At 34.9% G+C, this 72,089-nt stretch overlaps 1 protein-coding gene across 3 annotated transcripts; it reads right to left on the reverse strand.

Annotated features, from left to right (window-relative positions):
• Positions 1-847: 847 nt before the first annotated feature.
• LOC105750875 (hepatitis A virus cellular receptor 2 homolog) lies at positions 848-34,979 on the reverse strand. Of its 3 annotated transcripts, XM_031953594.1 has the most exons (7): positions 34,816-34,977; positions 33,708-34,043; positions 23,422-23,486; positions 16,116-16,166; positions 14,622-14,748; positions 8,470-8,506; positions 848-1,118 (listed from the first exon to the last, which is right to left on the reverse strand). In XM_031953594.1, exons 1-7 carry the CDS (start codon positions 34,859-34,861, stop codon positions 1,022-1,024), a joined length of 759 nt encoding a protein of 252 aa, XP_031809454.1. In that variant the 5' UTR covers positions 34,862-34,977; the 3' UTR covers positions 848-1,021. The 3 variants fall into 3 exon arrangements, with proteins under 3 accessions (XP_031809454.1, XP_031809455.1, XP_012407571.3); XM_031953595.1 differs by lacking the exon at positions 16,116-16,166 and having other exon boundaries at positions 34,816-34,978; XM_012552117.3 differs by lacking the exon at positions 8,470-8,506 and having other exon boundaries at positions 1,038-1,118; positions 34,816-34,979.
• Between the last annotated feature and the right edge of the window lie 37,110 nt (positions 34,980-72,089).

Raw genomic sequence — 72,089 nt, forward strand, 5'->3', positions numbered from 1 at the left:
CGAGCTACACTTGTATCACCCACAATCTCTACTAAAGACTATCTAGAGAATTAATGGCATATATTTGTAATTCACTTGACTGATTTGAAGGCTATGTAACCATGAAAACTGAGTTTCCCATTCTTTAAAACTAACAGGATTAAAGGAAACCTGTGACTAATAGCAATAATAATAATTGTAATAATAGCTAGCATTTATAAGACATATATATGTGCCGAGTACTGTGCTAAGAATTTTACAATTGTTATCTCATTTTATTCTCTTCAAAAGCATGGAAATTGATGCTATTATTACCTCATTTTACAGATGAGGAAACTGAGGCTAAGGTTAAGTAATTTGCTTAGGCTTACACAGCTAATAAATATCTGAGGTTCTATTTGAACTCAGTCCTTCTTGACTCCAGGTTAAGCATTCTGTCCCCTGCCTTACGTAGTTGACCCTCTAAGCCAGTACTATGCTTCATGAATCCCATGCTGTATTCCACCTTTTTACCCAGTCCAACATAGGGCAATGACCTAGGATTTGATTTTCTGTAAAGTCATTGTAATTCGATAAACTGTGATGCCATGAATGTGTCATTATAATGAATTATAGGGACTGACTTTCATCTATAAGCCAAGAGCTATTGTCTTGGTGGAAAATGTGTTGCAGAAGAGAGGTAAATGCAAATATCTTAAGTTTTTAAATTTAGTAAGAAAATTTTTGTTGTCCCATTGCATTAAGTTTTGTTATTAACTCATTTTTCAATTATCTGGGTTTTCTTGACAGAGATACTAGAGTGGTTTCCTTTTTTTTTCCCCAGTTTATTTTACACTTCAGGAAACTGAGATAAACAAGAATAAGCAACTTCTCCAGAGAAATTGTATTTTAGCCTGTGTGAAATAGGAACTAATTAAAGATATTTGAGGGATGGGACAGCATGGTCACCTAAAACCATGTGGACTTAAATAAGACAAGCAAGGATGTGATTAGAGTTATTTCTGGTTTCTAACGTCATTGTGCTCTTCTTGAATATACACATTCATATTTCATAAATATCCTCTTCTATGGTATAGATATTTTCTTCAGCTCTCATCCTTTCTTCTGTTTTGGGGAATGGATTTGACATGGAGATTACACTATAGAAAAAGAAAGTTAAACAAATGTCAGTGATGAAGCCCAAGAAGATTGACCTATATATCTAATATAGAATTAAGGAAACACATTGAAAGAATGAGATACATAAGCTATCAACCTTGGCCTGTCAATTAAAAGACAAAAAGGCTAAATAGTTCAATATTCAGTATTGTGAGTTTGGGTCTGACCTCCTTGAGTATTAATTCAAATTTTGCCATTATAATTGCCATTATCATGACTTCTCAAAGTCTAAAATCATAGCCTTTTAGGGCTGGGCTGGAAGTGATAATAGAGATAATGTGATCCACTCATTTTACAGATAAAGAAAGAGAGACCATGGAAGTTCTTTTCTTTTTCTTTCTTTTTTTTTTTCTGAGGCAATTGGGGTTAAGTGCCCAGGATCATACAGATAGGAACTCAGGTCTTCCTGATTTAAGGGCTAGAACTATATACACTATAGCAATTAGCTGCCCTAACCATGGAAATTCTTAATGCAAAAGATGAATATGAATCAAGATAATATGGACTATTGCAACCTTAGATTTTTCAGTTGTTTTTTAGTCATATTCAATCCTTTATGGCCCCATTTGGAGTTTTCTTGGCCTAGATACTGGAGTGGTTTTCCATTTTCTTCTCCAGCTCATTTTACAGATGAGGAAACTGAGGAAAACAGGGTTAAATAATTTACCCAAAATCATACAATTAGGAGATGTATGAGTTTGGATTTGAACTGAGGAAAATGAATCTTCCTGACTCTAGACCCAGCATTCTATCCACTGTGTCCCCTGCCTATAAACATAGGCTAGAATTCAAATGATCCCTTGTCATATCATCAATTCATTCATTCTTTTAGCCAAATCCAAACAAGGGTTACCATCATCATTCACCTTCTCTGTTCTTACATTCATGTGCTGCTGAATGCTTCTGGAAAAAGTCATATAATTATATATTAATATATATGTTATCTAATTTCAATTATCCCCTCATTGCTTTTTGTTGTTTTGTTTGTTTTACACAACCCTTTCCTACAATTTTCTTTCCAGAATTGCATTGTGCTTATTTTGTAACTTTAAAAAAATTCATGTTGTCTTCATTTTAAGTTCCTTAAAGACATTCCATCTCTTTTCCTACTGTCTTGACATTGGCTCTCTCTTATGCCTCCCATGCATCTCTGTAACTCCAATATTTTAGAATCCTTAACTTCCTGCATGATTCAATTCAGATGCCACTGTTATGGAAAGACTTTCCTGATCTTCCTGGGAAGCTTCCTGGGAAGGATGCAGTGTGAAGAAGATAGGATTGGGAGTCTTTGGACCGAGCTTGGATATCTGGTTCTGTATTTTACTGTCTGTAAGATTCTGGTCAAGTAACTTCCTTTCTCTGAGACTTGATTCCCTCACCTGTAAAAATTAATGAGATGGAACAGATAACTCCTAACATACATTCAACTATAAATTGATTCAAAATGCTTTGTAAATTATAAAGAAAAAAAGTGGGGCATCATGGGCCCAAGGATGAACTTGGGAGTCAGAAAGTTCCAAATTCAATGGGTCCACTTCTTTGAACTAGGTATTGTTTCCCTGCACAAATTCCTTCACCTTATTGGCACTCCATTTTGTCATCTATAAAACAAATAGTTGGACTAGATGAATTCCAATTCCCTTTAAACTCTAAATCCACAATCTAATGATTTTAGTCATGAGAGAGCTCTTCCTCCTAAAATTTCATTCTATAAACTTAGCTGTATGAATGTCAATATTATATCATCCATTCTCAGAAAAATGTAGGCTGCTGGAAGAAAACGATTTTTGTTTTTCATTTTGTCTTTGTATTCCTAGCAGGTTAAGAGATTTTTATTGAATTGAACTAAGGTCATTTATGGTTCTAAATATAGTAATGCAGTAATGTTCTGCCCTGGTCTCACATCTGAAGTATGGAATTTAGTTCTGGGAGGATATAGACAAGGAGCATATCTTGAGGTGGTGACCAGGTGTGGGAACTCAAGACCAAGGCTCTTGCATAATCCCCAGGGAATTGTGCTGACTTTGTGACTGTCAGAGCCAACCTTTGGCTAACAAATTAGCCTTTACTTATTAATGGACTTAGAAAGCAGAAACTATGCAAGAGAAGAGCAGATACCACAAGAAGAAGAGGGGTAGCAATAACTAACAGGAAAAGCAGGGCTGGAGAAGACAAAAGGAAAAGGCTGCTTCCATGAGGAACAGAGGCCAAGATTTTATAATGAAGGGTATATGATTGAACAACATATAGAGTAGGCACTGCATTGAAACTCATTGTTCCTGTCTTTGACTTCCCATCCTTCTCTCTTTAGAGGTTATGTGCCTTTCTCAAAATTCAGTACTGCTTTTTAAAAGCTGCTTGGCCTTTCTGTTTGTCTTTTCATTTAACTATTATAACAAACATGATTAACCACTGCATTGCTAGCCCATGGATGTGACTACACAGAGGTAGCAAAGAGAAACAAGAAGGGAGCATCTATATCTAGAAGGAGAAGTAGTTCCTACAACTGAAATATATTTTACTACAGTGTGATTTTCTGGCTAGGAGTTTAGAGTAATAAAAACAACAATAGCATTATTCATTCATTTTTGCTGTTGTTCAGTCATTTCAATTGTGTCTGACCTTTCATGACCTCATTTGGAGTTTTCTTGGTAAAGATGCTGCAATAAATTGCCATTTCCTTCTCCAGCTCATTTTATAGACAAGGAAATTGAGACAGTTAAAAGACTTACCCACTCACACAATTAGTGAGTGTCTGAGGCCAGATTTGAACTCAGAAAAATGACCTTTCTAGAATCCAAACCTGCTTTTCAATCCACTGTATCATCTAGCTGTCCTAATTTGTTTTTATGCCATCTCAAAGTAGGAAGCAAGAGGACCATATATCTGGCATCCTTGAAGACAGGGGTTCCCAAAGTGTGATCCAATTACTCCTGAGAGTCCCTGAGATTCTTTCAGGAGATTCACAAGGTCAAAACTATTTTCATAATAATACTAAGACATTTTGATTTTTAATAAGGACCTAGAGATCTAAAGTAAATAAGCAAAAGCTCTTGGGGTGAGGTAGGATGGTCCTTGATATTTTGTTTTCCTCGATAATTTTTAAGCATGTAAAGAAGTTCTAAGATCAAAAAATTTGAGAACCACTACTCTAGACAATGAATGAATCAACAAGTTGGGTGAAAGAATCTGTAATTAGCTGTCTACCATTAAAAGGAAATGCCAACACTTGTTTTCTTTCCTATTGTTTTCCTCTGATGAGTTTGATAGGAATATCCCCTCCCAGAGAGGAGGAACTAGATTTAGGAGGAGTAACTTTCTTCCAATAGAAGAAAAGGGGCAAGTGAGAGGGTGGGGCAACTTTGCTCACCCCAGCACAGTCACTAATCATACCACTGTCAGACTTGGATCAATGATCCACAGAAAGGACACGATAGTTATCTTTAAATATTTAAAAGGATATAATGCACAAGATAGATTTGGCTTGTTTTGTTTGACTTTGGAGAGCAAATCAAGGAACCATGCAGAGGTGCAGAGAGTTTTTCTTCTATTTAAAAAAAATCCTTCTTTAACATATAAGCTTCCCCCAAAGTAAAATATACTTCCTGGAGTGATGGGATTCCCCCATCACTAAAGTTCTTCAAGTGAAGTCTAGAACATTGTAGACAGAATTTCTGCTCAGATGAAAATTGTATTAGATAGTTTTTGAGGTGACTTTTAGCTCTGAGAGTCTGTGACTTGCCCAAAGGAAGAAGCAAATGCAAAAATAAAAGCTAACTTCATAGATTAACTAATGCTCCAGGAAAAAAAAACTGTTAAATTAATGCTTCTAGTATGTCCCCATTTTTAGGCCTCTATCCACATTTCTACCCCATGGCAACTTCCCTTCCCTTGTAATATATGTCCCACCAAGCTTTAAAACTTCTTAGATTCTAAGGTATAAATGAATAATAAGAGCTCAAAAATATTCTAGCTAGGGCTTTTAAATCTCAGTTTCTGACTCCCCATATTTCATCTGCCTTATTCCCTACCCCAAAATCCAACCTACTTCCATCCCATCTTTCTTATTCTTCATGCCGTTTCTCCCATTGGTGAGTTCCCCTTAGACTCTCCGTTTTGAGGAGGGGGTCTAGGTCAACCTATTCCTCACCAATCTCCACTTCTTGATGCTCTGGATTTTGCCATGCCTTACTGCAAGGGACCTCTCCACCCTACTTCCCTTTCTTTTTTTCATCTCCTTTTTATGTGTTGCCTTTCTCCAGTAGAATGTAAGTTCTTTGAGGGTAGGAACAATCTTTTTCCTCATATTTGTTTCCTTAGAGCTTAACTTAGTGCCTGGTACATAGTTATCACCTTATAAATGCTTGTTGAATTGAATTTAACCAGAAAGGAAGTGTTAAGCTAAAGGAATGAAGCTTCAATCACATGAGTGGAGAATTTTTGTAGGGGTATAGGCTCTTGTGAAATCTCATCATATAGATAATCTCATTGAAATAGAAATAACTTTCCCTTTGCTGCCTCCCTTCAGCCTGTTTATTCTAAAAGATTTGAATTTACTTGTAAGAAGGAGGAAAAAATTCAATATTCTGTTCCTGTGTGAGGTATCATTCATTCACTCACTCATTCATTCATTCATGATTTATTCATTCAACAGTCATTTGTAGTGACTCCTATGCTACCTTCCTTGGCTATAGTGCCTACTGGTCATGAGGAAATCAATTAGATCAGCAGAAATTAAATCAAGCATCTCAAAAGCCTTTGTTACCTTTATATGTTATGGTGATGTGAAACTCAAAAAAGATATAGGGGCCACTGCAACTCTAAATCATGCCTTCTTTCCAGCTGCCTGGGAATCACCATTTTCTCAATCTCCCAAGCAGAAAATTTTGTAGTCATTTAAAATTCTTTCATATTTTAATTCTTCATCCTTTATATAAATACTAACAAATCATAAATTTGTTTTCCCCTTTAAAATGTTTCAAATGTATTTTCTCGAATTCTATTTTTACCACTCTAAGTTCTCACTCATATCTCATATCTGCATTATTAAACTTTAACGACATATGAATATTAAATCCATAATACTGACTTAGTTTTAAAGGATTATATTATCTATGTTTCATTGTAGTTTTACTTATTTGGTTAATATTTTCCAATTTACATTGTAATCAGATTAGGCAAAATTGGGGTATTATAGGTTGCATATGTGCAGTTGGAGTAGATTGTTTGACATTTTTGGTGTCAATAAGGGGGATAGTAGGTTGTGAATAGTGGTCTCTTCAAAAGGAAATCAAACTCTCAAGGACAGACAGTTCTGGCTGGAAACTGAAGAGCCAGAGTGAATAATTCTGAAGGAACATTAGAGAATTGCCAAAGGGAAGAGTAGAGCATCACAAAGATAGAGCTCAAAGAAACCTTAGAAACCATCGTAGTCAACTGCCTCATTTTACAAATAAGGACACAAGTCCAGAAAGTTTAAGTGATTCGATCATAGTCACACATTTATGATGTATCTGAGGCAGGACCCAACTCTGTCTGATTCCAGAGTTAATAGTCCATCTACAATTCACATTGCTTCTAGATATGCTGAAGCATAATTAAAAAGTACAATCGTAGGTTGGGTTTTCCTTTATGGCCATTAAAGATTGAATAGAATCTGAATAGGGGAGGCAAGGGGAGCAGTGTAAGCAAAAGAAGAGAGACAAGCACAAATGTTACTTGTATTAGGAACATTAAGGCAGATAAGACAAGAGCAAAGATTTCGTGTTTGGGCAAGTAATTGGGGAAACAATTGGGAACAACTGGGAAAAGTAGATTACAGAGAGATTTGGAAACCAAGCAATGGAATTTACACTTGATGCATGGAACAGGCAATAGAGAAAGAATTTAGGTGATTGAGCAAGGGAATGACAAAAATATAGTTTTAAAATTCATCTGTCATTGAAGTTTAATAATGTAGATGTGGTATGAGATATGAGTGAGAGCTTAGAGTGGTAAAAATGGAATTAGAGAAAATACAATTGAGACATTTTAAAGGGGAAAACAAATCTATGATTTCTTGGTATTGCTATGAGATGAAGAATTAAAATATGAAAGAATAAAATGACTACAAAATGCTTGGGAGATTGGGGAAATGATGATTCCCAGGCAGCTGGAAAGAAGGCATGATTTAGAATTGGAGAGCATGGAATGAAAGAGGATAAGATCTATTTTGGACATACAGAATTTAAGATAAAGGCACAAACTAAGATTTTTCTGATGCAATTAACCAGTTAGTATAGTGCATAGTTTAGAGTGAGAAAGATTGAATCAGACTTCAGATAGTTAATAGCTGTGTGATCCTGATCAAGTCATTTAACCTCTTTCTGCCTCAGTTTCCTCAATTATAAAATTGGGGTTAATAATAATACCTACTTCCTAGGGTTATAATGAGAATCAAATAAGATAATATTTTTAAAGTGCTTGATGTTGAAATCTTTACAAAGTGTTAAGCCATTGGAGTTGATTTAATCTTAGAAAGAGTTATTTTGGGCCAGAACTTGAACTAGGTACTAAGTACAACTGGCTGCGATTTTGGAATAATTATTTATTTCAACTGAGACTAAGGCTGCTTCCAGGAAAACCACCACATTTAGCATAGTCCCCATCCCAGAACAGGAAAAAAAGTATTAGGTAGGTGCTTAATAAGTGCTTGTTCCTCAATATTCTCTGCCATCACCATTAACCTTTCTTCCATATCCTCTTCCCCTGCCCCAACCTGTCACTGGTACACAGCTAGAAATACAGAACTGGAATAAAGTTGAGAGAGTTCATGGATAAATATGTAAACTTAGGGAAAAAATGCTATGTAAGGTCACTATGTGATTTTAAAGTTCACAAGATTGGACTGATATTCACTCAACATTTATTTGTATTCATTTATTAACAACCATTTATTGAGCAACTATTATATCAAAGCATCATAGTTGGTGATAGAGGAAACACAAAAGTAATAAAAACATGAAACTTGTCTTTTAGGAATCTAAGATCTGACAAAAAGACTATGTCATTTACACAAATCTGCATAATTATCCTTTGGATGGAATGTATGAGACCAGGTAATGCATGTAAAGAAAGAATGGAATGAGAGTAGAGAATGGGAATGGGGGTAGAAAAAAGATCATAAAATACTTCCTATAGAAAATAGTACTTGAGCCTCAGGAAAGGTAAAATTTCAAAAGATAGAATTGGGGGTAGATAGGAGGCTAGGAAGTACATTCCAATCAAAGGCATGAAAACAAGAGAGCATTAGAAATGTACAGAGGGCAAGGAGTCCAATAAAATTATATTTACCTGGATTCCTGCAACTTCTTTTTGGTATAGGAATGTCCTAAAAAAATTTTTTTTGGAAAAAAAAAAGTCAAGTGAACATATCTGTAAAAACAAATATAGAATGAGATATAAAGCTTTAAACTTTCTGTCTCTGAACCGGATCTGCCTTCAAATTGAAATTATTCATATTTACTTTTTGTTGTTTTGTCAATTAGTTGTGTCTAATTCTTTGTGACCCCATTTGGGGTTTTCTTGCAAAATATTAAGATATGTTTGTCATTTCCTTCTCCCATTCATTTTATAGATGAAGTGTTGGGAGCCGGCACTAATCTACAGCCACATAAGGCCAACCTTGAATAGGTTGGAATCTCCTAATCGCATCATACCAAAGAATTCCTGAATAGGAATCTCCTAATCACATTCTAACTTTGAATAGGCAGGTATCTAGGCATCCCCTAATCACATCATAAAGCTTACTGCCACCAGAAACATCTGAGCAGCTCATCCTTGGGCGGGATACCAACCCTTTGTCATGGACCCCCACCCTGTACTGTGTTTGAACAACCCTGCCTTCTTTTCTACTGTACTATTGCACCCATTAAAATGAGGCTTTGACTTGCCTCCATTTTGCCTGTCCCCTCTCTCTTGCCCTTATCTCTTTTCTTCCAGGGTCCACACACTCTGCCTCGCGGGCCCAGGCAATGAAGAAACTGAGGCAAACAAAATTAACTGACTTTCCCTGGCTCACACAACTAGTGTCTGAGGCTAGATTTGAATCAGGTCCTCCTCACTCCAGGTCAGCACTCTATCCACTATGCCATCTAGCATTCTATCATTGTTTTCTAACTAATATATCATCATCATCATCATTGTCATCATAATCATCATTACTATCATCTTTAAGAATTCCAATAAAGAAACTGAATTGGACTGGAATATCATTATAGCAAAAATTATTACAACCTTTCAGACATAACAGTTTTGAAATAATATTCTTAATAGGTAAAGCCATTTCAGGATGGACAGCTAGGTGGCTCAGTTCATTGATCTCTGGTTCTGGAATCAGAAGAAACTTGAGTTCAAATCTAGTCTCAGATACCTAGAAGGTGCTGAGTAAGGCACTTAACCCTGTTTGCCTCAGTTTCCTCATCTGTGAAATGAACTAGAGAAAGAAATGGCAAACCACTTCAGTGTCTTTTCCAAGAAAACCCCAGATGGGGTCACAAAGAGTTGGACATAACTGAAATGATTAAACAAAAACAATGCTCAATATTCATAATTTCTGAAACACATGGAAATGAAACTATTCAAAATATTAAAAATTGACAGAAGAAATTGAAAATAATTGGAACCAAGATAAAAAACATGTTATCTCTGTTGTCCTATCTACTAATAGAATTGTTTGTGAAATACCTTCAGTGAATCTACAAAACATGAACTTAGATTCCAACTCTTTCTTCAATGACAAAATGTAATTGTTTTATGCTCTTCTGTAATTGTGCACAGAATATTAATGTGAAAGAACAATAATAGAGTATCAATTTATCCTCAAAATACTTTTATTGGAACAGTATCAAAAAAGATCAGAATGGGATAAAAATGATGATTATGATAAGAATGGTAATAACAATAATAATAATTTATTATGCACCAAGATTTTCTCTTTGTCCCTAGAGCAATTCATTCTGTAATAAGGGCAATTAAATCAATGTCAACCAGATATATAGCCAATATGAGAGACAAGGAAGCTACCTCCAATATCACTTTTCTTGTATATACAAGATATCCTGAATAAATGAGGATTGAACTTAAGTGATTCTGAAAGAGAAGCAGAAATGGTATTTTTTCCCATCTAAGGAGATAAAGAGCGTTTGAGATTCTATCTTCCTTCTCACACCTTTGCATGTGCTATACCAGAATTCTAAGAATGCTCGACTTTTTCATCTCTTAGCCTCAGAAGTGGTTCAGGGCCACCTTTTGCAAAAAGACTTCCCAGAGTTAGGCAATTGTTAGTACTTTTTGATGTCCAAGAATGACTATTTTGTTCTTACTAATCTGCATATAACTTGTTCTTCCCACTTCCTTGAACTGAGTACTTTGGAATGATTTTTTTTCTTTATATACCCAAAAGATAGGAAAGAAGGAAAGGAGGAAGGAAGGAAGGAAGGAAGGAAGGGATCCTGGGGGCTATTTACATACTATAAATATACATAGATTTTGTGGAAGAGAAATTAATTTCTCTGAAAAACATTGAGCTAAATTACCTGACATTAAAAAAGAAAAAAAATTTAGTGGGCCATTTAGTACAGTATTCCCTTCCAAGATTGTAAGAATGAATGTCTTTCTTAAGAACACTTATCAATACATAGACCAATTATAATTCTAAAGGATAAATAAACATGTTGAGATGTGATGAATTGAAGATATAGAATGAGACAGATATTTTCAAATATAGCCAACATGGGAGGTTTTTGTTTCATTGTTGTTATTGTTGTTGTTTAACTATATATATATATTGTTATGACTTTTTTTATTTACCAATTTAGTGATGCAGGGAGAAGGAATAGGATAGCGAAGAAATAAAATTAAAGAAGGAAGGAAGAAGAAAAGTATCATTGGAATATTTTAATGAATAAAAAAGGAAAAAGAATCATAGAAAAAGGCTGCTATAAATAATAGGGATCCCCATTTTCTTGTAAAATCCTTTTTTTCTGTTCTAATATATATATATTGCTGAAGCAATTAGGGTTAAGTGACTTGCCCAGGATCACACAGCTAAGAAGTGTTAAGTGTCTGAGGTCAAATTTGAACTCAGATCCTCCTGACTTCAGGAAGGGTGCTCTATCCACTACACCATCTAACTGCCCCTCTACTACATATATTAAAAGCAATCATTTTATTTAGTGTTTGTTAAACTCAAAATGATTGTCAAAGAATGCCTTATATACAGTCTTGGACATGGAACACAGTTTTTAAGGTCTTAAATTAAACAGAACAAAAAAAATGCTAATTTTCTGTGCTGGTTTTTAATAAACTATAAAGTGAAACAAAGTTTTGCTCAAAAGGTGAAAAATGTCACCCAAGATACAGAGTCCTAAGGTCTATTGAGTGAATCAGTTCAAACCCAAATCAAGTAAATAAACTCAACTTAAATATGAACCAAACTGAGGGCACACAGAAGGTGAAGAACTTTTGAGATCATGCAATATAATGATTGGTCAGAGAAAATGGGGCCATTTAGTCTGGAGAAGAGAAATCTTAGATCAGGTTTGATAGACTGTCTTGTGAGGAATGATTTATAATATTTTTATTCCAAAGAGTATTATTCAGTTTAGTGTTATTTCATGGGGGTAATTATTTCCGTTATACTTACCAATTAATATCCATTCAGTCAGTATAATCAATTAATATCAATATTAGTATACAAAATTTTCCATATTAGATAAGATTAGATAAATTCTTTCTTATAATAGGTCCCCAAACTACAAGCTATAAGTTACTGACTTGTTCTGAAGTTTACTTGTTTAATCATAGGAAGCTAACTAGAGGATCACGACCCTTTTTTCCTGCTAAATAGGGGACCAAGCTTTCCACAACAAAGATGACTTAGGATGAAAAATCCTCCTATTTTTGTTGACTCTTCGTCCTTCATCACTTCTCTATTGCCCAACGTAAGAAGATGGCTATGAGAATTTGGTCAACAAGCTAGCCTGTGGCCTATCTAGAGGTCCTTTGGCCCATATGGTTGTTTTGACATCATGACTGTGAGCCCAACCCATGTTGGTTCAGTAGGTCCTCCTGGCAAGTCAAGACAGGTTTTTCAGCCAATGGGGCTCTATTATTATGTAGATCCTCCTAAAGGGTCACAGTCAAAATCTATAAACCAATGAGACTCTATATCTTACTTTGCTTTCTCTGTATTGTCCAGATAGCAAGTACTATAAATCTAAGGTCCTGGAGGAAGGTGGGTAAGGAAAATCTGAGATTCCATTCATTAAAGTGGCCATGTCACTTTAATAAATGGGTTTTGGCTCAGAGCTCAGTATCTTTTATTGCAGATTCAACAATTTGGGACTCCATGATCTTCAAGCATTGGAAGGCTGTCATATGAAATAGACATCTGATTGGGGTGGGGGGGGGGGGGGGGGGGGGGGAAGGAAGGGGGTAAAAATAGAAGCAATAAGAAGTAGAGTTTGGAAACATAAATTTATTCTGAGGATCATAAATTCAGAGCTGAAAGGGAACTTAGAAATCACCTAGCCTAATCCTCTAATTTTACAAATAAGGAAACTAAATGATTGGACTATGGTCACACACCTAGAATATACCAGAGATAGAATTTGAACTCAAGGCTTTCTGATTCCAAAATCAACCCTCTCTCCATAAGACACACTGCTTCTAGAAATGATGCAGCACCGTTTTTAAAAAGTACATACACTCAGCCCTTTCCTTCACAACCATTGAAATTTGAGTAGGATTTAGAGGTTGGAAAGCAGGGGGAGCAGTCTGAGCAAAATTAGAGAGGCAAGTAGAGTGGCACAAAGCTTGTGTTAGATACATTAAGAAGATCAGTATGAATATAGAAAAGAATCACACACACAAACATAAATGAGTGCACACACATACACACACACATGCCCTCCACACATATACACGCACATTTGGGCAAGTAACGGGAAACAAATTAGGAGAGATTTAGAAACCAAGCACAGGAGTTTATACCTGACACATGAAGAAAAAAAATTAGATTATTGAGCAAGGGAGTGACATAAAATTAATATTAATAATAATTTTAGGAAGATAAGTTTGGCATTATTTTTTAAGAATAAGAGCCATTTTTCAATTGAAAAATGATCAAAGGATATAAACAGACAGCTTTCAAGAAAAATCCAAATTATAAATAGATATCTGAAAAAGTTCTAAATAATTAATAGTTAAGGAAATGCAAATTAAAACAACTCTTAAAGTACCACCTCATACTCATTAGACTGGCAAAGATGACAAAAAGGGAAAATCACAAATATGGGAGACGCTATAGGAAAACAAGTATATATAAGTACTTTTGGTAGAATTGTGAACTAATCTAGCTGTTCTGGAAAGAGATTTGGAACTATACCCAAAAGACTACTAAACTATGTGTAGCTTTTGGTCCAACTATATTCCTACTGATACCCAAAAGAAATTTTTTAAAAAGAGGAAATAGAACTATACATACCAAAAAAATTATAGTAGCTCTTTTTGTAGTAGCAAAGAATTGGAAATGAAGGGATATCTATTAATTAGGAAAAGACTGAACATATGAAATATGGATGGAATGCAACAGCATTATTCTTTTTTTTAAAAAGGGTGAAGGGCATGAAACCATCCCAGAGAAATCTGGGAAGACTTGTATGAACTGAAGCAAAGTAAAATAAGCAGAACTAGGGGGACAATATATGCAACAGTAATAATATTGTAACAAGATTTCAAAAGACTTAGGAACTCCAATCAACATAATGACCAAACATAATTCCAGAGGATTTACAATGTAATCTCCAAATGGAGAGATGATGAACTCAGAATACAAGATTAGGGCATATATGCATGTGGGTATATGTGCACACATATAAATACACATACACATACATGCATATATACACACATATATAAATATGTATAATTATTGTTGAAGCATTTATCTGAGAAAAGCATCTGAGAAAAAAGAGTCCTCCTGATTTCAGGCTCAGTACTCTATCCACTATGCTAGCTGTTCATATGTGTGTGTGTGTGTACACATATATGCATGTGTATATGTATATAGATATGCACATATATATTTATACACACATATAAAAGCTTCAACAATAATTATATATACATATATATATACTCAAGTTATATGCCCAGATATTTGTGTGTGTGTGTATGTATGTTTGTATGTGTATATATATAAAGCATATAATATCTAGTTGATGTGGCTGGTGAGTTAATTTGTTTGACTTAAATATACATAGTTCAAAAGTTTTTGTTATTTTTCCCCTTGCTTCCTCAATAGGGAGAGGGGAAGGTAGGATGAAAAAAAATAAGAATCTGCAAATAAATAAAATTCACTTTTAAAAGAAAATTAATAAAATTGAATTTTAAAATTTTATAAGAACCTTGTAAAAAAATGAGAATTTCTTGAAATGACTTACTTTTGAAAATTAAGGTTGCAAGGACAAGAGTTAAGACTAGTACCATAAAGATGCAAACCCCAAGGTATATTCCAATATGTATAGTGTCTTCAAACTTTTGTAACTCATTAGCTGGTGAAGTTATTTCCTATGAAAACAGAAACAGAAATTTTAAGTTAGGAGAAGCAATAATAATAATAATGAGGTATTTGTGTACTTATCTCAGATTATGACAATTCAATAACTCATAGCTTGTAGTAGAATCTGGGGGGAGACCCAAGAAGGTTATGACTCACTAATCTGGATTCTTGAGATTAGGGTCAGATGATAGTTGTAAGAAGTCAAGTAGGAATGAAACAAGTAACTGTTTATTCTGACTGGCTGGGATAGATACCATCTGACTCAAACCTGACATATTTCCTTATATACAAATTTTTAGAGCAGCATTCATAAGCTAAATATTATTCAAAGTAGCATTGTGTGACACAAATAAAAGATGGCTATTCATAAAATATTGGGAATTATATTTAAAAAATAGTATACTTGTGAAAAATATATTTCTTAGTTATAGGAGATAGATAAGGGATTTCAGTGAAGGGATATGGAGACCTTGTTATCCACAAGGATTTGATATTAGAAAAGACCTTTCCTTCCTTAAGAGAGGAAGAGTTAAAACTGGAAACAATTGGTGCCTGAAGGAATAGAAGGGCATAGATGCAAATATTTATATACATACATACATACACACATATATGTGTGTGTGTGTGTGTGTAAGTTTGTATATGTATATATACAGCATTAGAGACAAATGGAAAAAATATAACCCTAACTCATAACTTGGAATATGAATGAATTATTTTTTAAAGGCACATTTAAAAATCAAATATACTCAAAATAAACCTGTGTGGGGGCAAAAATTATTCATCTAAGTGAATAAAAAAAAGCAGGACATACAATCATTCTATCTGACAAAGCAAAAATAAACATTCAAAAAATACAAAAGCATTAAACTAAAAATTACATTATACTGAAAGGAACCATGAACAACAAATATCAGTAATAAATTTCTATGCTTCAAATTCCACAGGACCAAAATGCATAAAGGAAATACTAACTAAGCTACAAGAATACATAGTAACATGAGAGTGACATGAGACTTCAATATCATTCTTTCAGTTTTGAATAAATCTAATAGATAAACAAAAGAGAAAATATGAAACTGAACACATTGCTAATGAAACTAGAGCTAAAAGACTTAAGGTATCTTTGAAATATAATTATAAAAGAATAAATGTATTTCTTAGCACTTTATGGAACTTTTAAAAAATTGGTCATATGTTAGAACACAAAGATACTTCAAAAAAATGTAAAAAGACAGAAATAGAAAATACATCCTTTATTCACTGGTTCAGATATCACAAACTATGAAAATTTAAATAATGAATGGATCAAAGAACAAATCAAGTAATAATCGATAATTATGTGAAAGAAAATTATAATAATGAAACAACATACTGGAATTTCTGTGATGTAGGTAAAGCCATCCTCAAGGATACTATCACATCCCTAAAAATAAAACAGACAAAATAAAAGTAACAAAATAGTAAAAAAAAAAAAAAAAAAAAAAAAAAAAAAAAAAAGAGGGGGCAGATTAATTGGCTGAATATGCATTTTAAATGAGAAAATCAACAAATAAAACTAAAAATTAGAGGAAATAGATAAGTTGGAAAGAAAAGACACATAAAATGATAAATAAAACTAAAGGCTGGTTCTTTGGGGGAAAAAAACTAATAAAATTGATAAACCTTTGGTTAATCTGATAAAAAAGAAGTGGCCAGAAAAACAAATAAATAGTAAGTTAAGCAAAATCACAACAAAAACACAAGAAATAAAAATAATTAGAATATATTATGCTAACAAAACTGAAAACACAAAAGAAATATAGAAATATTTTTAAAACTATTAAAAAACCAAACCTATGGAAGATCAGATAAAAATTGTATAAAACAATCTCATTCACCAAAAAGGAAATTGAAATCACTATAAAGGAGCTATCAAAGAAAAAACTTCTTCTTCTGAGGGATTCACAGTAGAATTCTGTCAAACTTTTAAAGAACAATTAGTACTTGACAGTACTGCACAAATTATTTTCAAAAATACGAGAAGAACCCTTTTAAGAGACAAATATAATTAAAATCTAAAACAGAGAATGATAAAACACCAAAGGAAATCTATAAGCCAATATTATTAAGAATATTGACTCAAAAATTAAAAAAAAAATCATGTGAAACAAACTACTACAATTTATACAAAAAAGCATTCATTATGATCACATAATATTTATAAAAAGGAAGAATGTTTAGAAAAACAATCAACATAATTTATTATATTAAACACAAAAACATCCAAATCCATGTGATTATCTCAATAGGTACAAAGGGAAAAACGATGAACAACCTTTGACATAGTACAATGCTCATTTATTCTAAAAACAAAACTCTCCCCCCCCCCCCCCCAATTACAAATAGAGGGGCCTTTTTTTTTTAATTTAATAGCCTTTTATTTACAGGTTATATGCATGGGTAACTTTACAGCATTAACAATTGCCAAACCTCTTGTTCCAAGTTTTCATCTCTTGCTCCCCACCCCCTCCCCTAGATGGCAGGATGACCAGTAGATGTTAAATATATTAAAATATAAATTAGATACACAATAAGTATACATGACCAAAACGTTATTTTGCTGTATAAAAAGAATCAGACTCTGAAATATTGTACAATTAGCTTGTGAAGGAAATCAAAAATGCAGGTGGGCAAAAATATAGGGATTGGGAATTCAATGTAATGGTTTTTAGTCATCTCCCAGAGTTCTTTCTCTGGGCGTAGCTGGTTCAGTTCATTACTGCTCCATTGGAAATGATTTGGTTGATCTCGTTGCTGAGGATGGCAGGTACATCAGAACTGGTCATCATATAGTATTGTTGTTGAAGTATATAATGATCTCCTGGTCCTACTCATTTCACTCAGCATCAGTTCGTGCAAGTCTCTCCAGGCCTTTCTGAAATCATCCTGTTGGTCATTTCTTGAGGGGCCTTTTTAATATCATAAAATACATCTAATCTAAAACTTACTGTGTGATGTTGAGCAAGTCACATAATCTTTGTCTCCATTTCTTCGATTATAAAAGGAAAATAATTTTTAAAATGTTAGTTTTATTTATAAGAACTAAAAAGAGCTGAAAACCTTTTTATAGATAAAAAAAAAATTAGTTCTCATACCTCCAAATCAAGTCTAGGGCATTAATCAAGTGATTATATATTAGGGTTCCTTTTTTTCTTTAATATTTTATCTAGCTCTCAAGATTATTGCAAGGATTAAATGAAATAATATATGTTAAAATATTATGTGTCAGTAACTGGAACATAGTGGGTACTATGCAAATGCCTATTCCCTCTCCTGTTCATCTTTTCTTATTCTCCATTTTTCTTAAAGGATGCCATGTCCTTCTTCTTTATTGGATTTAAATTATTTATCTATGCCTGTATCATAATTCCATTCCATCTCTTGGAGAATTTTACTCCAATCATCATCCCTCTCTTTTTTAAAAAAAAAAATTGTTTATTTTTAATATACATTGCTTTATGAATCATGTTGGAAAAGAAAAATCAGAACAAAAGAAAAAAATCATGGGAGAGGGAAAAAAAAACAGAAAAAAGAAGTGAACATAGCATATGTTGATTTCTTCATCTGAAAATCCATATCTTTTATTGATCTATAATTTTCTTTCTCCATTTTGACTCTTCCTGGGTTAGATATCAGTACCATATTTGTGTCATAGAAGGAATTTGACAGGATTCCTTCTTTACTTATTTTTCCAAATAGTTTACATAATATTGGAATTAATTGTTCTTTAAATGTTTGGTAGAATTCACTTGCAAATCTGTCTGTCCCTGGAGATTTTTTTCTTAGGGAATTCGTTAATGGCTTATTCAATTTCTCTTTCTTTTCTTTTTTTTTTTTTAAATTAAAGCTTTTTTTATTTCCAAAACATATGCATGGATAATTATTCTATATTGATCCTTGCAAAACTTTATGTTCCAAATTTCCCCCCCACCCCCATCCCCACACTCCTTCTCCTAGATAGCAAGTAATCTGTGTTAAACATGTTTAAAAAATATGTTAAATCCAATATATGTATAGATATTTATAAAATTATTGGGCTGAACAAGAAATTATGAAATTATGGATTGTTTCTGTGATTTGTTGTTTGACCCACTCATTCTTTAGAATTAGATTATTTAGTTTCCTATTGGTTTTTAGTCTGTTTTTCTCTGGCACTTTATTGAATATAATTTTTTTTATCATAGTTTGAAAAGGAAGCATTTACTATTTCTGCCTATTTTGTGAGATTTTCATGCCCTAATACATGGTCAATTTTTGTGAGGTGGCATGTACTACTGAGAAAAAGGTATATTCCTTTCTGTCTCTATTCAGTTTTCTCCAGAGGTCTATCTTATCTAAGTTTTCTAGGACCTATTAACTTCCATAGTTTCTTTTTTGGTTATTTTTTTGGTTAGATTTATCTGATTCTCATAGGAGAATGTTGAGGTCTCTCACTAATTGCTGTCTATTTTTTCTTTTAACTAGCTTAATATCTTCTCTAGGAATATGTATGCTCTACCACTTGGTGTATATACATTTAATATGTTTACTATATCCTTTATCAAGATGTACTTTCCTTCCTTATCTCTTTTAATTAGATATATTTTTACTTTTGTTTTATCTGAGATCAGGATTGCTACTCCTGCTTTTTTTGCTTCAAATAAAGCATAATAAATTTGACTCCAGCTTTCGTCTTTATTCTTTATGTATCTCACTGTGTCAAATGTGTTTCTTGTAAATAAAATGTTGTGGGATTGTGTTTTTTAATCCACTTTGCTATTTGCTTCCATTTTATAGAAAAGTTCATTTCATTCACATTTATAGTTATGATTACTAACTCTGTATTTCCCTCCATCCTATGATCTCCCCTGATTATACTTTTGTTCTCTTCTTCCATCCTGTCCTTAATAGTGTTTTGTGGCATTTTTTTGATCCACCCCACTCATTACCTTATCTTCTATCACCCCTCCTCCCTTCTCTTATCTTATTTTTTAGTGTTTCAGCCCTCCTTTCTATCCAGCCTCTCCCTTTTCCTTCCTCTTTCTTGTCCTACTTCTTTATAGAGTTCTATAAATTTCTGTATCTAACTGAATGATTAAATTATTCCCTCTTTGAGCCAAACTGATGAGATTAAGCTTCAGACAAAGCTCATCCTCTCTTCTTTCTCTCCATTGTAATAAGTCTTCTAGGCTTCTTCATGTGATCTAATTTGTCCCATTATACCTCTCCTTTCCTCTTCTCCTAATACAATCCTTTTTTTTAACTCTTAATGTCTTTTTCTTTGGTATCATCACATTAGAGTCCATTTACATGGACATATGATGTCCCCCTCTGTCTGCTTCAGTAATAGATCCAGTTCTCAAGAATTACAAATATACAGTTCCCATCTAGGGATGTAAACAATTTAAACTTTAATAAAAATTTATGTTTTTGCCCTATTTGTCTTTCTATATTGCTCTTGAGTTCTGTGTTTGAAGATTAAATTTTCTGTTTAGTTCTGGTTTTTTCAAGAGAAATAATTAAAAATCTCTTACTTCACTGAAGAGTCATAGTCTCCCCTGAAAGATGATGCTCAGTCTCACTGCTTAGTTAATTCTTGGTTGTAACCCCAAACCCTTTGTCTTCCAGAATATAGTATTTCAGGCCTTCCTATCCTTCATTGTAGAAGCTGCCAAATCCTGAGTAATCCTGACTATTGCTCTTTGATATTTAAATTGTTTGTGTCTAGCAGCTTGCGGTATTTTTTCTTTGAGATCGTAATTCTGGAGTTTTGCAACAATATTTCTTGAGGTTTTCCTTGTGGAATCTCTTTCCAAAGGTGATCAATGGATTCTTTTGATGACTATTTTCCCCTCTGTTCCATTTAATTCTACTTTTGAAGGTGTTGTTTTCTTCAATGATTTTTTTTTTTTTTTTTTTGCATTTGGCCAATTGTATTTTTTAAGGAATTGTCTTCCTTTTCCAAGCTGTTAACTCTTTCTTGCATACCTCTGATTTATTTTCTCATTTTTTGTTCTACTACTCTTATTTGCCTTTTAAAGTCTTTTATGAACACTTCCAAGAAGCCTCTTTGGATTGAGACCAATTCATAGCACACTTTGAGCTTTCCTCTGGAGATTTTGTCCTCCTCTGAGTTGGTGTTTTGGTATTCCCTGTTACCATAGTATCTTTCTATGGTCAAGATTTTTTTCTGTTTCTTCCTCATTTTCTTTCCTTTTCTTTTGGTATTTCCTCTTTTCCTTACTTTTATGGTTGAACTCTGCTCCTGGGGTAAAGGAGACACACTGTTCCAAGCTTCCTATGTAGCTCTGAGTCTTGCCTTTGAGCAGAAGCACCCCTTGTGTTTGCAAGGGATTGCTTTATCTGCTCTTTCCAGGAAACAACCTGGTTTTCCAGAATTTGCCTTGGGACTGAGACAGGTCTGAGGGTCTCAGTTGTTGATCTGCTGTGATTAAGACCTTCTCACTGCCTTTCATAGATTCTGTCAGAGATGGGCTGAACATCCTTTTCCAATGAGACTGACCTTTCTTGAAGTTTTTCCAATATATCTTGAGCTGGAGAGTGGTTTCATTCTGTCAGATTCTATTCAGAGGCTTAGTTTCATGTAGTTTTTAAGGGAAAGTGGAAGAGCTTGAGCAGCTTCCTGGTTTCACTCTGCCATCTTGGCTCCAACCCATGGAAGTCCATCCCTATCTTTCTAGCTTTATTTCTCTTTCCCCTCTACTTACAAATAAATTCATTTTTTCTATCTTTATATATATATGTATATGTAATTATTTCTTCTTTTTCTTCTTCCTACTAAGCTACACTGATTCTTAGCCCTTGACCTTTTTCCTTTGTGATTCTATACTATCTTACTTGGTATTTTTATCTGCTCCTGTGGCTTCCATGATCACCTCTATGCAACTGCATCTACAATCTGGATTGCTTCAACTTCTCCCATAAGCTCTAGTGTGTGTTTCAAATTGCCTGCAAAACAAGTCTACTTAATGTCTCATTTACATCAAGTTTTATGTTCATAGCTGAATTCATCATCTTTCCTCCAAAACTTGTCCTTCCCTCTAAAGAATATCGATGGAACCAACATTGCCCCAGTTACCTAGGAGTATACAAAGTCCTTTACAAATATTATCTCATTTGAGCCTCACAACAACCTTATAACCTAAGAGTCTTCTATCTTCTTTTTAAAGTCCCACTATGTATACCTCCAAAATCTCTTTCACATTGCTCCCTCCCTTCCATTACCATTACCCTAGTTTAAGTTCTCAATTTCTTCTCCTTGTATAATATGATAGCATCTTAAATCTAGTCTTTATTCTCTGCAATCTATCCTTTGCATTTCCTAATAACCAGGGTGACCTAATGACCATTTCCTAATGACTTACTCAAAAATATTCAATGGTTTCTCATTGCCTGGATAAAATACAAACTAATCAGCCTCGAAGCTACTTTTCCTGCTTCATTTTTGGTATTACTTGGGTATGGCTGTACTCCATTTAAAAATAACCATTTGCTGTTTCATGAGCTCTTCCTGAATTTTCTTGCCTCCAGGAATTTGTATAGACATCCCTTTATAATTATAATTATAATGACATTCTCATCCCTGTTGCCCCCTTTTTCTATCTATTTCTTCTTGAAGGCCTTGCTAAATAAAATACCCCCTTCTTCTATTATGAATCCCCCAATTACTAGTGCTAGAAGTTATTTTCTGCATACTTGCCCCTCACTTGTGCAAATCACTTCCCCTATCTAGTTTTCAACCTGTTTCCTCATCTGGAAAATAAAGAAGGAAAGAGGGGAAGAGAACCAGTATTTATTAAATGCTTACACCAGGGCAGACACTGTGTTACTCACTTTACAGATATTCCATTTGATCCCCACAACAATACAGTGAAGTGAGTGTAATTATTATCTCCTTTTTATAGTTGAGAAAATTAAGCAAGACAGAGGTTAAATGCCTTTTCTGGAGTCATGTAGTTAGTAGGAATGCAAGGCCCTATTTGTATTCAGCTCTTCCTGACTCCAGGCCTAATGTTCTATCCACTATATTATCTAGCTTCCCTCTCCCCTAAAAATGAAATACAATTGGGAAAAAATGGTTAACAGATTTTTCAAATATTAACATTTAGAGAATAGCAATATCACCTATTCCTTTGTTTCTTATTTGAATAAACAATTTATTTAAAATGCCTCTAATTGGTATGCTACCAAAATGCCATCTTACTCCATAATTATTCAGATGAGTTTTCAGAAGGGAAAGGTGAAGGAGCAAACCAGAGGCTATTACCAGTCCTTAGTCCTACCAAAGAAGACTGGGATTAGGAAATTCATGTACCACTTCACTCTGGAGTGGGAAAAGGTAGCCTGAGAGGGTTCACACTTCACTTCACTGAGTCACAGACACTCAGGGTTAGAAGGAACCTCAGAGGCCATCCTCCCAATCTGAACAGGAACCTCCTTAGACAACATACTCAATAAGGAGCCATTCAGCCTTTGCTTAAAGAGTTCTAGAAAAGGGGAACTCATTGCCACCCAAGGCCACTCATTTCACTTTTTTTTACTAGACTTTTCCTAGATTTAATAGATTTTATTAGATGAATTCACCCAGTCAATAAGTATTTATTAATCAATATTATCTCATAATAAGAGTAAGCTCTTACTGTTATGTTTGGCTGGGTATTTCTTGAAGTCTCATGTAATTGAGGTTTGTAGGTGGTTGTCTTAGCTGAAAAGAAAGAAGAGAAAAATAAGTTAAAATAGTTAAAAATAAAATAATCTGTGACCTTATCAAACAACATAGGTCTATCTATTTCTCTATGACTTAGGACACAAAAACCTAAAAATTAAAGTTTGCTTGAGCCAAGCCTTCTGACTTCTCTAACTACTGGGCCATGCTGGATCTTTCACCCATCCTATTCTCACTTTAGAAAAGAGACTGAGACCCAAACAGTAAAGGGTCTTGATCAAGGTCATCTTTAGTGACATTTGAACTCAGAACCTCTGGTCTCAAAACCAAAATTCTTTTGCCAAGCTTTTTCTATTGTTGTTCTATATCATGTTCAATGCATTGTGATCCTATTGTGGCAATAGCATGTCAATACAATCCATGGGGTTTTCTTGGCAAAGATACTGGAGTAATTTGCCATTTCCTTCTCCAGTGGATTAAGGCTCACCCACATTAAGTGACTTGCCCATGATCACATAGCTAGTAAGTGTCTGAAGACAGACTTGAACTCGGGGCACCCTGACTCCAGATTTAGCGCTCTATCCACTGAGTCACCTAGCTACACCATTCTTCTATTAGCTAAGAATCTTTGCTTTTATGCCATTATGCATTTAGTACATGCAAAAGAAGGATAGTGTCCAATGCTAATTACAATATGATATGCTGCGGTATCTTCCTTGACTTTTCACTTTCACCTCCAATATTCAATATGTTACCAAGGTCCATCAGTTTTATTTTTATATATCACTCAAATACCACCAACACCCCCACCTTGTCTGCTCTGATATTGCTACCTAGTGCAGGTTCTCATCTCATGCCTAGATTATTGCAGTAGCCAGCTGGTGGGTCTGCCTGATTCATTTTTCTGTAACTCCAATGCATTTTCCATTCAGTCCTAAAGAGATCTTCCTAAAGGTAAATCTGACCATGTCATTGCTCAACACCAATCAATCAATCCACATTTATTAAGTGTCTACTATGTGTTGGACACTGTGCTAAGCCCTGGGAATACTTTAAAAAAAAAAAAAAGCCAAAGGGCAGTTCTTACCGTCAAATAGCTTATGGTCAACTGGGGCAGAAAACATACAAAGAAGTCTGTATGAAACCATACACAGAATATAGCTATATACAGAATAAATAATTAACAAAGAAAGCACTAAAATTAAGAGGAATTGGGGAAGGCTTCTCAGAAGGTAGGATTTTAGTTGGACCTCCATAAACTCCAGTGGTTCTCTAACACCTCTAGGATCAAATATAAAATCCTCAGCCTGTTGTTCAAAGCCCTTCACATCCTGCCTCTCCCATCTCCACCTTTCTAATCTTACATCTTACAACCACAATGAATTCTTGCATCAAGGGACACTGGCCTCCTTGGTGCTCTTCAGACAAAACATTCCATTTTTCTTGACTCCAAGAATTTTCACTGACTGTTTGTTCCGCATAGAATGTTTTCCTCCCTATCTTCATCTCCTGGATTCCCTGGATTCCCTGGATTCCTTCAAGTCCCAGCTAAAAGTCTACATTCCATAGGAAGCCTATTTTCATTCTCCTTAATTCTAGTGCTTTACATCTGAAATTCTATGCAATTTATCCTGTATCTATTCTGTTGTTACATAATCTTCCCATTAGATTGTAAGCTTCTTGAGAATAGGGACTGTCTTTTGCCTTTCTTTGTATCCCAAGAACTTTGCTCACAATACCTGATATATAGTAGGTGCTTAATAAATGTTTATTGTCTAAACTGACATGAACTCAAAACAAATTAAACCAAAGCAGACAAAAATATTCTATTTGATCTTGTCTATTAAGTCTGACCTCCTGAAGACAAATGCAATTTGTTTCATTCTTTCAAATTTTACCTTTTATATAACTACTGCTTTTCACTTGAAAGAAATCTACCATGAAATATATAAGAAATGCATACATTTTCTCAAAAGATATTTCAAATATAAAGCAGCTAGGTAGCACAATGAATAGAGTGTCAGATTTGAAGTCAAGAAGACTCATCTTCCTGAGTTCAAATCTGGCCTCAGACACTTACTTAGTTGTGTGACCCTAAACAACTCACTTAACCCTATTTGCCTCAGTTTCCTCATCTGTAAAATGGGTTAGACAAGGAAATAACAAGTACTTTTGTTGGGATCACAAAGAGTCAGATATGAATGAAATGACTGAACATGTTGAATACAGAACTGCCTCAGAGTGAACTTTGGTCATTTTCTATCTAGAGGGAATTTGACCACATTGTACACCTGTGAAAAAAAGTACAAACATCCCAACTAAAATCCTACATTCATAGAATGTCAAAGCTAGGCGAGAACTTAGAGATAATTTAGAATTCACCTAGTTTCACATTGGAGGAAACTGAAGCCCAAGAAGGAAAAGTATAGTTCTAAGTTGTCCTTTCTCACACAGCCAGTAAACTTGGAAAATTAATTTCATTTGTTGTTATTGTTGTTGTTTGTCCTTAGTTCTTAAAGAGGACCAAGACACCAGGAAAGCAAATTGAATTTGAGTCGGGAAGGGCTGTGCAAAATCACCTGACTCGTTTTTCCCTCTAGAGCCATCTGGATTTAGTGGCAAAATACAGATCAGGAGGACTATAAATGGCCCTAGATGAAATAGGAGAAGACATTGGCTTTTTTAAACTAGTCTTCAACAGGTCTTCAGTTTGACTGCCCCCATTCAGTGATTAAGGCTAAATAGTAAATAAGACAAAGAATCTTCTCTTTAATCTAGTCTAAAATAAACAAATAAATGAAAAAATGAACAAATAAATAGGTAAAAAGACATAAATAAATAAATAGTTAAATAAATTTTAAAAATAGATGAATGGATAGAGGGATGGATGAATCTAGGTGGGGAAGACCCTCATGGATTCTGATTATAGCAGAAATGATTGCAATTTACATTCAGTCTGAGTCAATCTTGACTCAAACAATGACCTAATGGGGCTTGGCCTAGTACCTATTGGTAGTCAATGAGAATCATATTGATTTTTGTTTATGGAAATAAACAAAATTGTTAATAGAGAAATCTAGCCAGTAAACCCCAAGACATTTGCATTCAGAGATGCAAAAGAAGGGGAAAATACCTTTAGAGTATTTTTAGAGCATTTCACAGCAACCAATCCTGTAAAAAAAAAAAAAAAAAAAAAAAAAATTGGCCCATCCTGGAGCAGAGTTAACAGCTCAGAGAGAGAAATTTGAACAAGCCCACGATCCTCCTTACCCTCTGGAATTAGGATTACAGTGCACAGGATTGGAAAGAAAGCTAGTTATGGAGACAGAGAACCTGGATTTCAATGCTAACTTTGCCAGTTACTGTCTATGACGTTGGACAAAGTCACATAACCTTTCTGGATTTGTTTCCTCATCCATAAAAAGAGGTTGTTAGGAGTAGAATGATCTCAGAAATACCCTCTGTCTCTAAATTAAAAAAAAAAAAAATAAGACCAGAAAATGAATATCTGACCTAACTCCTTCCTTATACTTATCTGTCTGTACTTTTGCTATTGTGAAGGACACAACAATCTGTTGTCTTATTGCTCCATTCTAATTTATAGATTACCTAAAACAAAAATCACCCTGATCCAGGATCCATCTGCCACCTTGAGGTTTTCTTGAAGAGATACTACAGTGGATAGCCATTTACTCTAATTAGTAAACAACTAAGGCTGGATTTGAATTCAGGATTTGTCTTTGAATTCAGATGTGTCTTTCTGACTCCAGACCCAAGGTGCTATCTACTGCACCACCTAGCTGTCCCTGATCACAAGTCTCCCACTAACCATTCATATCAAACCTGTCCTTCCTATATCCCTGTCATTCTTTCTTACCTTTCCATTGTGTTCTCTGTAACCTCTGTTTTAATGGTAACCAATTGAATTTCACATTAGACTAGTGCCCTTTTTCAAAATCACCCTATATATCTAGTATTTACTTACAAACACATCCCCCTTCCCACCCACCCCCATTTCCCAATAAAATGTAGGCTCCTTGAGGGCTGATTAATTTCTTATTTGTTTTCCCAGCACCTGCCACAGTATCTGGCAAGTTAGCATTTGATAGATGCTTGAATTGAAGTGTTTTATCTGCCAATTAAATGTTATTTCATTTTAAAACTGAACTAAAACCCAGTTCTTTGGGAAATCTGTCTTGATGCATTAGAATATTTTTAAGAAAACAAGGAAAAATCATGTAGAAATTAAGAAATAGGCAATCAATAATAAGGAAATGAAGACTTGCTCATATTTTTCTGATCTAGAATTCCTCAGACACTTCTTTAGGCTCAGACACTTCTTAGGTCTCCTCCAGCAAGGCTCAAAGGTCTCTTAGGTGGTTTGAGTTTCTTTAAATGCAGATTTACCAAAGTATGTCTTTAATCTTGTGAGAGCCTAAACTTCTCAGAGAATGGGACAATATTTCCCCAACAGCCAAGAAAGGGTTATCTTAGGCTTATCTCAAACCTAAACAAACTTCAGTTATCTTGTTATTGTAAAGGGAATTTGAAGTAAGAAAAACACAAGATAGTATTGTTAAGTCAACAGGAATCTGGAACAGAAAATTTTTCACTCTGGAGGGAAGAAGCCAATACTAAAATTGACATCTCCTTTATAACCAATTTTTACTGCTGTAAAAATTCATTTTGTACCAAATCATTTTGTTATGAAAGGGAATAGTATATGTTATACTATTCTGTCAGAATTGCCTGATATTACATAGAATCACATGCTCTTGATCAAATCTTACCCTCTCTCCAAACAGGTTCATTAACTGAAAGGGACCTAAATCCTTTATTTTCTGGTTGAGGAAACTGAGACCTGAGTGATTATATGGCTTGTCTAAAACAGAAACCTTAAATGACATATGAGTGATTAATATTGTATCACAGAAAAAGGAAAATAGAATCCAGAGCTCAAAGAAATATTTTTTGTTGTTCAGTCTGCTCTGACTCTTCTTCATAAAGAGTTTATCTTGGCAAAAATACTTGAGTATTTGCTATTTCTTCTCCAGCTCATTTTGCAGATGAGGAAACTGAGGCAAACAGGGATAAGTGACTTGCTCAGGGACAAACATTTAGTGTTTGGGGCCAGATTTGAACTCAGGAAAATGGTCCCTACTGATTGCAAGACCAGTGTTTTATCTACTGCACCACCTAACTGCCTCAAGGAAGATTAGAGTTCATCTAATATCATGCATGATATATAATTAGTTATCCTTTCCACATCTCAACTATCCCCATTGTGGTCTTGATATATTGCAACTTGGTATAAAAAATTAAATGGGAATTTAGGGGAAGTTTTGCAAAAGCTGCAGACAACACATGAAAGTTAGCAAATGACACAGAAAAAGTTTAGAAATTCAGAAATGTATAAAATATATGTATAGTATTGTATAATTTGATAATTATTTGATAATAAAGTACTGTAAACATTCCATAAAAGAAAAAAAAAAAAAACTTCTCTGGTAAGAAGGGCCAAAAAAATTTATTCAGATTTTCCAGATCCCTATGGGTACTTTGCTCCTAATCCCACCACCCTACCCACCTTGCCTCTGCAGTGTGGAAAGGATAACTGTATATAATTCTCTTCCTATACATTTAAAGCAAAGCTTCTTAAACCGTTGGTTGCAACCCCATATGGAGTTCATGTGAAGGGTATGGGCAAAAATTTGGCAATAGTATAAGGTTTCTGATTGCTCTATCTCCTGCAATATCAAATATTCCTCTAAGATTTAATTCTTTATGTAAAAAGAAACATGTATATCCATTTCATCTATGTGCAACTTTGTTTTCATCTTTAATAAATAGCAAAATTATATGCATATCAAAGGATTGCTTTAAAATAAATTTCTTTATGATTTGCTTTCAGTAAATGGTTGACTTGTATGACTGTTTTACATTCCTATATATCCGAGGTCACATAAAAATTTCTCAGGCAAAAAAGGGTCATACATAGAAAAAGTTCAAAAAGTCCTGATTTAGAATATTTTGCAACTCAAGAGCTGCATGAAACCCAGTGTGACATAATAGAAAGAATACTGATATGTGTGACTTGAGACAAATAACTTAACTTCCTAGCTTTGAACTTATTTTCCCTAACTGTAATATTAGTGAGTTAGGTTATATTGCCTTTAAATGATTTAGGCTAAGTGGCCAAGTCTAAAATCCTGTGATCCTAAAATATTAATCCTAATTCAGCCATTATTTAGAACAAGTCACATAAACAGACCCTGGACTTAATTTCTTCATCTGTAAAAGGAAGTGAGCTGATTAGATCTCCTCCAGTTCTGACATTTTCTGAAGAGGAAGACCAGAGAAGAATGTGTATTAGATGTTCAATGTGACTGCATAAATGTCAAACATCCTGTACTCAGGATACTAGAACCCAGTAAGTGAGTTGGTTCTCCAAGTCTCAGTTTTCTCATTTATAGGATGAGGTTCTACTAGGTGATCTCTATGGGAGATAATAGGGTATAGTAGGATATAGTAATGCATAAGATCTGAAGTCATATGAATTCAACTCAATGTGTTCAAATATGGCTCTGTCACTTACTTTTATTGTTTAGTCATGTCAGACTTTTAGTGTCACCATGGGCCATAGTATACCAACACTGCCTTTAGTGTTTTCTTGGCAAAGATATTGGAATGCTTTGCCATTTCTTTCTCTGGTTCTTTTTATAGATAAGGAAGCTGAGGCAGAGTTAAATAACTTTTCCAGGGTAACACAGGTAAGTAGGTGTCTGAGACCAGATTAAAATTCAGTTTTTCCTCATTCCAATACTCTATCCACTATGCCTCCTAGCTGCCCCAGCCACTTACTGTCTGTGTTATATTAATTAGGTGTTTTACAAATGGCTTTCTGGTTTGTTTTTGTTTTTTTAATATGCGTGACATGCTTTAAAGTTTAATTTCCATTATCAACATTTTCTCCATCTCTTTTTTAAGTCTAGACAATCATTAAAGTGATAAATCATGCCTTGATTTGTAATCTTTGCCAATATCTGAGGTATAAATGTTCACACTTGAACATTTAACAATCAACTTTAGTTCAAGTTAGCTACAAAACACCTCTGATTGCAACCTATGTAACTATTAGCAAATCACTTAACCTCTCTTGACCTGATTTTCCTCAACAATGAAATGAGAGATTTGGACTAGTTGCTGCTAAAGATGTCCTATCTCTAAATCTATGATTCCCAGATCACTTCTAACACTCCATGATTCCAGGTGACTTTAAATAAGTTAGTTGTTTTCAGCTCCCATTCCTACTTATTCATACATTTGGAAAGGGAAAAAAAAGAATATTTTCCCTGTCTACTTCATAGGTTTGTAGAGAGAATCACATGATACAGTGGCTATGAAATTATTTCATAAGCTCTAAAAGGGAAAATATATGTGTAAACATATATATGCTTATATATGTACATATATGTATATGCATATATGTATACATATGTGTGTATAAAATTAAAGAAATAGTGGGAACCAACTAAAGCAATAAATAAATACAAAGCAAACCTCCTATTCCCAGAAAGCAAAAATTCATCTTGAAGGAGATGGCAAGCACGTCATTCTCTGCTACATCTTATTGTTAGATCATTTTAGTAGTGTTCATGTCTTCATGACCCTATTTGAACTTTTCTTGATAAAAATACTGTAATTTTTTGCCATTTTTTTTCTCCAGTTCATTTTACTTATGAGGAAAATGAGGGAAACAGTCATATTAGTTAAGTTGTCTGAGGTTAGATTTGAACTCGGGTCCTCCTAACTATAGGGCCAATGGTACTCTATCCAGTGGACTGTCTAGCTGCCTGCCCCCTCTGCTACTTAATGCCTATGTAAGAGACAGCTTAGTGTAATGGTAAGGGCACTGAACTTGGAATTAGGAAGACCTGAGTTAAAATTCTGTTTCAGACATTTACTAGGTATATGATCCTGGACAAGTAATTTAATATCTCTGCACCTCAATTTCCTCATATGGAAAATGAGAGTGCTCTAATGTCCTTTCCAATTCTAAATTTTTGATTCTGTGACTTTAGGCAAATAATTTAATTTTTCCAATCTTCAGTTTCTCCTATGTAAAAGGAAGGATTAGGTTGAACCCTAAGATTTTTTTTTTACTCTAAATCCCAAGATCCTATGGGATCTGATCTCTTTGAATCAGCTGAGTGCTCAGAATATAGCAGACCCTACTGAAAATTTCTTCCAGGACTTAAATATACCTTCATTCTTCCCCACTCTCCACCATCCCATTCTACTACTACTTCAAAACAGATTGGAAAACTTTTTGCTGTTTTCACCCTATATGTCCTCCTATAATTAGGAATGTGAAGAAACTAACAGATTCATTTCTTTTATTAGGTCAATCCCTTCTCACATCAAATACTTCCTTACTTTTCATCTCACATTCAACAGGAAGATATATTGCCTCTGCTTTCTCCATCATCCTCTCTCTTTCCCATCCTAAATACTCTGAGCTCAGATACCAACTAGAAATTTTGCTCCAAACCCTCTACTTTCCCTAAATTGTATGCCTCATTTCCAAGATACATAGGGAACTGATTCAAATTTTAAAAATAAGAATCATCCCCCAATTGATAAAAATCATCAAAGGATACAAACAGGAAGTTTTGTAAGGAGGAATTGGAGTTAGCAATAGTCATATGAAAAACTATTCCAAATCCTGAATAAGTAGAGAAATATAGGTTAAAGCAATCCCCAAGTTCAAACTCTCGTCTCTCAGATCGGCAATGATGACAAAAAAAGAGAAATGACAAAAATTGGAAGAGCTAAATGAATATAGGCATATTAATGCACTGTTGGTGAAGTTCTGAATTGATATAATCAGTTTGGAAAGCTCTTTAGAAACATAACCCTAAAGTTACTAGACTGTGATTATGTTAAACCTAGAAATACCAGTAACAGATCTATACCAAAAAACATCAAAGAACGAAGAGGATGATTCACATGTAAAAAATATTTATAGCAGCATTTTTGTTAAAGCAAATTAATTAGAAGCTAGATTTTAAGAATATTAGTAGAGAGATGATCATTGACTCCATGAAAACTGATGAAACCACCAAACAAAACAATATAAAAGGAGAAGTGTCCAAGGCAGAATTTAGGGGAATTCCTGTGATTCTCATGACTTGAATGCAAATAGAACAAAGGAGACAGAAAAAGAGCAGTCAGACAGATAGAGGCCAACTAAGACAGAGCAGTGTCAAGAAAACCTAGAGAAAAGAAAGTATTAAGAAGAAGATGACTGACAACTTCAAAGAATGAAGAGATTAGTCACAATAAATGGGTTATAAAATGGTTAGAAAAGATTAGGTAAAAAGAGTTGCCTCTAATTCTATAAAAATTTTCTGTAATCTCACATGTGGATTAAACTCCACTGTTTAGAATTTTCAGATAATAAAATGTAGATGTTAGACTTCATCATTGACTATTTACTGATTGGTTCCTTTATTTTCCTGCTTTTTTAATTTTTAATTTATGGACTGAAACAAGCATTTCCATAACATAGTACAATAAAAAATGATTGCACATGAAACTGTAAATCTATCACATACAACTTACTGTTCATTTTAAAATATATAATAAAGTTGTTAGGTAAGTTTCTTTCCCCTCCCCCTTTTTTCCCTCCCCCACACCTTAGCATTGGGCAATATTCTATACATGCTTCAAGTTATCAGTTCTTTTTCTGGATGCAAATAGTGTCTGTCTTCATATGATAGCTAATTTGGGTGTTTATAAATGTCAAAATGATGTATTTGCTCAAAGTCATTAAATATAAATTATGCTATAAATTATGCTGGAAAGTGCCTAACAATGACCTTAGTCTTATGTGATATGGAAAATGTTAATAATACAGATTAAATTTTAAAGTGTATTGGTTATTCATTTCCCCTCCACTCCCACCCTCCTTCCAGTACACATACACACCGCTGAGGTCATTGTTAGGCACTTTCCAGCATAATTTAAAGAAAGTCTTCTGACATGCAAAGGTGATAATTGTGCTGGGACACTAACCAAAAATTTCCCTCTAAATTTTTTTTCAAGGAATAACTATGTGACTACTTGTCAGATATGAGTTGCATGGACTCTTATATAAATTACTTGGTTAAGATGAGACTGTGAGTCTCTGAAAGTTTTCTCATATATTGTTGGATTTTCCTATATAAATATCAACAAAGAGAAAAAAATTACACTTACCTGGTTCGACCAATAACTCCAGAGATGTTTTTTGGTCATTAAATAGACCTGGGAATTGTATCCTACAGCAATAACTACCACTGTCTGCTTCTCTCACATTCTCAATTGTTAGGGATACGTTCCCTTGGGCAAGAACACCCTTTAACCTGTATCTCTTTTCCTTCTGATATATCACATTCTGTCCATCAGTTAGGAGAAGTTGTTCATTACACTGAGTCAAAGGGCAGATCCCTCTGCCCCAACAGATAGGCACAGGTTTGTGTATTGGCGTCACATAGGAACACGGTAAAAGTATGGTTTGACCCACCATTGCTGTGTAGGTATCTGCTGAAGACTCTGCAAGTAATTGAAAAAGAAAAAAAAATGTTTAAGACAAAGAAAGGAGCAGGGGTATTCAAGTTTGTTTTTTTTTTTTAAGCAAAGTATGTGACAGTAAAAAAAAATTCTTTAAGTGGTCCACTGAAGTGATTATATCATTCACCCTGTTTTGAGGTTGTCTATATGGCATGGTAGGAGCAGGTAAGTGGTGCAGTGGATAGAACATCAGGTCTAGAGTCTGGAAGAACTGAATTAAAATCCAGCTTCAGACTTTTACTAACTATTTGAACCTGGACAAGTCACTTAATCCCTATTTGCCTCCATTCCATATCTAAAAAAAGGGGATACCCTGGAGAATGAAATGGCAAATCACTACAGTATCTGTCAAAAAATACCCAAGACATAGTCTGATGAACATCACTGAACCACTGAACAACAACAAAAACCTGCCATGGTAAAACTTTGTAATATCTCTAAAGGAAAGGGGCTATGAAAATGAAAACTAGAAAATGGAATAATTAACACTTAGAAAAATGGTTGAGCTAGCTCTCTTAAGCCATTCCTAGGAAAATGGCTAAGATATCTCTATTAATATATCCCCTGTTTGTAACTAAAATTTTGAAGGACTACATACAGGATACAGAGTAGGTAGAATAAAGCTTCCCTCTGCAAGTTAATTTATAGTGCTTTTTAAAATGACACTCATACTTACTATACATCCCATCTGCCTCTGCCACATTCTTAGCTATAGAGCCCTCCTCATGGAGAACAATTTAAATCATCAACTCACCTATTGGCCACAGCAGAAGGACAAAAATGAAGAGACAGAACAACATGGCATCAGTTGAAATCACTAATGAGCAAGTAGGTTTAGTGTAGTCATTGTTTAAACTTCCTAATTTCACTTCCACTTTGTTGTTTGCTCTCAGAGAACAATATGAGACACTATAGTCCTCATGGGAGAATCTTAGCTTGACATACATAGCATTATCTCAGAGCCAGGAGCCTGAAATGAAAACCACTGACAAAAACGGAAACCTCAGAAATTGTTACTCATCTCTTCAGTGACATCTCATGTTACATACACCTATCAAGGCAACCATTTCATATAGAAACAGAAAAGAGAAAAAAAGAACTCTTTTGAAAACTTTGGTCCTTTTACTTGTTTCACTTCCTTTTTTTCCTCACCATTCCAATTCCTTGTCAATTCCTGTTTATTCTGCTTTTGCTCTCTCTTTTCCATCTCAACCAATTCAGGTCTTCATTATCATTCAATGACTACTCCAATAGCCAGTCTCATTGCCTCTATTTTCCTGTACTTTAGTCTTTCCTGAGCACAATTCGTATATCTAATGTACAAGTATAATCAAATAGTTCTGAAAGAAAAAAGGGGAAAAAGGAAAAAGGAAAAAAAGGAAGAAAAAGGGAAGGGAAGGGAAGGGAGGAGAAGGGAAGGGAAGAAAAGAGAAGGGAAGGGAAAAGAAGGGAAGAAAACCTTCAGTGGTTTCTCTATTGCCTACTTTTAAAAGTCCAAACTTATTCAAGAAATTTAAGGCTTCCACAACACGGCTTTAGCCTTTCCACATAAAAAAACTAGACTACTCTCAATTTTCTTGTGTCTCCCCCACTGCTACATTTTTTACTTTTGATCCCTCTATTTCTTAGGTTTAAAATGTCTCTCTCTACCTTTTTGAATCCTGTCCATCCATAAGAAACAGCTCAAACATCCCTTCTTTTATAAAGTCTTTCCTGGGTGTCTTCTTTAAACTACATCATCTTTCTCCTCTATATTCATTCCACATTCATTTCATGTGTTGATTAGCATTTACTACATGCTAGGAACATAGCAAACACAGCATATTATTCAGAACAATTCTGTATATTATAGTTGTAATTATATTTCACTTCTTCTATTAACCAAATATCTCATTTCTACTATATCATAAGCTCCTTGAAGGCAAAAAAAAAAAAAAAAAAAAAAAAAAAAAAAAAAAAAAAAAAAAAAAAAAAAAAAGCAAAAAAACAAACAAAAAATCAATCTTGCTATTGAAATAAAGGAAAAGAAGTTGGGAATCTCCATCAGGTCATTAATCAGTGTTAAAAGATCTTAACTAGGAGATGGTATAAGCACTTACAAATAGTTCAAAAAGCAAGACTCAGAATTTTTAATCAGTAGAGATATGTTTCAGGAACTTGCTTAGACTACATAATGTTTCTAGTTCTATTATGTGACTACTATCTATTTCTAAGTGAAGACTTGTCACTTCCTAGATGAAAATATAAAGGGAATCAAAGAATGTCTGTCCTTACTTCAGGTTAAAAGGATAAAATAACGATGAAGTTCTTCTGACAAACTTTGGAAAAGAAGATTTTCAAGGGTTCAGAGGTAGGATAAATAGTATCTCATGCATTAGAGCTCTATTGAATAAGATAGTTCAGTAAGGAGGGGGAACGCTCAAGAATGAAGTTCCAAAGATATAAAGATGACATTATTCCAATGAAGAAGAAAAACTGAAGTTATCTGAAAAGACAGATAGGGATACACAGGGACATCAACTAAATTACATTTTTTAAAGATGTGCACAAGTGAAAGTAAGGGTAGATAATAGAGGATGAATATAATACCAAGGTTCACCTTCTAAAAATAAAGGCTGAGAAAAAAAAAAAAAATAAAGTTGAAGCTAATGAAGGAAACTAAGGGCAACACAAAGTTTGGGGGGGGGGTGTTGAATAATGTTTTCTTTTTTTTATTATACTGGGGAAAAGAGAAAGATCAAAGAAGAAAAAAGGCCATTGCTTGGGGAAGGGTTTGGAATAATAACTGACAACAGAAAGAAGGCAGAACTATTCATTAATTATTTTGCTTCTTTTTTTCTCTGCCAAAGGGAATTAGCTTTGTACTTGAAATGACATAATAAAAATAACTTAAAGAGAAAGATGTCCAAGATAAGAAAGAGAATAAAAGAGAGAGGCTAGTTGACCTAGATGAATTTAGGTTGTCTGGTCTAGATGAACAATATTCCCAAGTATTGAAAGACCTGATAGATCATTGGTCTATCACAGAAAGATGCGAAAAATAGGAGAGGTACCACCGGGCTAAAGAAGAGCAAATATGATCTTAATTTCAAAAAAGGAAAAAGAACATGCTATGTATACTGTAAGTCAGTTAATTGACTTAGCTTGATTTCTGGGAAATTCTACAATATATCACTAAGGAACAATGGAAATCTTGAAAAGGAATCAATGACTACCAATGATCAATGGTCAACATCATAAAAAAATTGTTCTTGGAAAAACATTATTCTTTTTTTTGACAGGTTTATTGGATAACTACAGACTGTAACCCTTGAGTAAAATGGTTCTTACATTTTAAAATAAAGTTTTGTTATATTTTGAAATGTAAAAACAAAAACAAAACATTCTTAGCTCATTAGCCATGAAAAAATAGTCAACAGCTTGTATTTGGTTTATGGGCTACAATTTGTTAAAGATTCATGGTTCACGTCAACTTGGCACAAAGTCTCCAGAGGAATGTACTAGTAATCTATACTTGGATTTATGCTATTTAATTTTTTTCTTTTCTTTTTCTTTCTTTTGCTAAGGCAATTGGGGTTAAGTGACTTGCCCAGGGTCACACAGCTAGGAAATGTTAAGTGTCTGAGACCAGATTTGAACTCAGGTCCTTCTGACTTCAAGGCTGGTGCTCTATCCACTGTGCCACCTACCTGACTCTATTTAACTTTTATTTCTCTTGTGATTAGATAAAAGAAGAAGTGCAAATTGATTAAATTTGGTAATAACAAAAAGTTAAGAGGGAAAGCTAGCACAAAGGATAGAAAAGTACATAACACTCTTGATAGGCAATAGTTCAAATGAGATAAACATAAAATCTTGCAATTTGGCACCCCAAAATCATTTTCATAAAAATAGAACAGAAAAGACAATATCAGAAATAACAGCTCTAAGAGTTTTAGGGTAAATTGAGAATCAGTCAGTAGAGAGACATAAGTGAATGTGATCTTGAACTGCATCTAATGAAGTATGGTTTCTAATGATAGGGAAATAATAGTCATCCTATACTTTAGTCAGAGTAAATAAACTGTACAATTGATAGTGTTTTGGACTTGGAATCAGGAAGACTCATTTTTCTCAGTTTGCAGTTCCTCATTGGTAAAATGGTCCAGACAAGGAACTGGCAAACCACCCCAGTATCTTTGCTAAGAGAACCCCAAATAAGGTCATGAAGAGTGGAACATGATTGAAAAACAACTATTTGTTGTTGGAAAATCTTCTTTTCCAAAGTTTGTCAGAAGAACTTCATCGTTATTTTATCCTTTTAACCTGAACTAAATATTTTAAGTCAGACCACATCCTAAGTATTGTGCTCAGTTTTGGGTACATTTATGAGGGGCCAAGATGGAGAGTATCCAGAGGAAGATAGCCAGCAAGGATATCAAAGGGTCATAAGTCCATATCCATATAAGGATCAGTTGAAGAAACTAGGGATATTTACCCTAGAGTAGACTCAGATGATATTTGATAAATATTTTCAAGAATTTGAAGGATTATCTACTTAGACACAGAGGCTGGAAATAGGAAAAATGTGTGGGAGTTATAAAAAGACAGATTTAGATTTGATGTCAAGAAAACCCTTCCTAAGAATTTGAATTCTCCAAAAATGTAATGGGTCACCTAGAGAGAGCATGGGCATTTCTTCCTTGAAGGTCTTCAAGTAAAGGAAAAATGACCACTTCTCAGGTTTTTATAGTGGACATTTTTGAGTTTGGTTTGGAATCAATTTTCCAACTCCAGAATTCTGTTATTCTGTGATAGGAGACTGCCCAAGAAGAAAGAAGATATTAGAAATGTTGTGGAAGGAGAACTGATAGGACTTAGTATCTGATTGAACATGAAAAATGAGGAAAAGTCTAGAATGACTGTCTGGCTAATAAACCTGATTGACTAGGAGTGACTAGGACTAAAATTGACATCCATTATAGTATAATGTGTGTATTTTTTTTTCAGATTATGAATGTCAGAAAATTTTATATTTGATCTAGAAAGTGATAGGGAAGTACTGGAATCTTTTGTGTTTTTTAATTAATTAATTTTATTTTTACTCTATAGAATAAAACAAGCATCTCCATAAGAACATAATGAAACTGTAAGTCTGTTATATATAATTTGCTCTTCCTCTTAAATATATAATAAAGTTATCATGGTAACTTTTCCCCCCTTTTTTCTTGCCTCCCTGCCTTCAAGATGGCCATCAGTAAACACAAATATATATGTATGTATACATGTACGTACATATATATGTATATATAAGTAAAAACCATCCTATACATCTATTTCTATTTATCATTTCTTTATCTAGATGCAAATAGAATCTTCCTCATAGCTAATTAAGGTATTTATAATAGTAAGAATGACTTACTCACTCAAAGTTGTTCTTAAAACAATATTGGTGTTATATATACAATGTTCTCTTGATTCTGCTCATTTCACTCTTCATTATTTTATGCAAGTCTATCCATGTTTTCTAAGATCATTTAGCTTATCATTTCTTGTAAGCATAGTGGTATTCCATCACAATCATATGGAGTTTGTTGAATAGATAAACGTTCAGGAGGAAGGGTAACATGCTGCTTGAGTTCTGTTTTGGACATGTTGAATTTAAAATGCTAATGAGCCATCCAAATAGGAGCAGACTGTTTATAATTCAGGACCAGAGTTCAAGACAGCTAGTAGGGCTGAAAGGATCCAAGAAGAGGAGGAGGTAGTCAAAAGTATCAAAGTTATACACAACTTAAGAAAGATGAGATCTGAAAAAATACTTAAGTTTTAGCAACTAGTTGCTAAAACTAGATTATTGGTAATATTTCAGAGAGGGATTTGGTGAAAGTCATGTTGCAAAGGATGAGAAGTATGTGGTGATGAAATGAAAGTACCAAGTGTAGATGACTCTTTTTAGGAATTGGGCAATGAAAAAAAGGAGAAATGCAATTATAACAGTTTAAGAGAATGGCAAGGTCAAGTAATATTGTTTGTTTTGTTTTGTTTTCAAAGATCGGGGAAACCTGGACATATTTCTGGACTCATCCTCAAAGACTGAAACAAAGGAAGGGAGGATGAGGGAAGATTTGGAAGCAGTTTGAGATGTCTACTAAAAGTCATTGGTGTTGTTCTTCATTCTTGAAGACCAAAATGACATCACTGTATTTGAAGCAGTTACAGTATGTCCAACTGTGGCTGATGAGATCAAGATGAGCTTGGAATGTCTGCCACAAGTCAGACACCAGTCTCTATGAATATTTGGGAAGGACTCTAAATTTGTACATCCATGTTTCCTCTGAGTTACTTCAATTCTGTTTTGCTCACAGAGCATAGTGTCTTCTCTAAGGAGAGCATTCATGCCATGATGGGAAATCCTGTGCCAGTGTCTCCCATATCATACAATCAATTCTAAAGTTCTTAAGAGAGATCTTGAGAGTGTTTGTATCACTTTTTCTGACCACTTTGTAAGAATTTGTCCTGTGCAACTTCTCCATAAAATAGTTTTTTTGGCAAGCATACATTTGGCATTCAAACAATGCTGATTTGTGCTCTTTGCAGTAGAGTTTGAATATTTGGCAATTTAGTTTGAGAAAGCACCTCAATGTCTGATATCTTGTCCTGCTAGATCATCTTCAAAATCTTCCTAAGACAATTCAAATAGAAGTGGTTTTTGTTTCCTGGAAGGTGTTAACTGTCTAGATTTCACAGATATACAACAATGAGATCAGCACAACAACTCTGTAGACATTCAGTTTGGTAGTCAGTCTAATATCTCTCCCACACTTTCCTTCAGAATCTTCCAAACACTGAATTAACTCTGCAATGCTTGTGTCAACTTCATTTTCTTTCTTTCTTTTTTTATTATAGCTTTTTACTTACAATATATATGTATGGATAATTTTTCAGCATTGACAATTGCAAAACCTTTTGTTCCAATTTTCCCCCTCCTTCCTCCCATCCCCTCCCCCAGATGGTAGGTTGACCAATACATGTTATGTTAAAGTATAAGTTAAATACAATCTATGTCCAAACAGTTATTTTGCTGTACAAAAATAATCGGACCCTGAAATAGTGTACAATTAGCCTGTGAAGGAAATCAAAAATGCAGGTGGACAAAAATAGAGGGATTGGGAATTCTATGTAGCGGTTCATAGTCATCTCGCAGAGTTCTTTCACTACGTGTAGCTGGTTCAATTCATTACTGCCCTATTGGAGCTGTTTTGGTTCATCTCATTGTTGAAGATGGCCACATCCATCAGAACTGATCATCATATAGTATTGTTGTTGAAGTATATAACGATCTCTTGGCCCTGCTCATTTCACTCAGCATCAGTTCGTGTGAGTCTCTCCAGGCCTCTCTGAAATCATCCTGCTGGTCATTTCTTACAGAACAATTGTGGGGAGCGGGCACTAATCTACAGCCACATAAGGCCAACCTTGAATAGGTTGAATCTCCTAATCACATTATACCAAAGACTTCCTGAATAGGAATCTCCTAATCCCATCCTAACTTTGAATAGGCAGATATCTAGGCATCCCCTAATCACATCATAGAGCTTCCTGCCACCAGAAACATCTGAGCAGCTCATCCTTGGGCGGGATACCAACCCTTTGTCATGGACCCCCACCCTGTACTGTGTTTGAACAACCCTGCCTTCTTTTCTACTGTACTATTGCACCCATTAAAATGAGGCTTGATCAGAATGATTTGACTTGCCTCCATTTTGCCTGTCCCCTCTCTCTTGCCCTTATCTCTTTTCTTCCAGGGTCCACACACTCTTCCTCGCGGGTCGAGGCAAACAATAATACTCCATAACATTCATATACCACAAGTTATTCAGCCATTCTCCAATTGATGGGCATCCACTCAGTTTCCAGTTTCTGCCCACTACAAAGAGGGCTGCCACAAACATTCTTGCACATACAGGTGCACTTCTTTAAGATCTCTTTGGGATATAAGTCCAATAGTAACACTGCTGGATCAAAGGGTATACCCAGTTTGATAACTTTTTGAGCACAGTTCCAAATTGCTCTCCAGAATGGCTAGATATATTCACAAATCCACCAACAATGTATCAGTGTTGCAGTTTTCCCACATCCCCTCCAACATTCCGCATTATCTTTCCCTGTCATTCTAGCCAATCTGACAGATGTGTTGTCAACTTCATTTTCAATGTGAACATCCCTGGAAAGTATACAGCCAAGATTAGTTGAATGTATCCACAGCATTCAAAACTTCTTCATATGCTGTAACTAATGGTTCCACATATGGAAAATTATTCATGAAGCTGAGAATTCAAGTCTGATCCCCTTATTCTATTTCACATCACTTTCCTTTTTTTTTTTTTATTTAATAGCCTTTTATTTACAGGATTTATACATGGGTAACTTTACAGCATTAACAATTGCCAAACCTCTTGTTCCAATTTTTCACCTCTTACCCCCACCCCCACCCCCTCCCCTAGATGGCAGGATGACCAGTAGATGTTAAATATATTAAAATATAACTTAGATACACAATAAGTATACATGACCAAAACATTTTTTTGCTGTACAAAAAGAATCAGACTCTGAATTATTGTACAATTAGCTTGTGAAGGAAATCAAAAATGCATCACATCACTTTCCTGACAAATACATTGAACTATCAATTAACCAATCCACAACAATTTATTAAGCACAAACCATGTGCTAGGCATAATCTACTAGTTGGAGGGATACAAAGACAAAGATGAAATAAATATGCCTGCCCACAAGGAGATAACATTCAAACAGGGGAGGAAACATGTACTTCTCTTAGTAAAGACTACATTATATAATATGTGTGTACATACATGCACATACATATGTGCATTCATGTTGTCATTGTTGAGTTGTTTCAATCATGTCTAATTCTGTGATCCCAACTGGAATTTTCTTGGCCAAGATACTAGTGTGCTTTGCCCTTTCTTTCTTTAGATGCTTTTATAGATAAGGAACTAAAGCAAACAGCATGAAACAACTTACATAGTTTATAGTTGTATAAGGCTAGATTTTAATTCAGGAAAATGAGTCTTCCAAACTCCAAGTCTAGCACTCTATTCACTGTACCACCTAACTGGTATATGGTGTGTGTTTGCATATGCATGTACACATGTACTCATATGTGTGGTCTTGATGTTTGCATGTCTTAGAACATATATACTTATGTGTACATATATTGTATGTATACATTCTTATGTGCATATTATGTATATATAATGTGTATATATAGTCTTAGTAGGCATGATATATTTAATGTATATATATATATATATATATATATATATATATATTCATATATATGAACAAGGGGAGAGAAAGACACACATAAACAGACAGATAGACAGAAAGTTTTGCACTAGCAGCTAGGAGCAACCTGGAAAGGAAATAGCATGGTAAGCCTGCTTTGAGGGATGACATCACTAATTCAGCTAAAAATTAACCACATGTCCACATTCAAACCCCTTCTTAGAGTTTTTTGTCCTTTGCAATTTGCAAATGGCTCATTGCTCACTTGTAAAATCAGCTTTAGTTTAAAAGCTGAAGAAATGATGCTAAAATCTGAATCACAATATGATTCTATACTACTAAGCCTAGACTTTTACATGTGAACTCCATGTTCATTTTTACTGCACATTCAACTGTTACTTTGATACTCTGAAAATGCCAATCCTCCCCTAACAAACCTGTATCATGGAGCGGCCTCTTATCTAACTATACCCCTGACTTCTAAAGCCCATGCTCCCCTCCCCCAGTCTGAATCCTTTCCAGTCTTCTTACACCATGGGATTTAGCCTCATTGGTCTTTTTTGTTGTGGTAATTGTTCTTAATTATAACAGTCAAACTCCCTGTCCTATGCCTTTTTTTTTTTTTTTTTTTTAATAGCCTTTTATTTACAGGATATATACATGGGTAACTTTACAGCATTAACAATTGCCAAACCTCTTGTTCCAATTTTTCACCTCTTACCCCCCCCACCCCCTCCCCTAAATGGCAGGATGACCAGTAGATGTTAAATATATTAAAATATAACTTAGATACATAATAAGTATACATGACCAAAACATTATTTTGCTGTACAAAAAGAATCAGACTCTGAATTATTGTACAATTAGCTTGTGAAGGAAATCAAAAATGCAGGTGTGCATAAATATAGGGATTGGGAATTCAATGTAATGGTTTTTAGTCATCTCCCAGAGTTCTTTTTCTGGGTATAGCTGGTTCAGTTCATTACTGCTCCATTAGAAATGATTTGGTTGATCTCGTTGCTGAGGATGGCCTGATCCATCAGAACTGGTCATCATCTAGTATTGTTGTTGAAGTATATAATGATCTCCTGGTCCTGCTCATTTCACTCAGCATCAGTTCGTGTAAGTCTCTCCAGGCCTTTCTGAAATCATCCTGTTGGTCATTTCTTACAGAACAGTAATATTCCATAATTTTCATATACCACAATTTATTCAGCCATTCTCCAACTGATGGACATCCATTCAGTTTCCAGTTTCTAGCCACTACAAAAAGGGCTGCCACAAACATTCGTGCACATACAGGTCCCTTTCCCTCCTTTATAATCTCTTTGGGATATAATCCCAGTAGTAACACTTGTCCTATGCCTTTTCACTAACTATCCACTACTTGCTCAGAGAGTTCTTCCCCATCTCTGTCTTCTGGCTCTCTTGACTTCTTTCAGTTCCGCATTCTGTCTTTTCACTTCTGGTACCTTTCCTCTGAGCTTGCCTCTCATTTTCACCTTATTGATCATAGATCCATGTTGTTTGCATCAATTAGCCTAATAAAATGTGAACTTCTAAAAGTAGTATTCTTGTTGTTGTTGTTGTTTTTCCTTTATATCCCTAGCATTTTATTTAGTGTCTGGTTCATGCTAAGTATTTAATAAATATTTGCTGATTGGCTGACTAGTACTAGTCTCACTTTAACACTTCTTACAAGCAGTCATCTACCTTCTACTTGAAGGGACTCCAATGGATAGAAGGTAAGGAGGAGGGGGGAAAAAGGGAAATTCTTTTGAAAGAATTCATTTCATTTGTGTATAGGAACATAAGTATTTAGATGTAGAGCTAGAAGAGAACATGCACATTTTACAAATGAGGAAACTGAGGTTAAGCGACTTGCTCAGGATCACAAAGACTCACAGATATTAATATCTGAAATGGGATAATGTTTTAAAATACACAAAACACATACATCTGTGTATGTATATGTGTGTATATATGTATGTATATGTATTCATATATATGTGTATGTGTATGTATGTGTATTTTTTTACTTCACTCACATTTCCCAAATTCTAACCATGGTATTTTTTTATTTTCCTGACATCACGCCTAAAATGATCTCTTTATAACTTCCACCCATTCCTAATTTTATTCTCTGGAGCCAAACAGCACAAGTCTACTTCCTTCTCCACAAAACAGATTATTATCTGATACAGAAGACAGCTATTATCATTCCTCTTCTCCCTCCCTCCCCAGTATTCTCTTCTCCAAGCCACACAACTATTTCTTTCAGTCTCCATATAGCAAAAACAGGAGTTGTTCCACTTTTTTGTTTGCCCTCTTCTGTATGCTTACCATTTACCTTATCAATATAAATACTTTTGAAAAGAAGGTGCCTAGAGCTGAACAAAATATTCTACAGGAACTCCATAATTTCCTTCAAGGATTAGTTCAAGTATCACCTTCTACAGGAAACCTTTCTTGGTTTTCCCAACTAATGATGCCTTCCCATTTAAGGTCATCTAGTGTCTAATTTATATATCTGTTAGAAATACTCACTGGTATCTAACCCCTTTTCCAGAGGCTACAAAAGTCATGCTGGAGGAGGCTCAGAGAATTTTAGTGCAGACAGTCCCTACTTCTTGGTGGCTTTTGGTAAGGTGATAGACATTCCTCCTCATCCTGAAAAGGAAGAGCTTAATTTGAATGGTATTTAGAAGTAGGAGGAGGACTTGGGGCTTTGAAGGGGTAAAGGGGATGAATAAAGGGAAGGAAGCAGAATAAAGCAACTGATAAACTCTGCCTTCCCAACCACCAGCTCTGTAACAAACAGAACCAAGAGTCACAAGATATATACAGTATATGCAAGTCCTTGAGGGCATGGTGATATTTTACCTTTGTTTCTATATCCCTTTCCCTTAGTAATGGCTGGCCTATAGTATGAATTTAATTTAATTTTTTAAACTTTCTTTTTATTATTGTAGTCAACAAACATTTATTTTCTTTTATTTAATCTTTTTTCAATGAACAAAAATCAATTCTTTTCCTCTTATTTGGAAACAAATCAAAACCCTTGTAACATCTATGAATAGTCAAGTAAAACAAATGCTCACACTGACCATGTACACATAACAGTGTACATACATCCATATAATGTATCTTTCTACATCTTAACACCATCACTTCTCTGTCAAGAAGTGAAGAACATGGTCCATATTTGGTCATCTGGAATTATGTTTAGTCATTGGACTAATCAAGTTCTCCAGTGTTTCAAAGTTGTTTTTCTTTACAATATAGATAATACAAGTCTTACCAGATAATAAGTGATTATTGACCAGAATCAAGTGTAGATCCATCACCTCCTTACTCCTGCAAGATATGCCTTTCTCAATGCAATCCATAGATAATTTAACTTTGGGGGAGTGACCAACATGTCCTATTGTTGATTCATATTGATCTTGCAGTCCACTAAAACCCACATAGTTACAAATCTGTGTTCTGTACCTTCTACTTGAGAAGTCTACTCCAAAACCCACATATAAGGCTTCATATTTATTTCTAATAAATGTCACCTTGTTAGATTATCCCAATATTCTAGTTTAACCAGATTTTTTTTTTTTTTTTTTTTTTTTGGATCATGGCTGTCATACAGCGTTTTAGCATAGATATTAATCAGAGACTTGTTCAGGAATATTCAAGATATACAGCAGCAATTTTGATGAAAAAACTTCTCTTAAATTTTATTGTCCTGATCTGTAAAATAAGAAGCTTGGATTAGTTCATTTCTAAGTTCCCTTCCAGCTAAAAGTGCTATTATTCTATGAAGGAGATAAGATAAATAAGGCAAATAAAAATAAACTGCATTATAATTAACTGCATTTTATAGAGGAGAAAACTAAAACCTAAAAAGCAGATTTGTCTAATGTTTCATTAGAATCAAAAAACCTAAGTCTGGTCAACCATTCTTTTGCAAAGTCCAGTGCTCTTTTTTTCTATATCTTCCTGCCATACCTCTGTATACTTCAGGTGCCCCACTTGTAAAATGAAAGGGTAGGGTTTAATGACCTATAGACTCCTTTTCAATTTAATTCTTAATGTTCAAACATCTCCTTTGAATTACTACTGCTTTTCTTGTTGGGATTTCTCCCCTTATAGGCAATGGGGGGAGCAGAAAGAAAAATAAATAAAACTACTAAACAAATCCAGTCTATTGATTGTGGAATTCTCAGTGGAGATAATTTAAGATAGAAAATCAAAGAAATGTATTTCAATGCAATTCAACAATCATTTTTCTCTCTATTTCTTTTTGTTAACAGTATTTTTTTTCCAATTACATGTAAAAATAGTTTTCGACATTCTTTTTTAACTTTATTTTTTTATTTTCAATAGTATTTTATTTATAAAATGTATGTAAAGATATTTTCAACATTCATTTTTGTAAGACTTTGTGTTCCAAATTCTTCTCCCTCTCTTACCTCCCTAAGACAGGAAATAATCGAATATAGGTTAAGTTTGTTCAATTCTTTTAAACATATTTCCATATTTGTCATATTGTGCAAGAAAAATCAGACCAAAAGAGAAAAAACCATAAGAAATAAAGAAACAAGCACACAAAAAGTAAAAATACCACGCTTTGATCCATATTCAGTCTCTATAGTTCTCTCTCTGGATGTAGATGTCATTTGTCATTCCAAGTCTATTGGAATTGCCTTAAATCACTACATTGTTGGGAAGAGCCAAGGAAGTCACATATGATCATCACACAATCTTGCTGTTATTGTGCATAGTGTTCACCTGGTTCTGCTCACTTCACTCAGCATCAGTTCATGTATGTCTTTCCAGGCTTTTCTGAAATTACTCTGTTCATTTCTTACAAAATAATAATATCTCATTACATTTATATATCATAATTTAATCAGCCATATTCCAATTGATGGGCGTCCACTCAGTTTCCAGTTTCTTGCCACTACAAAAGGATACATACAAAGACAAAGGGCAGTCCATTTCCTTCTGTTATGATCTCTTTGGGATACAGGCCTACTAAAGACACCACTAGTCAATATTCATTTTTGATAAGATTTTGAGTTACAAATTTTTCTCTCTCCCTCCTTTGGCTCCCTCCTCCCCAAAACATCAAGCAACCTTTTATAGGTTATTGAAGTACAATAATTCAACAAACATTCATTAAACTGTTTGCATAGAACTAGGAACTATGCTAGCTGCTTGGGATGCAAAAATAACAAAAAATAAAAAATAAATAAAACAGTAAGTCTCCATCCTCAAGGAACATACATTTTACACAAGGAAACAACATCTACATAGATAAGTAAATGAAAATATATAGACATATCTATAGATTTAGAGATGTGATGTAAAGGCAAAGTATTTTAAAATGTCTTTTCTATTTGTAATGAGATAAAAGGTCACCCACCAGGATAACTCTTTGAACAATGTATGAATGTCTGAGACCAAGAAACCTCAACCTTTTGAAATACTGTTTCCTCCTTCCTATAGGTTGTAGAAATTAATCATCATACTACCATACCACTCCCATGAAGTGGTTATGTCCTGTTCTCGGAAGTGAGGAAGTGTAGACAACAGACATTTCCCAAGGGAACCATATATTGCAGAATAACTAAATTCTATACAATCAACGCCTTTTGGTTTTATCACCTATTCCTACCTCTAACTTTTGCTTTGACTCTTTCAATGTGCAACCCCAAATTTGGTAAGTGAAGAGAAGAGAGTCCTGCTCATTGGTGGATTGCAGTTTGCAATGGCCCATGTAGGGAACAAGTGTTAAGATAGGGAATGTAGAGAATTAATCAGTGGTGGTGAATGACAATTAAATTTGAATTGCAGCAAGAATTATAAGCGCAACTTCAGTAACAAATATGCTTTCATCTTTTTAAATATATATTGATATCTTTTGCTGGTATTATTTTTATTTCCTAATATATTTCCTCCCTTTCCCCATTTAGTAATTCATTCATTAAATATTTTTAAAAGAAGGAGAAAAAAAGTAGTTCAGCAAAAGCAACCAACACATCAATTAAGTCAGATAGTATAGGTAATATTCCATTTCCATAGTTTTCCACCTCTTCAGAGAAGAGAAAGAACTCCTTCCTTTGAAACAAATGGATGAATAAAACAACACGTTGTTCAGGTGTTTATTAAAAGAACTTGAAAAGGTTGCAGAATAATATCCAGAAGTGTTACCTTCATATTGTGATCAATGACCCCAAAACTAATCTAATTTCTCTATATGATAGCATCCAAGGGCCCCTTCCTCTGTTATTCATTTGATTGTCCTTTTTGAAAAGTCATTTAGTCAACATGCATTTACTAAGCATCAATAATATGCCAAGCATTATAATAGGAATACAAAGAATAGTAAAAGATAGTCCCTGCTCTTGAGGAGCTTACCATCTAATGGGTGAGTTCTTGCTTCCTGAGAAAGTGATTGATACATGTATGGATTCTTTTTGATACATGTATCACTTATCCTTCTGCCAGAAAGGAGTTCAAATGTAAAATACTATGTAAATGTAAGTTAGTGTCCCCATTATTAGTTTGCTTCAACAAATATTTTAGGCGCCTACTGTGGTTACTGTATTCCAACTGATGTCTGTTATTGTTTTGATCTATAACCTTCTTTCCATGAGTGTTAAAGACATGATTACTACATGAATGAGAGTACTGTATAATAAACCTGCAAAGTGGACATCATATCATGAGGGATTTTTAATATCAAACACACAAGTTTATATTTGATGCTCAAGGCACTGAGGGGCATTGGAACTTTGTCAGCAGGGTCATTCCTGAGTTTTAAGAATCTTCCTTTGGCAGTTGTGTGAAAGAACTAGAAAGAAAACGAAATGGAATGGCTCTCATGACAGTTGAGATAGAAGTAGTAAGGGTTGAACTAGGGTTTTGCCATGTGATAAATGGCGTGGTTATATAAATGGGAGGGGGTAGGTGATCCCATAAGGAGACTGAATGGGTAGACATGCAGAAAAAGAACTGAATAGTATTATGAAAACCTGGAGAAAGCAGTAACCTGGAAAATAGTAAGTTCAATAGTTTATAATTATCTGAAGAATATAGAAGACCATCAGAAGTCAACAATTAAGAGATCATTGGTAACTTTGAAGAGAGAAGTCTCAGTTAAGTGATGAAGTTAGAAGTCAGATTACACAATAGGTAAAAGAAGTGTATAGGAGAAGAGGAGATGGAAGCAAAGTATATAGACAGAGTTTTCTAGAAATTTGTCTGTGAACAAGAGGAAATATATAGGATGATAGCTTAAGGGGATGACATATATGCATGTATATTGCTTCTGTCTCTTTCCCTTTGCATGAACTGATTTATCAAACTTAACAAATTGACATCTTGAACTATGAAGAAATAAACTGGAAGACAATTAAGTCTTAATGGAGGAGAACATGGCCTTGAGGAGCAAAGGTTACCAGAAAAAGCAGAATTGGCAAGATAGAGCTATTGATAGGGATGATATACTCCCAAATAAAATTAGGAATAAAAAAGAAAGGTGGGTTTTTTTTTTTCTGATTTTCTGTTTTTACCTAGAATCAGTCTTGATTACATGCTTCAATGAATCAAGGATTTCTATTTTTTTCTTTTTTATTCTGAACTTAAGAAACATCAACAAACAAGAGCATTTTAATATAAAAGAAAAAATAAAGATAACAACACAATCATAGTCATATGACAGTTTAGATAGAAAGAGAAGGCAACAGTACCTGCTATGTCTCTTTCCACCCAGAAACTTACTAGTCTCTGTTCAAAGTTACCAGCCATAGAAAGTGCTTTTGTTTATATACACCTTTTGGGTACAGAGTTTTGATTCAGCAGCCAATTAAAAGGCTTTCTACCATACAGAAAGCCAACAGGAAACAATGAAAAAATATCTGTGAAAGTTCTGAATTGCGGACATGGCCTCTCCATTGTTCATTAATGTGAATTTCCAGAAGCAATGGAATACATTGGGCTATCAAGTGGCCAAGTGGTTTGATATACTGTTCATATTCATGAGTTTCAAGGATTCTAAACTTTTTGTTTGTCATAAAATCCTTTTGGCAATCTGATGACATCTGCAGACCTCTTCTTAAAATAATGTTTTTAAATGCATAAAATAAAGGTTTTTTTACATGTCGGTATACATATATATATATATATATATATATATATATATATATACATGCAAATGCATATACATACACATATACATGTGTATATATAGACACAAATTATATATGTGACAAGTTCACAGAATTCAGATTTAGAAATTTAGAAAACCCATTTTAAAGACTGGGTCTTTATTGAGAAATTCCAACATTTCATTAATATAGTAGTAACAAAATTATCATGTTTTGTTTTGCTTTTTTCTCTTCTGAACTTTTTGTATATTAAAATGAACTGTGCTTTTCTATGATATATAGGTTTTTAAATTGAATTCAAGCTGAATGTAGGATATAGGTAGGCAAGGTTCACCATTCCAACCCTTTCCCCCCCATAAAAGCCCTCTCATAACAAATAAATACTGTCAAACAAAAAATAATAATAATAATAAATTAACACATTTTTAATGCTTGTGTATTTTTAATCTACCCTCACCTGTCTTTCAAGAAGTGGGTGGCATACTTATCAGTATTCTGAAGTCATTATTTGGAGTTGTACTGATTATAGTTCTAAAATTTTTCTAAGTTATTTTACTTTATATTTTTATATGTAAATTGTTCTTCCAGCTTTGCATCAGTTCCTACAAGATGACTTTAAGGTGATTAATGTGGTTGACTAAGAATGGTGGTGCAGACTATAGAAATGGAGAAATTGGTATGTGGACAAAGTTTAGACATGCTGAATTTAAGATATCTATGGGATATCCATTTGAAAATGTTTGACAGGCAGTTGATGAGACCAGACTAAAGTTCAGGAGAAAGTAGAACTGGTTATGTAGATTTAAGAATTATCTCTGCACAGTTGATAGTTGAATTGATTAGAATGCATTTGAGATCAGGGACTATATTTCTTTTTTTTCATATTTGTATCATATTTGTATCCCTAGTGTTTGCTTATTAGGGATACAAATGCATTTGTATCCCTAGTGTTTGCTTACTATATCAGTAAGTTTGTTTACTATACCAAGAAACTTAGAGGCCCAATGCCTTCTTACATAAAAAGTCATTAGAATCTTTGGACAAAGTACCAATTCCAGTAAAGTGGTAGAGTTAAGTGAAAAGTAAGTGTTGGACTGGAAAGTGATGAACTATGGTAACAAGTGTAGACAATTGTTAATAGAGATCTGATTGTGAAAGGAATAAGAGATGCAAACTGATACCTTTAAAGATAGAAAAGAATGAGGTCTATTTATAGAGAGCATGGGAAAAACCAATAGGCAAAGAGAAAATGAAAATTTTAAAAGAGAAAGGAAATAAGTAATAGGTCAAACTCCCAGAGGACATGGGAGAGGATGGGATCAATATGTAAGAGGAGGGTTGGTCTTGGCAAAGAGAAGGGAAGATCTCTCCTATAACAAATGGAAAGAAATGAGAAGAGAGCAAGTCATGATAAAGAGAATTTTTAAGAAAAGAGAAGTCCTAGCAGCTTACCTTGATTTTCTCACTAAAGTAGAAGTCAAGATCTGCTTAGATTAGGTTTGTTTGTTTTTTTAACCTGGTATCCGTCTTTGGATGAAGGGGGAAAATGTATTTTTTTTTTTAATTTATTTATTTTTTTTATTTTTTTATTTAATAGCCTTTTATTTACAGGATATATACATGGGTAACTTTACAGGATTAACAATTGCCAAACCTCTTGTTCCAATTTTTCACCTCTTACCCACCCCCACCCCCTCCCCTAGATGGCAGGATGACCAGTAGATGTTAAATATATTAAAATATAACTTAGATACACAATAAGTATACATGACCAAAACATTATTTTGCTGTACAAAAAGAATCAGACTCTGAATTATTGTACAATTAGCTTGTGAAGGAAATCAAAAATGCAGGTGTGCATAAATATAGGGATTGGGAATTCAATGTAATGGTTTTTAGTCATCTCCCAGAGTTCTTTTTCTGGGCATAGCTAGTTCAGTTCATTACTGCTCCATTAGAAATGATTTGGTTGATCTCGTTGCTGAGGATGGCCTGATCCATCAGAACTGGTCATCATCTAGTATTGTTGTTGAAGTATATAATGATCTCCTGGTCCTGCTCATTTCACTCAGCATCAGTTCGTGTAAGTCTCTCCAGGCCTTTCTGAAATCATCCTGTTGGTCATTTCTTACAGAACAGTAATATTCCATAATATTCATATACCACAATTTATTCAGCCATTCTCCAACTGATGGACATCCATTCAGTTTCCAGTTTCTAGCCACTACAAAAAGGGCTGCCAAACATTCGTGCACATACAGGTCCCTTTCCCTTCTTTATAATCTCTTTGGGATATAATCCCAGTAGTAACACTGCTGGATCAAAGGGTATGCACAGTTTGATAACTTTTTGAGCATAGTTCCAAACTACTCTCCAAAATGGTTGGATTCGTTCACAACTCCACCAACAATGAATCAATGTCCCAGTTTTCCCACATCCCCTCCAACAATCATCATTATTTTTTCCTGTCATCTTAGCCAATCTGACAGGTGTGTAGTGGTATCTTAGAGTTGTCTTAATTTGCATTTCTCTGATTAATAATGACTTGGAGCATCTTTTCATATGACTAGAAATAGTTTCAATTTCTTCATCTGAGAATTGTCTGTTCATATCCTTTGACCATTTTTCAATTGGAGAATGGCTTGATTTTTTATAAATTAGAGTTAATTCTCTATATATTTTGGAAATGAGGCCTTTATCAGAACCTTTGACTGTAAAAATATTTTCCCAGTTTATTGCTTCCCTTCTAATCTTGTCTGCATTAGTTTTGTTTGTACAAAAACTTTTCAGTTTGGTATAATCGAAATTTTCTATTTTGTGATCAGTAATGATCTCTAGTTCTGCTTTGGTCATAAAGACCTTCCCCTTCCACAGGTCTGAGAGGTAAACTATCCTATGTTCCTCTAATTTATTAATAATTTCATTCTTTATGCCTAGGTCATGAACCCATTTTGACCTTATCTTGGTGTACGGCGTTAAGTATGGATCAATGCCTAGTTTCTGCCATATTAGTTTCCAATTTTCCCAGCAATTTTTATCAAACAGTAAGTTCTTATCCCAAAAGCTGGGATCTTTGGGTTTGTCAAAGACTAGGTTGCTATATTTGTTGACTGTTTTATCCCTTGAACCTAATCTATTCCACTGATCAACTAATCTATTCCTTAGCCAATACCAAATAGTTTTGGTAACTGCTGCTCTATAATATAATTTTAGATCTGGTACAGCTAAGCCACCATCATTTGATTTTTTTTTCATTAATTCCCTTGAAATTCTTGACCTTTTGTTTTTCCATATGAACTTTGTTGTTATTTTTTCTAGGTCATTAAAATAGTTTTTTGGGAGTCTGATTGGTATAGCGCTAAATAAATAGATTAGTTTAGGTAATATTGTCATCTTTATTATATTTGCTCGCCCTATCCAAGAGCATTTAATATTTTTCCAATTGGTTAGATCAGACTTAATTTGTGTGAAAAGTGGTCTGTAATTTTGCTCATAAAGTTTCTGATTTTCCCTTGGCAGATAGATTCCTAAATATTTTATATTATCAGTAGTTACTTTAAATGGAATTTCTCTTTGTAACTCTGACTGTTGGATTTTGTTAGTGATATATAAGAATGCTGATGACTTATGTGGGTTTATTTTATAACCAGCAACTTTGCTAAAGTTGTGGATTATTTCTAATAACTTTTTAGCAGAATCTCTGGGGTTCTCTAAGTATACCATCATGTCATCGGCAAAGAGTGATAATTTGGCTTCCTCATTGCCTATTCTTATTCCTTTAATCTCTTTCTCAGCTCTTATTGCTATAGCTAGCGTTTCTAATACAATATTAAATAGTAACGGTGATAGTGGGCAACCTTGTTTCACTCCAGATCTTATTGGGAATGGTTGCAGTTTGTCTCCATTACATATGATGCTTACTGATGGTTTTAAATAGATGCTGCTGATTATTTTAAGGAAAAGTCCATTTATTCCTATACTCTCAAGTGATTTTAATAGGAATGGATGTTGGATTTTATCAAATGCTTTTTCTGCATCTATTGAGATGATCATATGGTTTTTGTTAATTTGGTTATTAACATGGCCAATTATATTGATAGTTTTCCTAATATTGAACCAGCCCTGCATTCCTGGTATAAAATCCTACTTGATCATAGTGTATTATCTTGGAGATGATTTTCTGTAGTCTTTTTGCTAATATCTTATTTAAGATTTTAGCATCAATATTCATTAGGGAGATTGATCTATAATGGAAAATGTATTTTTATGAGTGTAATTTATATTCAAGATTTCCTTCAATTTCATATATATATAAAATAAGGGGTCCATATACTTCATGAAGCTGCCAAAGGGATCTGTGACATAAGAAAATTTAAGAACCTCTGATCCAATGGGAAAATGATGTGGGAATATTAATAAAGAGAAGATCTGCAACAATTATTATCTTGAGTAGGATGAGGAATTACTTGGTGAAAGTAACAAATCATTTCTGGGCATCTGTGGGCACCCAGTTGAAATTAAATAATGAATTTTTAGTGGATCTAGACCACAGTGATGGGACTGACTTCAGTAGAGTTCAGCAGCACAAAAGTAGGAATCAAAAAAAAGCAAATGGTGTAGGGGATTCCAGAGTTGAGATATGGGAAGGTTCAAGCAATGATAGGATAAGGAAAGAAAGGAGCCAAAGGCAGAGCACAATGTAAAGATGAAATGATCAACTATAGGGGCAGAACTGATAAGGGAAAATGTGAGACTAGACAAAGAATGTTGGATTAAGAGAACAGGAAGCTCCTGAACATCCCAAGAAGGATGACAAATTGGTGTAGATGGAGTCAGGCAGATGGAAAGATGTGTAACCCTCAGCCAAGAATTAATTATGTTAAAGTATAGGTTGGTGGCTTTTGGGTTTTTTTTCTTCCAATTCATACTCCATTGCAATTATCTCCTAAGGAGTTATCCTGCACTGCTCTTCCTCTTAAATTCATCTTTCACACAGATGCCAAAGAATTCCTGGGAAGGGAGAAAAAAGGGAGGAAGGAATAAAATTTGGAATTCAAAACACAAAAAAAGACATATGTTAAAAATTGGTTTTGCATGTAATTGGGGTGAATAATTTTTATTTTGTTATTTCTTATATATAGGTCTGACAATACTATTTCTCTGCTTAATAAATTCCAGTAGTAACCTTGAGAATCAAATGAAAACTCCTTTGCTTGATATTTAAGGTCCTTTCTTTACAATGTGGTCCCAACCTGCCTTTTTAGTCATATTAGATATTACTCTCTTTCACACAACCTATGACTCAGCCAAACTGGCTTTCTGGCTATTCTTCATGCACAACATGCCCTCCTTTATCTCTCTGCCTTTGCTGTTCCTCCGAAGCTGGAAATCAGGGCTTCCTCTTCACTCCATTTCTTAAGAGTCCTAGCTCCCTTCAAAGTTCAGCTCAGATGATTCCCTCCTAGATATGCCCTTTCTTAACCCTCTCCCAACTTCTAGTGCATGGTGTTTTTCTCTTCAAAATTAACTTGTATTTATTGTCATATTTTGAATAAACTTGTATGTGTATGTATATCATCTTTTGTGATATCATTGAAACTCCTTTAGGGCAGGGACTGTTTAAGTAGTGCCTTTAAATATATAGTGTGAACCAAATTAAGTGCTTGAAGCCAGATTTGAACTCAGGAAGATGAATTTTCCTGATTCCAAGTCCATCATTCTATCTACTGAACCACTTATCTACCCACAGATTATAATTTGAGAAGGGAATTTCAGAGTATAGAATATGGAAAGGGCATAGTTGTGGATGATAAAGAAATCTAGAGTTATAATAATGGTAATTGCTGACATTTTTTATAAGTTTGGATTTAATGATCTTGGGACCATATGAAAGTCTTATCATAAGGAAGGTTATATCTTATAGGAACTATGCATGGAAAGCAGTATTATAAGATTAAGCCTAATAGTCATTCCTAAAGGGAGATTGTAATCTTATAGAACATATTCATGAAAAAAATACTGACAATAGTATTTTTCAAAAGTTAATATAGCTATCTCCACCAATAATATTTTGTCTACTGCCATCCTGTCTTTCTCCCTAATATGCAAACCCCTAAAATAATATTTTCTCTACCACCAGCTCATTTTTTTCATGATAACTAACCACCAAAATATTGTGCCCTGACCCCAACTCTAGGAGACCAAGTAAAAAAATCAAAATATAAGTACTTTACTCTCAGAAGTGTACTTTGAAGCACATCCTGTCCTTCAACAGGAGCACTCCTTCCTTCTGGAGCACTTCCTTATCTCTGAATGACTCTGTATTTGTCCTTCCCATTGCAGAGATACTTTTATGTGAGTTATTAACGTAAATATATAAATCCATGTATATTCCTCTGTCAATCTTTTTTTTATCTCACCCTATTGTTGATGCAAATCTTTTTTTTTTTTTAATTTAATAGCCTTTTATTTACAGGATATATACATGGGTAACTTTACAGCATTAACAATTGCCAAACCTCTTGTTCCAATTTTTCACCTCTTACCTCCCCACCCCCTCCCCTAGATGGCAGGATGACCAGTAGATGTTAAATATATTAAAATATAAATTAGATACACAATAAGTATACCTGACCAAAACGTTATTTTGCTGTACAAAAAAATCAGACTCTGAAATATTGTACAATTAGCTTGTGAAGGAAATCAAAAATGCAGGTGTGCATAAATATAGGGATTGGGAATTCAGTGTAATGGTTTTTAGTCTGTTGATGCAAATCTTAAACATAAAGTTACATTTATTATGTAAAAAAATAAACAATATGTCCACATTTAAACAGTTTGTCCATGTTGAGTTCCTTAAAACTGATCTTTGATATTAAGTTTTACATGTTAAATTTTCTGTTAGGTTCAGGTTTGGTTGATAGAAAATTCTGAAAATCTGCAAGCTTTTTGAATGTTAGAAAAAGACATTCAAAAATTATTCTCACTCAAAATTATAGACAATTTTACTGGATATGTTATTTTCAGTCACAGGTCTAGTTCTTTTGCCTGTCTATAGATATAATTTCAAGACCTGCAGTTTTTAAATGTGGCTGCTGCTAAGTTTTATACAATTCTAATTATAAGTCCAACATATTTGAATTGGTTTTTTCTTGTTTCTTGAAAATTTTTTTCTTTGATCTGTGGGTATCAAAATTTGGCAATAATATTACTATGTGTTTTCTATAAAAGATCTCTTTGAGGTGGTGATCAGTAGATTTTTTTCTATTCTACTTTCTAATGTTCTATCATTCCAGAACAATTTTCTAGGATTATTTCCTGCATTATTATATCAAGGTTCTCTTTTTGGTCACAACTTTCTGGCAGTCCAATTATTCCTATATTTTCTCTTCTTGATTTGTTTTCCAGATCTGTCATTTTTCTTATAAGATGTTTCACATTCTGCTGTATTTTCTCATTCTTTATAATCTGTTTTGTGATTTCTTGATCTCTTGTAGCTTTACTGGCTTCCCCTTGCCTAATTCTAATTTTCAAAGAGTTATTTTCATCTTTGAGACTCTGTACCTCCTTTTCTAATTGGTTAACTTTTTTTTTCTCTAATCTTGTTTTTCTTGAATGACTTTAATTTTTTTTCTTTAGCTTTTCCTGTGTCTTTCATTTGACTTTTGAATTCTTTTCTGAGTTCTTCTATAAATTTTCTCTGGGCAGAAAACAATTTGATGTTACTCCTTAGGATAGAAGATTTTTTGTTTTGTTTTTTGTTTTGGGGTTTTTTTTTTTTTTTTTTTTTTTTTTTTTACTAAATTGTCCTCCTCTGAAGATGAACCCCAGATTTCCCTGTTCCCATATGTTTCAATGATGGGGATCTTTCTTCTTTGCTGATTCTTTTTTTTTTTAATAAGAGGTATTAATGTAAGCACCTCTAATCATGGGGTGGATAGATGGTGCCTCAAGTTTCCCTTCAGCTCTCTTTTATAAACAGAAACCCCAATCCAAGAGTTTTACCCTCCTGCAAATGCCAATACCTGCTCTATTGCTTCTGCACTCACCGAGTGCTGGTTTCTTCTTGCCCAGAGTTGTGTCTTAGCAGCACAGCTGGGCCTGGCATTCCCAATCAGCCAAGGTTCCTTCTGTCTTCCTGAACTCAACCCCTCCCCCCCCCTCCACTGAACAAACAGTCCAGGACGTAAAAGTGTCTGTGGTTCCGCTGAGGCTCCATCCACCACCAGCTAGGCCAAGGGATCCCCACTTGATGCTTCTGTGGAGCTAGCTCAGAGGTGTTTGCACCTCAGACATGTTAATACTAGTCTGGGTCTTTCTTCAGATGTCATTAGGATGGGGCAATAGATGACACAGTGGATAGAACACTGATTCTGGAGTCAGAATCTGACAAATCTAGCCCACGACACTTGACACTTACTAGCTGTGTTACTCTGGGCAACTCACTTAACTCCAACTGTCCCCTCTGCCCCAAAAAATAACAATAGATCTTCTCAGGCTATATTAAGAAGATCCCTGTTCTGCCCCAAGTCTTCTTAGTTTTTCAACAGTCTATGTTCACCCTGAGTCACAAATTTGTCCTATTTGTGGGGAAATCAGGAGAGTTTGAAATTTACCAACCTACTCCGACACCTTCCCAGAATCCTTACCTTAGTTCATGTATATTCCTAAGTAGAATGTTAGATCTCATTTTCTTCTTTCCCTTTCACCATCCTCCCCAATAAACTGACTCAAAGAGAGATTAAATGATTCACCCACAGGTTCCTAGTTTATGAAAAGAAATTATCAATCAAAAAGTAGGTTTTTACATAAGTCATAAATCATAAATAAGGTGAATGTTCTTAGTTAAACCCATAAACATCCCCTGGAGGTATCAAAAGTCAAACCATTACTGGGCAATCACTGGAGTAGATTCTTGAATTTCCCAAACTCTCAAAAGGAAATTCATGCATCTCAAAGTGACTCAACAGCAGGGATAATTGAAGACTGTCACCTTAGGGGAGAAACATATTGCCTCCACTTAGGCAGAGGGGGAACTTTGTTGGGAACATGTGTATGAAACACCTTTAGGAAAGTTGAACCTTTAGGAAACAAATTGGTAGTTCATTCCTGTATGTTAATGTTTGAATTGTTTCTGTTGAATAAAGTGGCTTTCTCATGCATAGGGTATTAGTGTACCCATTAGTTAGTTCCAGCCTGGATCTGACAGAGAAGAAGTAGTAGCCATGACAAAGAATTCCCTGCATTGAAGAGGAGTCACAGTACCTTCAGAAGAATTCTGAGAAAAAAAGGATTTTGACTGGGGGAAATTGTTAAAATAGAAGAGAATTTAGTAAAGGGATAGAGGGATAGGGCCCAGGTAGATGGGAATGAAAGACTGGAAAATGACAGCTGAAGGAGAAAGCTTTGCCCTTAGCAAAAATCAGCTTTGGATCAGAGGGATTAGGGGCAGCTAAATTGCACCCTAGTGAGCAGAGAGTGGGAAAGATTCATCTTCTTGAGTTCAAATGTGGCCTCAGACATTTACAAGCTGTGTGACCCTGGCTAAGTTATATATCCCTATTTGCTTCAGTTTCCTCACCTATAAAATGAGCTGGAAAAGGAAATGAAAACCATTCTAGTATCTTTGTCAAAAAAACCTCAAATGGGGTCATAAGGAGTCAAACATGTTCAGTCATGTTTGACTGAACATTAGAAATACTAGGGGGAAAAATGGTTAGAACTGTTAACCATAGGGAGAAACTTCTACCTTGAAATCTATAGTCCTATGATTCTCACATCATGATGGTATGGGATAAAGTATGTAGTGTTCTTCGTTGGTTTTCTGGAGGTCTCTGGACCAGCCTTCATTTCAGCAGAGTAATCACCACAAGAATAGCCAGGAATAAAGTTCAAATCCTTTATCTCCTTCAAAATCTTGTTTCCTTGCCTGGGACTTCAGCTATGTTTCTTGGAGGCCTTCTGGAGTCTTTGTTTCAGTGGAAAAGCTAAGGAGGAGAAGCCTGTCACCAGGGTGGTATGAGTTGGAGTGAATGAATCTGGCTGAGTCTGTCTCAGCTTTATATGCTCTATTTTAATTACATCATCAGAGGCGTGAACCTTGTAGAACTATATTAAGTACTAAGTACATGTACTGAACTAGAGAACTATTAATCACCATGCTAAACTAGATAACCATTGTATTATCGATTCCACTGATTTAACACCTTGTAAGAATCCTTGTTTCAAGTACAAGAGTTCTGGCCCATAACAGAGGTAGGCCCCAAAACTATCCTATGCACTTAACTCTCTGTCTTTGCTGATTCTGAGGTCCCTGTAGTATAAGCTCTCCAATCTCTGGTCCTGAATTTTTCAATCAAAACTCAGGTTCTTTAGTGGTTTTGAGTCTCTAGCAACACAGGACCTCCAAAGCATCTAGATTTTATGGGAACAAAAATGAAGGAATGTTTCAGGATGATGATGGTCTAGTACCTATCTTAAACTAATTCTTTCGTCATGAAGACCAATTTGTAATGGGACAAATTTGTACTTCTGCCTAAATCACACTGGCAACTTCTAAACAATGTCCAAAGGTATCATGGATAAACAGTAAGGAAGATGAGAGAGGGGCCCCTTTCCTGCCTGAAAGGAGGCAAAGACTATTATATGCCTATGGCTAGAGAAGCCTTGTCACCAAAAAACGATTCTTCTTACTTGGGTGAACACCAACCCATTGACACATGGCCCTGATGTGACTTCTGTTCCTGTTATATCTATTCTTTGCTGATAAAGGTAAAGGAATATTGGAAATAGAATTCTCTGTGAATTTATCCAACTATTCTGAGAAGCAATTTAGTATTATATCCAAAGGGCTATAAAACTATGACCCAGCAGTGTCTCTAGTGGATCTGTATTCCAAAGATATCATGACAGAGGGAAAAGAACCACATGTACAAAAATATTTGAAGTAGCTCTTTTTGTGGTGTCAAGGAACTAGAAATTGTCCATCAGCTGGGGAATGACTGAATAAGTTATAGTATATGAATGTAATGGAATATTATTATTCTATAAATATGATGAACTGACTTATTTCAGAAAAACCTGGAAAGACATATATGAACAACTGATGCTGAGTGAAGTGAATAGAATCAAAAGAACATTATACATAGTAACAAGATTATATGATGATCAACTGTGATGGACTTGGCATTTTATCAATAATGTAGAACACAAAATTTTGCAAGGTGAATGTTGAAAACTATCTTTTCATGTATTTGGAAAAATAAATACAATAATAAAATAGAGCTCACTAGGCTGTGACTATGTGAGTTTTGAAAGTTCTAAAGAGTGCCATAGGTCCAGGAGCTAGAGTTCATGCCAAAGTTTGCAGTCTACCAGTACAGCCCTGACAGTAAGCTACAGACTAGAAATGGACTGATCCCTTTAGTCAAGATATTAGATCCTGCAAGAAGAGGTCACTTACCATCAGCTATGCTGCCATATTTTAAAAATAACTTGAGAGCTTTTATAGCTAACTTGTTCATTTTTCAAAGAGAACCAATGACATCAGGGAGCAGTGTCTTGACTTGTGCATGTATTGGATTTAAGTGAGACAAAGTTTCACAAAGCTGTCAGCCTCACTTTCTCTTCCAGAGTCATCAAAGTCCAGTAGCAGGACAAAAAATCAACATGACTGGTAATGGCTCAGGATGCAGTGGATGATGTTGGTGTCTTCAGTTTGACCAAGCTCTAAGCATCTGCTTTGGACACCTTTATGGCTGTTAGAACAACTACTTTAAGTCTGAAGCCCTTCTTCCTAGGATATGGAAAGATGTGCCCCTGGTTTAAATGGATGTAGGATACTATATTTTCTTGGTAAATATTTCTTTGAAAAAGCAAATAGAAGGCCTGAATTTAAGTCTCACTCCTGACATGTGTCAGGATGTGTGACAATGAACAAGTTACTTTTAAGCCTCCAGTCAACTTTTAAAGACAGTAAATTACAAAGGAATTGTGAAGCTATATCAGAGAAGGAAATTTTCATAGTAGCAATTTTCAAAAGTGAAGAAATACAGATCCAGAGTAAAAATAAAGCAAAATATACACTTCCCTCACTGTCATCCTATGAAGAACGTTGTGAGATGATGCTTATTACTCCCTTTAAGAGATTCAGGAAGCTGAAGGTCAAAGATTCAAATCCACATCTGATTCTAAGTTCAAGGATCTTTCCACTGCCCAGAGTTTTGTTGATAAATTAATCAGCTCTCTGGAAAAAGGAATGCTCTCACAAAACATTTTTAGGTTTAATCTTCATTGTTCACATTCTCTCCATCATTTTTTTTAAATCTAGGAAATCAACAAAACAATAAATCAAGTCCTGGTTTATTATGTTTACTAATTCCCAAGGTGTGCTTACAATCCATGAAAATTTAACAATTTGTATGAGCTGGTTTCAAACTAAATGTATCATGCTGGAAAAGAATGGAGAAAAGTGGAATGGAGTAGGGGAAGAGATGAAAGAAAAAGGTGAAGTTTTGACTTAAAGATAGTTCAGTACTGTAGGCTATCTATTCAAGCCAAAAAAAAAAAAAAAAATCATTCATGCCTAGGGTACATGGTAACTAATTAAATCTCTACTGTTTGGCTCAGTTTCCACCACTCTTAGTTTAGACTAAAAAAGTACATTTCTGACCAAAAAGCCTGAAGTATGAACTGCTTGCTATAGTCCCTGGAAATGCAACTGTGGTGAAATAAAAAGAGCAAGGAGGACTTAAAATGAGAGTTCAGATTTCACCTTACTAGTCATAAGTCACTAAACCTTCTTAAGCCTTAATTTCCTCTTCTGTAAAATGGGTATAATAAAATACATCATAGCATCTATGATGGTACCTGACAAACCTGTTAGTGAAGATCAAATTGACGTAATGTTTGTAAAACACTATCTAAATCTTTAGAATGTCTGTATAAATATCCGCAATTATTACCTGAAATTCCCAGCATCAATTTTATTGTTATCGATCACTTTTGCTTTAATATCTTTACTGGGTTGGAGAGACGGATAGCTATGTGCCTGCAGCAGAAAGTATAGTGCAGCCACAAACTTCCACCAAAGAAGGAAAGGTAAAAAAGAGAAAAACAAAAGACCTAAACAGCATGACAGACTGGCAAGGACATGGATGGCTGGTCTAAGAGCTTAAACAAACAAAAAGCACACTTCAAAAATAGCTTCCAGCCTGTCAATTCCTTGAGGGAGGAAGAGAGGAAAAATTCTGAAGCAGCAGATGCTGGTTTTGCTCTTTGAGAAGAAGAGTTTTGGCTGAAAGACAGCAACTTATCCCAGAGCTGGTGAAAAAATGGAGAAGAAAATGCACTATTGTGATCTAGTTGCTGTTTTTAGTAGTGATATTGATGTAGAATAGATTAAAAGAATTGAAAGGGAAGAAAGACTGACTGGAAGAAAGGAGCTTGTCATTCTGTGGAAGGCAATTTCTCAACAAAGATGTTTTAGTTAGATTTCAACAACTTTCAGACTTACCTAAGGAAAAACATCAATGTCAATAGACAAGTTAGACTGAGTAAGAATTAGAGGCTTGTAACTGAAAAGGGGGAGAGAGAGAAAGAGAGAGAGAAAGAGAGAGAGAGAGAGAGAGAGAGAGAGAGAGAGAGAGAGAGAGAGAGAGATGAAATCCTAAGACCAAACTGCAGAAAAACTGGAGAATCAAAATCCCAGAACCTCTAAAATACATAAAAAGAAAACAGTTTGAAGTGGCACTATTAACTTTGAAAAGTCTAAATAAAGATACTATTGACCCCAGTAATACTCACAATAAAATATTATAGAGATAATGATGGGAAAGTTCAGGTTTGGAAATGAAATGTCAAGACCTCCCATTGAGGCTCAATTAGGATGAAAGGAGCTAGCTTGAGAGCAAAAGCTCTCAAGCTTTTATGGTATATCAGCTGCAAATTCTTACAAGGATACTGTCTGAAAAGTCATGTTTGCTCAGTACATTAGATGGAATGAAAAGAACCAACTTGCTCATCTCATTTTATATACATTGCTAGCTGACAGCTAGGTGGTAAAATGGATAAAGCACTTGACCTGGAGTCAGAAAGACTCATCTTGAATTAAAAGTCCCAGCCCAGGATATTTTTTAGCCAAATGACCTTGGTCAAGTCACTTTATTTCAGTTTTCTCATCTGTAAAATGAATTGGAAAAGGAATTGACAAGCCATTCTAGTATCTTTACTCAAAAAAATCCCAAATTCCAAAATAAGGACTAAATAAAGCAAAGTTGACAAAAGCTCCATACTTCTGAACTAATTTTACAACCTATATCCTTAATAGTACTATTAGTACTGTTAATGATGTAGGATAAACTATTTCATTCCTTTGGGAATTAGTCTTTAACTCCAAAGTTATGTGGGTTGGGTGGGGAATGGTCTTCTTTTGTGCTGAAGGGATCATGGGCAGATTTGAAGGGACTTCTCATTTATACCTCATTAGACAATAATATAACTTATTGCATATTCTGTGTGCAAACTATGTTGTGCTCTAATACCGTGAGAAATGTTAGATGGTGACACTGACCCAAGTCTATATTCTGTTGTTCCCTCTCAATTTGGCAGGTCTTATGTATATTTTGTATAACATATTTCTGTACAGACTTTCACTTTCATTTTTTATGAAACAAAAATTCCAAAATTCCAAAAATTTAAAAAGAAGAGGATTAAAAAAATAGTTCAACAAAATCAACCAGCAGGTCATCTGAATCTGACAATTTGTGCTATATTCCCTACCCATAGATTCCTCTACCTCTGCAATGAAGGGAGGAGGCTGCACTTTCTCTTCTCAGGGGACCAATCTTTTAACATGTCTTTTCTATGCAAGGGGAATGAAAATATCATTAGATAACTTGGATGTTACTTTTTCTCTCTGGTGTCATTTGTTAAAAATAAATAAATAAATAAGAGGGGAGGGATTTAAACACCTTTATGTGTATGACATATCTGGGGTTCAGACAGTCATCTTGAAGTAAAATGACAACCAATTATAGTTGTTAAATGCATTTTAGCTCCTGTGATTTCTTCAAAATACCAAAATCAACCCCCCCAAAAAACCCAAAAATTTGGGAGGAAGGGACAGGAAAGACACTATAAGTTATAAAGAATTACATTGAGATTAATGCTGGAAATTGGATAAATCATACCAACTGAAAGTACTTCGAGGTCATTTAACATGAATATAGAACGTTTGTTTCAAATATACTTCTCGATTTCATGTCTGTAAGGCATTTTACAAAGCTCAATTTTTATTTTAGCTAGTACTGTGTACCTGCTCTTTGAACTTAGGCAAATGGCTTCACCTCCCAGTTTGTTTCCTCCTGTATAAAGTGGTGATATCGACGCTTAGCTGTACGAGCTAGGGAGGATGTAAACGCTAGAGTTCCACCAATTGCTGAAGGCTCTTCTGCGGAGTCTCCAGCACCGCTTCACTCTAACGCCTGGCAGGCAACCAGACCTCGTGCAGGTATAGGAGGATGCTGAGGGAGGTTAGGATACTTCACCACAAAGTGCAATTGCAGGTGAATAAAGAGTAGCGGATCCTCGAGTGCTGCACCTGGTGGAGCCAAAGATTGAATCAATTCTTGTGTGGGGAAAAACTCACAAACATCCTGCATGTAACGTCCCGCCCCGCACCCGCCCCAACATCTGAATTCCCAATTATCTATAGCACGTATTGTGCAGGAAGCATAATTATATTACATTGGTAATAAATGAAGAAGAAGAAAAAAAGATGAACGAATAGGCATGTTGAAACAGGTAGTTGACACAGACGACAAGTAATTGCCTCCCAAATAAGGCTAAGATTAAAAGGTAAATTCCTTTGAGCATGCCGCAAACGGCCTAAGGATTAAGGTGTTAAACTTGAAGATCAATGGGGTCTCCCCACATAAGGTCCAACCCTGCTTGCAACCTTATAAGGAGGAGCACTTTACGTCTCTCCTAGAATATAGGTCAGTGCGGAAATAAAATTTGTCACTCTACAGGCAAACGTGCTTCCTGCGCGATCCTTTAGGTGAAAAGGGGATTTTTACGGAGACTTCAGTCAACAATCTCCCTTGCTTCAAGGCTGGAGGACTTGGATGGTAACTCTGACCCTGTAGGGGTTGTAGTGCGTCGTTGTGGGCTGAGTGATACTCAGAAAATGTTGCAAGCAGTACAAAGGTTGCCTGCGTGCTTCCTGTTTCCACTTTTACATTGATGATGCTTGATTAAAAAAAAAAAATTGCCAAGCCTCAAGGGACAAAGGGATGTGCATGGGGGGGAGGGAGAGGGAGAAAGGGGGCAGCGGCGCGGACACGTCTTCGCGTCGGGGTAAACCCTGCGGCAGGTGGTAGGAAGAGAAAAGAAATGAAGGGGATCACTATCCACGAGACTCCAAGTAGCAAAGTAGAAGTTCCAAAGCCTGCTGTTACTCTTTTATGAGTAGATAGTAATAGTGGAAGACTCAGAACTTGCAAAAAACCATGGTAACGTAATTGGTCTAGCCCTAAGTCACTTTTTTTTTTTCAAATAAGATCCACATAGATTTAAAAAATGAGAAAGGAACCACTATGGCCTTGAAAAATATTTATCAGTGATTTCTCCATTAAAGAAGGATTCTCAAAGGCCCCATCCCCCTTCCACCATTGCCTTCTCCCCCCACCCCCTTTTCCCCGCGGGTGCGGGGCGGGACGTTACATGCAGGATGTTTGTGAGTTTTTCCCCACACAATTCCCCCTGAGTTACGAATCCTAAATGCGACAAATTTGCTAGAAGTTGAGAATCGAAAGATTAGCTTCCTCAAGAGGATTTATGCAATAAAACACAAAGTTCCCGGGATTTTCTCCAGCGTGACAGTCTGTGACTCCGACCTAATAGAGTTTGCTCGAGTAACAAAAGTTAAGTGACTTGTCCTGGGTCATATATCTAGCAAGAGTCAACGACAGAATTTGAAATGGTCAGATTCAAAGCCCTACACTAAGTTGCCGCTACTTGTTATACCAAAATTCAAAGCTAATAGTAACAAAAAACATAGGGAGGCAGCCTATAGTAGAATCCTTTGGTAATGACTCACATTTTTATAATTGAGAATTCTAAAGTTTACAAATTATTTCCTCACAAAAACTCTGAAGTAGGTGGTGCAGAATTCATTATCTCCATTTTATAAGTAATAAAGCAAATTCAAAGTGGCCCAATTCCTCCCAAGAATTTATTGAACACATACTATGTCAGACACCATGCTTGAGGTACAAAAAAAAAAGTAACACCCTTCTAATACACTTTTGGGAACTTATATTCTAGGGATAAAAACAGCAAGCATAAAGATAAGTATATGAAAATTGTACATGGAATGAATACAGATACATTTCTGGGGGTGTGGAAGATCAGAAAAGGTACACCTGAGCTATACTTTGAAGTTAGGGGCTCTAAGACAAAGCTTTGAGGAAGAGAATTTTTGGTTGTTTGTCCTTCTTTTCTCAAAGAGAACCAGAATGATATCACTATGTTAGAGTCAAGCGAAAATGTGTCCAATTGTGGCTGATCAGATCAATATGAGCTTGGAATGCTCAATAATAGGTCAGACATAAATAGTCTTTGTGAACACTTTTGGGGTGGATTCTCTAACTTTATATCTTGCATTTCTTCTGAGCTAATTCAATTCTGCTTTGCTCAATAGAGTAAAACATCTTCTCTGATGAGAACATGCCATGCTAGATGGTCCTGTGCTAGTGTCACATGTCATACAATCAATTCTAAAGTTCTTAAGAAGACCTTGAAAGTATCTTTGTATCACTTTTTCTGACTCCCTTGTGAGCACTTGCTCTGTGTGAGTTCTCCACAAAATAGTTTTAGTTTTTTTTTTTCTTAAGCATACATTTGGCATTCGAATAATGAGGCTGGACTAATGGAATTGTGCTGTTTGTAGAGTTGGAATGCTTGTCAGTTTAGTTCAAAAAAGAATTTCAGTGTCTGATATTTTATCCTGTCAAGTGATCTTCAGAATCTTCCCAATTACTTCAAATGTAAGTGATTCACTTTCCTGGCATGGGGCTAGTATACTGTTCGGGTTTCATAGGCATACAACAATGAGGTCAGGGATAAAGGACAACCCAATTCAAAGTCAATGAAGACAGAAGATGGCAAGTGGAGTTTAGAGAAGAGTTAATAAGTCAGTTTGGCCTGAATATGAAGAGTGTGAAGAGAAACAAGGTGAAAGAAGTGTAGTGAAATAGGTGGAAACAAGATAGTAGAGGGCTCTAAATGCCAGGTGATGAAATCTACATTTTACCCTCTAAGCAATAGGAAACCAGGAATCTTCTTGAGCAAAAAAGTAAACAAGGCCAGATCTGTACTTTAGGAAGATTATTTTGGCAGCTGTATAGAGAGCAGATTGGAAATGGGAAACATTGGAAACAAGAGACCAATTAGAACTGTATTATTGCCATAAAACTGTTGGAAAATAGAGCCTGTAGAATATAGCAATTGTGTGAAAGGAGAGAAAGGGATTTGATGTCAGAGATATAGAATCAACATGATCTGGCAACTGATTGGATAAAGACCTGGGGTGAGTAGAGGTATGAGAAAGAGGAAAAAAAGTCCAAGAGACTCAGAGGTCACAAACTTGAATAAGTAGAATCAAGAGTGGTAACTTCTGCAGAAATAAAAAATCTGGAAGAGTGTTTGCAGGGAAATAAAATGAGTTCTATTTTGGACACATTGAATTTGAAATACTTATGCACCATCTTGTTTTTTTTTTTTTTTTATTTAATAGCCTTTTATTTACAGGATATATACATGGGTAACTTTACAGCATTAACAATTGCCAAACCTCTTGTTCCAATTTTTCACCTCTTACCCCCCCCCACCCCCTCCCCTAAATGGCAGGATGACCAGTAGATGTTAAATATATTAAAATATAACTTAGATACACAATAAGTATACATGACCAAAACATTATTTTTATGCACCATCTTGTTGAAGACACCCAACTGGCAGCAGGTAGGAGAAAGAGATAGAGATATCAATTTGGGTGACTTTTTTTTTCTTACATATTTTATTCTTGAATCCAGGAAAACTTTTGAATTCACCAAGGAAGAGAATATAGAGAGAAGAGAAAAGATCCAGGTATAAATTGAATAATTCCCAATCTCTGCAAAAAAAATTATCCTTTCCTACATGCCAAAGGGTCTGAAATACCCCTATTGGAAACTAATATATTTGGGTTGAATATTGTATTTCCAAGCTTCTTTTAAAAGTGTACATTCTCTAGGGAAGTGTAAAAGATTAAACTGTTCATTTAGCAAGTTGTTCCTGAGCTCCTGGTTTATAACAAGCTAGTCTAGGTTTTGTGGGAAATTTTAAAAAAAGTATCTCAATTTTCAAAAAACTATATTGATTTTTAAAAATACTTTTAAAAAATTAATAAGCATTTGTTTTGTCTCCTTCTGGATACCTCCTCCCATCACCATCCCCCCCCCCAAAAAAAAAAAACCTTATAATAAATATATATGTAGGTAGGCAAAACAAATTCCCATGTTGACTGTTTCCAAAAAATATATATCTAATTCTGCATCTTTAGTCTCTTCCCTCTCTGTAAGGAAGTGGGTAGCATTGTTCATTATTATTGGTCTTGCCTAGTTTCATATTGTCTTTGAACTTTAGTATGACTAGAAACCAAGTCTTTAAACTCTCACTTGAATGTTCTTGTCTGAGATCTCTAGTCTCAAGTAATACTTTAGTGTAAATTCATTTTCTATCTTCTAGCAAAATAAAGACTTGAATATTTGTTGAATTGAAACAGAACTACTTGTAGCTATATAGCAAACCTTTGTAAACTTCAAGCCCTCAACATTCCGCCCCCCCCCCCCCTTTTTTTTTCCTGTTAGGCAGCTGTTGTTTAGTCATTTTTCAGTCATGGTCAACTCATTATGATCCCTTTGGGGCATTTTTCTTGGCAAAGTAGTTTGCCATTTCCTTATCCAGCTCATTTAACATAACAGTTGAGGAAACTGAGGCAAACAAGGTTAAGTTATTTGCCCAGTTATATAATTTAAAGTGTTTTAGGCTGAATTTGAACTCTAGTCTTTCCTGTCTCTAAGCCCTGAGTATAAATGCAAAGGGCTGGGATTGAATTACCTAGAACTTCTCTAAAAAGGTGCTATATTGCTATATTTAGAATAGTTATTATATATATATAAAGAGGTATATTTAAAATGCAAAGAGTTGTCAGCTTAATGGTTATTGTTTGTCCTTCATTCTTGAAAAAGAACAAAGACATCAGGGAGATAATGTCTTGACATGCAGGTGAATTGAATTTAAGTGAGGGAGGACAAAGTTCCAGACTCACTTTCTCTTTCAGAGCCCTCTGGGGCCAGTGGCAAAAGATATATCTGGACCACTGGAAATAGTGGCCAGAAGCCATACCTATGAAAGCACTAGGAATTTAGGCTGGAAGCTATAAGCTTGGATCACCACCTGGTGGTTCATGAAGAGGTTGCACTCTGAGAAGCTTTATTCCAGACCCTACCCACAGCAGGCACTTGGCCTT

Source organism: Sarcophilus harrisii, chromosome 2 (assembly GCF_902635505.1).
Source record: "Sarcophilus harrisii chromosome 2, mSarHar1.11, whole genome shotgun sequence".
Classification (NCBI taxonomy): domain Eukaryota; kingdom Metazoa; phylum Chordata; class Mammalia; order Dasyuromorphia; family Dasyuridae; genus Sarcophilus; species Sarcophilus harrisii.

Coding starts and splice junctions, on each gene's coding strand:
- LOC105750875 (XM_031953594.1), bottom strand. CDS start 34,861: ATGTTGTTCTGTCTCTTCATTTTTGTCCTTCTGCTGTGGCCAATAG. Junction 14,749..16,115: donor CCTACATCACAGAAATTCCA/GTATGTTGTTTC, acceptor CTGTTTTCATAG/GAAATAACTTCACCAGCTAA. Junction 1,119..8,469: donor AAGAAGTTGCAGGAATCCAG/GTAAATATAATT, acceptor CTTTTTCTATAG/TGTAATCTCCATGTCAAATC.